This window comes from Protopterus annectens, chromosome 17.part0 (genome assembly GCF_019279795.1).
Source record: "Protopterus annectens isolate FY-2018-M chromosome 17.part0, PAN1.0, whole genome shotgun sequence".
NCBI classification, from domain to species: Eukaryota; Metazoa; Chordata; order Ceratodontiformes; family Protopteridae; genus Protopterus; species Protopterus annectens.
In genome coordinates this window covers 43,588,522-43,660,610 of record NC_056751.1, presented here as the reverse complement: position 1 = coordinate 43,660,610, position 72,089 = coordinate 43,588,522, and positions in this window count along the sequence as shown.

Here is a 72,089-nt window from a genome sequence, read left to right as displayed (position 1 = left end):
TACTTTGGCCAGAGCAGGGACTCTGTCAGACTGGTTAATTATTTTAAATACTTCCGTAAGTTGAGTGAATTTGAGAAGATTGGGCAGTTCAAGCCAGCCAAGTTTCTTTAGGTTAAGGCAATGATGGGTACGGTATGGGGTTCCTGTTACAAATCTTGCTATGTGATTATAGGCGACAGTGAGCATGTTGAGTTCACGCTTATTGAGGAAAGATAGGATAGATGAGGGTAGAGAGAAGATGAGTTCGAGCAATGGTAAGTTTGGTGTGAGGAGTTAAGAAATACCTAATACATTGACCCAAGTTTTTTATTGACTGTCCTGATGGTGTTGCTAATGTGAGTGTCAAATTTCAACTTGTGGTCAATTGTTACTCCTAATAGTTTAGTGTTGGGAACAGGGTCTATGATGGTCCCGTTGGTGGATTTTACATGGAATGAGAGACTATTAGGAAAAAGAGGATCATTACCTAGGGAGTAGCTACTGATGGAAAAAATAGTAGCATCTTGGTTTTGCAGGATTTAGTAGTAGTTTCAATTCAGTGAACCAATTTTCAATTTGAAACAGTTTTGGGTCTTTATTTGTAGTTGTGAGAGAGAGATGTCAGAGCAGATCAGGGTGGAGTCATCTGCATATTGAATGCAGGTATAGCTAGGTGAAGATTGTTGATGAAGACTGAGAATAGGAGGGGACCTAATATAGAGCCCTGGGGGACACCAATGGTATTAGGTAGTAGGTCAGATAGCCTGTCTTGCCATTGTACAGCCTGTTGCCTACCAGTGAGGTAGGCTTTAAACCAATTTAGGGCTGGGTTGTCTAGATGAAAGCCTTCCAGTGTTTGGAGCAGTAGTTGGTGGTTGACCAATAGGTCCAGAAAGAGAGCAGAGGAAATGAGTTTATTGTTGCGGTTATTGTTAATTGAGTCAGTAAAGGAGATGAGAGCAGTGGTGGTACTGTGATGGGGGCGAAACCCATGTTGGGAATTGGACAGGAGACAATTGAGGGTAAGGTAGTTCATAAGTTGTCTGTGGACACACCTCTCCATGATTTTAGCTAGTGGGGACAAGATTGCTATCGGTCTGTAGTTGGAAGTTTCCGTGGAGGGACCACCTTTGTGGAGAGGGATGATATATGAGATTTTCCAAATAGATGGGATTATGGATTCTTTTATGGATCTATTGATCAAGATAGATACGGGATAGGAGATAACATCTGACGCTATCTGAAGGTATTCTGGAAGGTGATCTGCCGCTAAGGTGGTTGGTTTTAGTTTTTTTAATAGAGAGCGGATGTACTGGGTAGGAACAGGTTCGAGTTTAAAGGAGGATGGAGTTGAGTGGAGAGGAGGTGTTAGTAATCTGGGCTAGGGACTGTATGGTATCCGTGAAAAAGGAGTTAAAGGCGTTGGCAATTTCTACAGGATTTTTCCCTATAAGTTTCTCAGGGGTGGGGGTGGTAGATTTGCCAGGATGGAGGAGGTTATTAAATCCGGCCCAGAACTTTTTTGGGTTATTCTGGTGTTTGACCTGGAGTTGGCAGTAATACTGTTTTTTGTCTTGGACGATGGCTGTTTTAGTCGAGTTTCTGAGTTGTTGGAATTTAATGCGGTCCAGAGGAGTTTTGGTAGCTCTCCACTGGTCCCAAGCCTGATCACGGAGTTTAATTTTGGTTTTAGTCTCCTGGTTAGCCAAGGTGCTATTTTAGTTCTAATTTTCGAATGGGTCTAGTATGCTGAGGAAAGTATTGTTGAAGTATGTAACACTCTCCTGAAGGGGTAGGGTTTTGAGGCACGACCAGTGACAGGATTTAAGTTCAGCAAGAAAATGTTGTTCGTTAAATTTCTTCTTATTTCTTACAGATCTATATAGAGGAGGGCTAGTTGTAGGGCTTCTGTGTTTGATAATATAGGTGATTAGGTGGTCGCTAAGGTCATTAGAAAGGGTTCCAGATGTATAGTTTTTTGGATCCTTATTGGTAAGTATCCAGTCAATGGTGCTTTCTTTTTGTTGAGCATTTCCTATTCTAGTTGGAGATGCAATGTTTTGGGTGAAGCCATGTAGGTTGATTGGAAGGGGGTTACTTTTTGCCGTGCAGTGAGACCAGTCAATATTAAAATCCCCAAGTACTATGGTTTCTTGAGGGTAATTTGTTGTTAGCCAGCTAAGAGATATTAGATTCCAAATAATTTATTCAAATTAAGTTAGACTGAATGGCTAAAATACAGTAAAATGTTCATTTGTCTTATAATTTTTTTTGTACTTTTCATTGTTCTTCCTACCATTTCTATCAGCATGTCTCTTCAGTGATGTAATACTCCAATCCATGTCTTCTGATTGGTCTAAAATGTTGTTCTTTTGAATATAATTAACAGCTTTATCAATGGAGTCAAAAGTTTTCTGATCATCTGGGAGAAAAATTCTTAGCTTGGCTGAAAACAATAAATTCACTTTAATTCCTATTTTTTCAGATCCTTTATTAATGGTAAACACACTTTATTTTCACTACCACTGAAGATGAGTAATCATTGTCAAATCTGATTATAGCATTGACCATTTACTAGGGGGGGTTAGTCCATGCAGTCTTCAACAGCAATTCTTTATCTTAACAGGAAATAAATTGGACAATAGCAGACCTCAGTGGAGAATTTTTCTTTGTAAAAGGATTTGTCAAGGATCCATAGGCTCAAATAATCCCAAAAGATAAAGCCTCTGGAAAGTTTAAATTTTTGGGAAGCCAGGAGGTTAAGAACTTAACAATATTATCCCCTTTTTTCTTTTCATGTAATCTGAAAATTCTGATGTTATTCCTCCTCGATCAATATGGAAGATCATCTATTCTGTCTAGAAATTAATTATTTTGCTTCAAAAGAAATGTATTGTGGTTTTGTCCTTTAGTTACTCTGCCATCAATGTCATTTAGTGCTTTTTCTAGTCCAGAAAACACTTTTGTGTCAAAGTTTATCTATTTTTAGTAAAAGATTTTGAATGCTAAGGTGCAAAGTCTGTAAAGTCTGTAACTCTTTTTTAACTGACAGTTCTTGTGAAGCAGTTATCAGATGGCTCAGTTTCAAAAATCACATCTAAGCCTTTTATGTGAAATTTTGACAGGAAAAGTATAAAAAAGTTATTTTTAGATAAATGTCTTCAGCAGTTTCTTATGATAATGTCTTTCAAGCTTGATGAGATTACACAGTTTCTGAGAAATAAAATCCTGTCAGACATATTAAGACAGCAGAGCAAATTCCTGTTACTGCTAGCAGTTCACTTTCTTGGCCACACCCCCTTTCCTCTTCATCTGCAAGTATATCTGTGTTTGTTAGTCTTTTTAATATTTCCCTCCTAGTGAGGATACAAACAAAATCTTCAAGCAAAGGTATAGAACCTTACATCAAATTTAATACTAGTATATTAGCAACATTGAAATCCCTGCAAAAATATCAACATTTCCTGACTCACCTAGGAACTGTGGGCATGGCCCCCTTACTCTATTTCACTTCAAACACTATTCCTATATTTTCTGACTTCTGTAATCTCACTTTCACTTTAGGTCTGAATGCTTATGGCACTGGATAAGCTTTTGTAAAATATGAGGCCAACGTTTGATTCTGCTTCAGTTTCCGTCCTTTAGTTCTTTCATTAGCTCCATTTTTTAGTAAACAGTTGTCTGTCATCTACCAACACGTGTGATAATGTTTTTAGAATTTGCTTTATTGCCTTCATCCTGGGTTGAACTATTTTGTATCTTAAGTAACTGTTGAGTCACTTTTCCAATTGAGTTCCCTACCAAAGGCTTGTGGTGCTGATGTTTATATATACAAGCCGAGTGTCTATGTTTTTCCATTATGCATCATGAATACCTTCATCATGCCCTTAGGGGCCATTTTACTATGTGTAAAGGACTCTAATACCCTTTGATATTTCAATACTACAAAAGAAAACATTTAATTGTACTGAAAGACTGAAATAATAGACAACTTTATTCTTGTAGCTACCTTCATTTAACTTCATTGTTGCCTCTTGTCAATACTTCACATAATTTTTCAGCTTCTTTGACTGTGTCTTATTTTTTGTGTTACCCACTTTTGCATCTTCTACTAACTTCTATTTGTTTTTTCTGCATTTGTTTTACTCATTGCACCCCCTTATACAATCTTTAATTTTTTATGTTCTCTCAGGCCAGCCTTTCTTTTTAGAGTTTCTAGAGTTTTTGTCTTTGTACCCATAGTCGGATTCATCAAAGACTTACTTTGCTAATGAGTGCACATTATACAAGATTCTGAACATAGGCTACGGCAAGGCTTTGTGCTGACTTATGTTTGTTAAACAGTTTTCCAGACCAGTCAGATCTTTATCTTGCAGTGCCATTACACTTGCCGTGCCAGTCTTTTCACTTGCATGTACCAATACAACCTTCTCTCAGCAAAGATCCGTCTATCTGAAACTCTCTCCCTGACAGCTTCCCATACTTTCTGCCTTCATCCAACAGCTGGAATTGCATGTAAAGTAACAAACTTAACGCACTTGTACTAGATTAATTTCATAGCATCCTAAACTTGCCAGCTGCCTGATGTAACTCTGCAGGATTTGTGTATCATGGGGCATATATTGCATTGAGCAGTACTATATATTCTCTTGTATATAGTTGTGCAAGCTTTATTATTTCTCATGGCACATTATCCCACTGCATTGTAATTTATCCGTTTTCATTATTTTCTTTTATTTCCTTTCTTTGTTTGATTAGATTGTGACTGAAAAGGGCCTGCAGTGGTCTTGTTCAGCTTCATTTTATTAATAGCACTTAACATTGCAACTCAGCTGCCTATCTGAACATCACAATGTTTAGTACATTCTATAATGCTACTTTTTTCTTTATAATACTATTTTTTGTATGTACTTGTGTATTAGTTAGACCTTTTTGGAACTTGCAAAGTTCTGATAAACTGCATTGCTCTCTCATACAGCCAAAAATGACTTCAAGTACTCAGTGGTTCTTCCTGTGGAATCTGAATTATTTTGGAGTTACCAAAGATTCTCAGCAGTTCTATTCTATGCATATATGATCGTGATATTTCATGTAGTTTATTGATGATGATAGACTGTATAATACATCACATGTTTTTACATCCATCACTAAGACCCTCCGGCTGCCCCCCTCCCCATTTTTTCATTTTTTTTTTATTTCTCAGTAAAGCTTTACTGTTTCAGTATACATTATGAACTTTTCCAAATGAATATCAAAATGTGCCACACCATCCGCATTTTTTTATCAGTTAGGTGTGTCACATTTATTAGCCATTATAGTGCTAAAACATTCCTCCATACAAAAGCACCCTTTACAAACATTCCCTCATATGCAAACACACAACTGTCTGCTCCAATACATAACCAACTGGTGCAGCAGCAATCAAAGCAGATCAAGTTTTGTACCCCCTTAAGCCACCCACTGTGAGGTCATTGAAACTCAAAGCAGAAGTATATATTTGCTCATTCCCTGAGATACTGCAATTTCAGATAAAGAATACTGTGATAACACCAGAGAAACACAGATCACTATAATATGCAGCAAGCATAGCTCTCAACTGTGCAGATTTTCACAGAATACCCAGATTTTTGTCTCATATTTTTGATCTGTTCCTCATAAAACTTGTGGTTTTCTAGTAAATCAGTGAGGATGGAATCATTAAATAATGACAGCCATTTAAGCTTCAGTCTTCATATTCCTTCAGAAAATGCATGGCAACACAAAGCCTTTTATTCTATCAAAGTTATAAGATTATACAAGGAGTATTTAAAATTTCTCCCTATTTTTGGACCTTTGTCGCCCAATCAAGTTTGGTTTTGTTCAGACTTCTTGAGCTATGAGGTTGAGAGGCATGGTAGCAAGCATACAGAAATGAATAAAAAGCATGCTTGAGAAACCTTACTTCAACAGCTTGTAAACATGTGCAGCCCATGTTCCAGTACATCACAGGAAACCATAGACAGTGCAGATCACTTAACTCTTTAAGCATATGCCACCTTGGCTAAATAGTTTCCATGCCAAAAGTCCCTCTGTTTAACTTTTTATGCAATTTGTTTCAAATGTTCAGTATCAGAAGTCACTCTGCAAGCTTCATTTCTGCCTCCAGTCATCCAGTGCAATCTCTACCCACTTCCTCTTTCCTTTCTTTACTTGCATCATACCCAGTACTTTAGCTTTTTTATATATTTAGGTCACTCGTTGAAGTTATTTCCAAGCCAAAGCATTTCATGTACTGCTAAGATGATAGTCTTTTCTTTTTTCTACTTAAGTGGTTATTAGATCACAAGAATGGGCCATGCACAGACTTATACACATATACAAACACAAACACACACATACACAAACACACACGCGCACACAGACACACACGCACACACACACACACACACACACACATACACACACACACACACACACACACACACACACACACACACACACACACACACACACACACGCACACACAGACACACACACACACACACACACACACACACACACACACACACACATACACACACACACACACACACACACAACACACACACACACAGACACACACGCACACACACACACACACACACACACACACACACACACACACACACACACACACACACATACACACACACACACAGACACACACACACACACACACACACACACACACACACACACACACACACACACACACACACACACACACACACACACACACACAGACACACACACACACACACACACACACACACACACACAGACACACATGCACACACACACACACACACATACACACACACACACACACACACACACACACACACACACACACACACACACACACACATACACAAACACACACGCACACACATACACAAACACACACGCACACACAGACACACACGCACACACAGACACACACACACAGACACACACACACACACACACACACACACACACACACACACACATACACAAACACACATGCACACAGACACACACGCACGCATACACAAACACACACGCACACACAGACACACACACACACACACACACACACACATATATATATATATATATATATATATATATATATATATATATATATATATAAAGGTCTACGTTGCATGACGGAAATCTCAAAATACTGAATTTCATTTCACTGAGATGACAATACTTACATTTCAAAACAGCGAAAACTCATTTGACTGAGTCTCATTATACTATAAGATTACAATGCTGAATTTCAAAATATTGAATTTTAAGCCATAGACATGCACAATTACAACAACTAACTCTTTCCAAAACTTAAAAATGACTTAGTATCTTAACAGAAATTGGACAATATAAAACCAGACTATGTGGGGGGGGGCTACACCCCTCCACACCCCTCAAACTATATATATATATATATATATATATATATATATATATATATATATATATATATATATATAAACTCCAGGATCACACTACAGTGGAGAAATGGGCATATACCTTTTACTTATCTTACAATACTGTACACAATGACACTGCCACTACTGCCAGGAGTGCACAAAACATCCACCATATTACTATAGATACTTCCCATAAAAATGTAAAGAGACATTCTCACATTTAGAAACACTACAACACTACTTTATATGCTACTGTCAATATTCTGACAGTCAGCACTGTAAATTACAGTAATGTGTTTGTATCAGAAGCAAGTCACTGGTGAAGGGAAACACACATCATGTCTATGGCTTAAAATTCAATATTTTAAAATTCAGCATTGTAAGCGTTCAGTATAATGAGACTCAGTCAAATGAGCTTTCAGTATTTTGAAATTTAGGTATTGTGATCTCAATCAGATGAAATTCAATATTTTCAGATTTCAGTCATGTAAAATAGATCCATATGTGTGTGGATGCATATTTATATATGGATCTATGTCAGAACATCAACTTTTCAGAAATACAGAAAGGCAAACTTCATGCTGTCCAGACCATGTGATCAACTTTCCAAAAAGTCGAATAACACAAAACAACAAAACAACAAAAATCTACCTTTTTTCAAGGCGACAAGCCCCACTGCACCCCCATGTGTGGCCCCCCACAACCCCATGCATGCTATATATACCATCTCTAAGATTGCACTACACCAGTGAAAAGGATAAATTCCCAGATCCCAGCTGTACTGGGATCTCCATACAAAAGCTTTTATCCCACTTCTGCCCAACCACCTTAAATGAAATCTTACAAGGTATCATCTGGGAAGTATTACAATCTCTTCCCTTTGACAATGCTATTGAATTCTTCAATTCAACATTCCTTAGTATCTTAAATAGCTTAGACCCACTCCATCAAAACAGAGTAAAAACTAATCATGCCAGGTAACTTACCAAGCCCACCAAGCAAATCATGACTGCTAGAGCCAAAGCAATAATAAGCCCTCTGACCTCATTCAATATAAACAGCTACACAAACAATTAAAAAGCCTAGTCATTAAAAATAAAAAGAACACTACCTTACTCTTCAAGACCAATATAAACAAAACCCAAAAAAAGTTTTCGAGTGCAATCACTTCCTATCTTTAACCAGGCTCAAATAATAACCCTTGTCCTAATTCAGATAAAACACCCACTGAGATAGCCTCAATCTTTAACTCATATTTTATTGATATCATAGCTAACCTCACTACCACCTTTCCACAAACTCAGCTCAACCCAGGAGGTCCATCTTCACCATGTTCCACTCCTTCCTTTCTACCTAGCTTTTTGCTCTAACACATACTGACCTCCACAATAAAAAAACTCCTTAAATTCAAACCTGGTACTAACACACCTGGCAACCTGCCTGCAGCATTCCTACAACTATCAGTGAGTTCTATTACCTATCCCATCAGCATACTACTTCATGGATCTATTCAGGAGTCCCATGTATTGCATATCTGGAAAAAAGCTTATATTCTGCCTCTTCATTAAGGAGGTAAAAACTCTGACACCTCCAGTTTCTGACTTATCGCTATTCTTTCTCCCATCTCTAAAAGTTTAGAAAAATGTGTTCATACTCAGCTTCTTAATTATCTGGTTCAAAACCAAATCCTTTCTCCTACTCATCACAGCTTCAGGCTAGGTCACAGTACTACCACAGCTCTCATTTCCTTTATGGACACAACTAACTGGGCCTATGATACTGGTAATATTTTTGCCTTGCTCTTTCTCGACCTCTCTAAGGGCTTTGATACAGTATCCCATCCCCTTCTTCTCACCAAACTCTCCAACTTATGCATCTCACTCCAACTCTAAACTGGTTCTCAAACTACCTCACCAATAGGCAACAATCTACCAAATGGCAACATTCTTTCTCACCTTTTCTTAACACAACCACAGGTGTTCCCCAAGGACCATACTGCGCCCCTCTTTTGTTTATCATATTCATTAACAACTTTCATACTGCCCTTAGTCAAGGCACCATCATCCAATATGCAGATAATTCTACAATCATCTGCATTGCCAAGTCCATATCTGAACTACAACTACTTACCCAAAATGCCTTCACATCAACTGAAACTTGGATGTCCAATAATCATCTCACTCTAAACTCCAGTAAAGCTAAACTAATGATATTCACCCCAAAAAACTACCCCTCAACAAGAATGAATTCACTGTTCATTCCCATAACAACACCATCATTGCAGTTATTCCAAGTGCTAAACTGCTAGGTGTCATCATAGATGAAAACATAACATTTTAACTCCATATTCACAGCAACATCAAAAACACATCAAACAATTGGGCATTCTCTACAGGCACAACTAATTCCTTCCTTAACCAGGCCATAAAAATGTCCCTAGCATCATCCGTTCTGCTACCATCTCTATTATTTGGTGTACCTATCCTTACCAACATCCAGTCCTCTTTGAAATACAAAATATATACATGCTACAACAAGACTACTAAATTTGTAACAAATGCAAAATTCTCATCCTACCATTGTTCATCACTACATCAACTAAACTGACTTAAACTTCCACACTCTGACATATTTACAATTAATTAACTGCACATAACTTTACATATAAACCATCAAACTGTTCTGCTCTTTTTTGTTCTACTTACCATGTACCACCCAAATAGACCCCTTAGATCTGAAAACAAACTACTGCACAAAGTTGAAAAAACAAATCTCTCAGCTGGTCAGATGCGTTACTCTTTTACTGTCTCAAAACTATGGAATAACTTCCCACCATCAACTGGAACCACTAGCAGTCCAGCTCTCTTTAAGAAGTCCATTAGACAACACTTTTCCTTTCTCTGGCAGTGCAGACGTGCCAAAACCACACTCCCCAAAACCTGACTCCCTCGTCTATGCCACCATTCCTCATTCTATCTGTATTCTTACACAACTTTTCATTCTCTCAATTTCCAAAAAACTAACCTGCTTGCACTGCCTTCTAAATCTACCAACTACTCATGCCTATAACTTCTTAGTGTTAATAATCTTGAAATGTATATTCTATTTGTACAAGCACCCTTATTACTATAAGTGATACTGTACAATGACTGTAAATGGCTCAACTGCAGCCCTCCTATATCGTACTGACCACAATGATCTATGTGCACTGCATAATGTCATGTATTGTGCACTGTAAATATTTTGTATTGTGTTAAGTTCATATTGTGTATTGTTAATTTTAGTGTGGAGCTTTTCTCTATGGCCATCACTGAAAATGGACTCACCTTGGCCCAGTGGACCTTCCCAGTAAACAAATGCAAATAAATAAATCAAAATTTCAGAATTTAGGGACAGAGTGATTTGCCAGGAAAATACAGATTTTATGAGTAACAGAACAAAACAAGAGACAAAAATCTAGACATTCTGTGAAAATCTACCTAGACAAAAGGTATGCTGCACCATTTTATTTTATCTTTGTTTACCTGAGTAGTGCACTGATCAAAGATGATCGATCACAGCACAGCTGGATAGGGGGGAGGGCATCCCCATATAGCATACCTAGCACCAGGTGCTAACAATCTGTTTCGAATTTTTTTTTTTTAATTTAACAGTTCTATTAAAAAAAGTGCTAAGGAAAAAATCTCAGGTGACAAATCTTACCAGTTCTAAACTTATCACGCTGTCTTCTACAATTATGGTCAGTTGCACTCATACATCTCAATTGTACCGATTTTCACAGAAAGTTCATGTTTTTGCTTCATATTTTTGGTGTGTTCCTCATTAAATTTGTGGTTTTCTGGCAAATCATTAAGGATTGAGGATTGAAGTCACTAAATAATGACATATATTTGAGTTTCAGACTTCATAGCCTTCAGAAATGCATGCTAACACAAGTCATGTTATTGTAACAATTTTCTAAATTGATAACAGCAATATTTAAAATCTGTCCCTATTTTTGGGGCTTTGTCCCTTCATTATTTTAAGCTTTGTCCAAACTTCTTGTACTAAGAGGTTAAGAGGTATGCTTGCACCTGTGTTTGCATGTGTGATGTTACACTGATGGTAGCAGCCAGAGATGTAAGAAAGGTAGAAGGTGTTGTGATTCTGCAGGTGTTATGGCCAGCTGAACTTTAGGTAAGGTTGATTGATCAGTGTACTGTAATATACTGATGTTCCTGCATTGTGTTACCATTTTTTGTAAAAGATAATGTAAGTTAGTAGACAAATTAACACAAAGTTTTGTGTTTGGGGTGTGGTGTTTTATACATGTTTTTCATATTTTTTTCTTCTCCTTCTCCTGTATATCTTCATCTATCCTTTAATGTGGCAGACTAACCTGCTTGTAAAGCTGTGTGGTTCATGCCAAAAACTGTAACGTTTCCCTTTTTTGTTTTTAATATAGCACACTGTTAAGTATTCATATTTGCAGACATTTAAACTGTCATTATCTCAGTTTATGTCACAGCTCTATTCCAGCAGTGCTATGTTGCATATCCTTTCATTAACTTAAACTGCACTTATATAAATTATATTATAAAACGTTAAAATTATGCTGATTTAACAAGAATATATTTAAATCATATTGTTAAATAAATCTCATCTAAAGCACTGCACTTTTAGCAACATGTGCAGTTTACTTGCTGGTAACGTCTAACAGAATAATAACTGGAAATATTATAAAGATAAGATATTATATTTCAGCATGGTACTGTGATTTAGCAGTGCCTTTCTGGGAGAAATCATAATGTGTGTAAAAACAGCACATAGGCAGGGCAAGATGCATAACAATGTTGTGTCTGTGTAGACAACTTAATATATACTAGGCAAACCAATCAGCCATGGGTCTATTCCTGTTGGAACACTTCCCTGAAAAATGGGCCACAGGACAGCTGCTATTAATCCTGAGAACAACAAAAGTAAATAAATAAATGCTTAAAGCAATACTTACATTGTCACCATACCTCTCAACCCTGAAACACTAAAAATAGGAACAAGGGCCCTTCAAAAGTGGAAATAAATATCCAGCTAATAATCTGGACATCTAATTAGCTTAAAACCTGTATGCCAAATACCACACAACTCTTTCTGCTTCCATTAGCAATATGGAATACTACCGAGAAATGCATGTTTAAAAAGTGACAAAACATGGAAAATTTAAGAATGAAATCATTAGACTTCAGTGAACTGTATGAAAAAATTGCTTGTGCCACTGATATGTTGGAAATATAATGTGGTTTTCTGTGAACTAGGCAGCTTCAAAAATCATGGGCCTAATTCCAAAAGGCTTGCCCTCTGAGTTAAGTGACCTCTTAAGTTGAAAGCAGGTGTTTTGGAATCTGGCCCCTGGTGTAAGCCTGTTTATTAATTGTCCTTACACAGAAGTAAGTTACCTATACTAAGAAAAGGCCCAATATGTGATGAGGGGATTCAGACAATTGTGTGAAGGGGTATATCAGGCCTGAAAACAGGGACATACCTTCAAAAATAGGAGCATCATTTGCAGGGGTAAATCAGACCTGAGAATAAGAACATTCCCCCAAAATAGGGACAGTTATGAGTTTAAATTGTTGCCTCTATATTCATTCAGTGCAGTAGACCAAACAATAATGCAAATTGTGTCATTTCAATATTTCAGCAAACACATTCTCATGCAGAATTGTGTTAGTAGCAAGTGTCATAAGTGTAGTATATACTGAAATAATTTTTCAGATGAGTCCACTGAAAATATAGGTACAAGCTGCACATTACAAATGAACAGTCTATAGTTTTAAGGATAAGAACCCCCACCAAACAAGGAGAACCAGCTGTTATGTACTAATCATCACACTTTGGGATAGAATTTGCACCTGCTGGTGTTAGATCAAATTAAATACTAAATGCTACTAAACAGTGTCCTAGGGTATGGTTGGCATTTTGGAACGATCCATCTCGCAGTATGTCTGAATCAAGCAGCATCCAATAACACAAAATAATTCCTTTATTGAATGCAAAAACCACTCTTGAAGACAAACGCTTTCTCTCGGTGTAGTACCGAGCTTTATCAAGTTACACAAATAGCCAGATGGTCTAGATTATATAATAGTCCTAAAAACCACGTGGTCAAGTTAATCAATTAACCTGTTAAATTCATTACAACAAATTTATGTTTGGGACTTATCCACAAACAATAAAAATACATGTTGAATGTAGATGTCATAAGCACAACCATGATTGAAATAGAACATTCATTAAGAAATGTATATAATTTAAAATGTGTACATATATAATGAATATAAGTTGTATATAAATAAATAATATAAAAATGAAGAATAAAAACTGTTGTGTTCATCAAATCCAAAAAAAGTGAATAACCAAATAATGTTAAAATATGAGCAGTAATAAACATTAAGTCCCATGCTCAAACAGAACTGAACCTTTATAAAAATAAACTGAGTGTGATAAAAATATATATGAACAAATAAATAGAATGCTCACAATTAATGCAAATAACCCCACCTCTAGTGGGTGTATATAATTTAATCTGAAATAAAACACTACAATCGGGCCATCCTAAGCTTGAGAACACTACTGATATTTCAATTGTTCATCTAAGGGGGTTGTCTACCTAGGGTTATGTACAACATGTTCAAGCTTTTATATAGGAAAGACTGAGAGACCCCTTAGGAAAAGGATTTATGAACATTTCTATGATGTCTCTAAAGCTAGAGAATCCAATGCATTTTTTAAACATTCCCTAGTTTGTCCTAACATGCAAATTAAATTCATGGTGCTAGAACAGGTAAAACCAGACGCCCGGGGTGGTGACTGGGAGACAACACTAGAATATCATGAGTTGTTGTGGCAATTGAGACTAGATGCTGGTAAGGCACCCGGGCTCAACAACAGCATCAATATCAGTAGTGTGCTCAAACTTAGGATGGCCCGACTGTAGTGTTTTATTTCAGATTAAATTATATACACCCACTAGAGGTGGGGTTATTTGCATTAATTGTGAGCATTCTATTTATTTGTTCATATATATTTTTATCACACTTAGTTTATTTTTATAAAGGTTCAGTTTTGTTTGAGCATGGGACTTAATGTTTATTACTGCTCATGTTTTAACATTATTTGGTTATTCACTTTTTTTGGATTTGATGAACACAACAGCTTTTATTCTTCATTTTTATATTATTTATTTATATACAACTTATATTCATTATATATGCACACATTTTAACTTATATACATTTCTTAATGAATGTTCTATTTCAGTCATGGTTGTGCTTATGACATCTACATTCAACATGTATTTTTATTGTTTGTGGATGAGTCCCAAACATAAATTTGTTGTAATGAATTTAACAGGTTAATTGATTAACTTGACCACGTGGTTTTTAGGACTATTATATAATCTAGACCATCTGGCTATTTGTGTAACTTGATAAAGCTCAGTACTACACCGAGAGAAAGCGCTTGTCTTCAAGAGTGGTTTTTGCATTCAATAAAGGAATTATTTCGAGCTACTGGTGTCGCTGGTGTCGCTTCCTGGCTACGTTCTTTGGTTTCAAGTTTTGGCTTGGTTTTGTCTCAGCATCCAATAACAGCAAAGCAGAGCTAATAAACAATGTGCTTTTTATCCTGGTCTGGCAAAAGCATTACAATAAAAATGACTAAGTAATGAAATGATTCTCTCTGTTGTTGTTACTAGTTTCTGTTAAATTTCTTGCCTTACAATTATGTTATCTATAAAATAACTCTGGCTGTACTAACCATTACAGTTTATATTTAGTTTTGCGGTTTCAAATTATTTTTTTCACCAGTTAACATGGTTTGGTATCATCAGTTAGATTGTCGCAGTGGTGTTATCATTTCCCTGTTGCTATCCATTTTTTCTACTAAAGCTGTAACAGTGGCATAATAATCTATTTGCATGTTAGGTTATCTATGCAAAGCAGAAAAGACACCCTTGAATAAAAATTCTTAAAAAAACAGATATTTAAACAAGTGCTGCTTTTGTGTGTGTGTATGTGTGTGTGTGTGTGTGTGTGTGTGTGTGTGTGTGTGTGTGTGTGTGTGTGTGTGTGTGTGTGTGTGTGTGTGTGTGCGTGTATGTGTGTGTATGCGTGTGTGCGTGTGTGTGTGTGTGTGTGTGTGTGTGTGTGTGTGTGTGTGTGTGGATCTACTTCAGTAGATCAAACATTTACAAGTTCGAAGCTCATATGGCCGAGACCACATGATCAAACTTGTAAAAGTTCGAACACTGAACAAAAAAGAAAAAAAAAAACACAAAAAACAAAACTAGACGTCTGTAGTAGGAGGGCTACACCCCTCTGCACCCCTCACATGCCCCCTACTTAAATATAACAACTCTGAGATCACATTACATTGCAGAAAAGGGAAATCTTCCCATTCCGCACTGCACGTGGATCTCCATTCAGTCCAATCGAACATTTACAAGTTCAATCATATGGTCTCTGCCATATGAGCTTTGAACTGGTAAAAGTTCGATCTACTGAAGGGGACCTGTGTGTGTGTGTGTGTGTGTGTGTGTGTGTGTGTGTGTGTGTGTGTGTGTGTGTGTGTGTGTGTGTGTGTGTGTGTGTGTGTGTGTGTGTGTGTGTGTGTGTGTGTGTGTGTGTGTGTGTGCACGTGCATGGATGCGGGCTCATGCAAGGGCAAAGTGGGATTGCTATGGCCAGAATTTATCATTCAGAAAATGGTTATTCTTGGGTGGCGGAGAAGCAGTTAATGTGGTACAACTCCTCTCTACAGACACTAGGTCCAGCTAAATAATCATCAACTTGAACTGTGTGCGTGTGTGCGTGTGTGCATGTGTGCGTGTGTGCGTGCGTGCGTGTGTGTGTGTGTGTGTGTGTGTGTGTGTGTGTGTGTGTGTGTGTGTGTGTGTGTGTGTGTGTGTGTGTGTGTGTGTGTGTGTGTGTGTGTGTGTGTGTGTGTGTGCGTAAAATTGCATGAGTGACTGTGTACCTAAGCATGTGACTGCATGTGCATGAATGTGTAACACAAGTACAAGGACATTAGAATTTCCTTCACCTAAACAAAGTAAACATCAGAACTGTTACCAGTCATAAAGTGTTTTTCTTGGGAGCAGGAGACACTCACGCTATGAAACTGATTGACCACTGCTCTGACTTAATCACAATTAAAGGAATATCATTTTGGATTACCCTAATTAATAAAAATCATTATGAAAGTATGCAAAGGTGGAATGGCCAGTCTTTGCATGAAAAAATCAAAGCTTTTATCTGCATACAATATATATGATATCTTCATATTCAAAGGAAATGTACCTTATCACAATGGGTATTCTAGTAGGATGATTTGTATGTGATACTTCTTTGTGGGATTTTTGTTAAAATGAATACTAAGAATATTTTTAAGATCATTATATACCTTGGTCACCATGTATATTTTTCAATACGTTATTTAAGAATGATTTACAAAATATAAGTACAATATTTCCTCTTATATATAGGTATATGTAGTCATTTTACTACTGTCTCCACCTCTCAGACTGGATTATATTCAGTTTGTGGGATTTGGTATATCACGTATGTCTAGAATAGAGAATGCAATACACAGTATTTCCCTACCCTGATTTGAAATTATATCAAAATTAAAATGTTCTCATCTTTATAGTACACAATTCATTACTGCAAACAATTTTTGTCATACTAATAAATTCAACACTAGTGGGGCAACTTTACTTTTTTCAATTTTTAGTAATTACTTTTCTGGCTATAGCAAGAATACACCAAATAAAAGGCACTTGGGTTACTGGAATTACCTCAGGAATCACTGCATTAAATAAAACTAAAGATTTAGAAATATTACATTTATCTGACCATAGAGATTGAATAAATTTATTAATTTCTTTCCAAAAAGGGGAGATTACTTCACATTCATATACCATATGTATTCAATCAGTTATTATTTCAGAATCACATCTGCAGTATTTAAATCTGTTTGATTTATACATAACTGTAATTTTGTTAGGAGTGACAAAAACTCTGTGTAAAAATTTTCAAGTGAAAATTTTCCAGTATAATGAAGATGTAGTTTTGTATGTAGATTTTAATATTAATTACTTGTATATTTCAAAAAAGCCTTCATTATTAGTTTTTGAGGAGTAGTTCCAATAGGAATTGTCTAAATGTGTGAAATCTAAGTTAAAAAATTATAAATTTGTGACAAATATGATTTATTATTTTCATTGCATTATTGCTGATATTTATTAAGAATGCCAGTGATTGGGAGAATGATTTCTTATTTAGGTTAAATATTTTATTTGCCTTTGTGTTCACAAAGTCTCTAAATATCTGTAAAATGATAAGTGATAAATGATAAATGATGTCAGTAAGAAGACAAACAATATTTTAGAGAGAATTACCATCTTAATAAACATTAATCATTCTTCCATGGTAAAGAAGAATTTGTTCCCATTTCTCAGAATCTTGATTGCATTTGGACCTTAAAATTTCAACAGTATATATATATATATATATATATATATATATATATATATATAATTACTTGCTTTCAAAATTAGCATTTTGTTGAAGTTATAAGTTACTAAGCAGTCATTTGTATATGCAATTGGAAATGCAGAAAATGTTAAATCTTTAATACAATGATTAGACTATGTCATCTTTTGGGAAAAGGAAATGATGTTATTTAAATAGAGAATTTGAGAAGAGGGTGTAATACCATTTATGCAAAAATCTTTTAATGACCAGATAAGACTATTAGGTGCTATTTGTTTATGACTGGGCATGATATATTTATTATTGTCTAATAATATTTCCTGATATATTTGTTTCCATTTTGAATCATAAGATGAATTTATCTACTATGCTATAAGTTTTACAGTTGCTGAAGTAGCATAAAATTGGATATCAGGGAATCCTAGTCCACCATTATCCCAACCTTTTCTGTGCCAATCAAAGGAAACTCTTGGTTTATTAGGATGCAAACAAGTTGAAGTAAAATATTATTTATCTTCTTCATCAATTTTTTGTGGTGGAGATAGTACTAAATATTGTAAGAAGACAAACAATATTTTAGAGAGTATTGCCATCTTAATAAACATTAATCATTCTTCCATGGTAAAGAAGAATTTGTTCCTATGTGTGACTAAACTTAAAATTTTATCAACAACCTGTTGAAAGTTTGTTTGTATTATTTCTTTACTTTTAAACATAATGGTTATACCAAAGTATTTCATTTCATTGCTATTACAATTGAAGTTATAATATTTTTGCATGATTTTTTTTCTTAATTAATAGTGTACTTGTTTTATTATGATTAAACCTTAAGTTTGAGATTTCTTTAAACTGACTCACACAACTAATTTATATATTCTAATGAATTTTTTTATATTTTCTATTGTTAGTAAAATATCGTCAGCAAAAAGCTGAATCTTTAGTTCATTAATCTTCTTTTATTTTTGATACCATTAATGTTCTTATTGGATCTAATACTATTAGAAAAGGGCTCCATAACTAATGCAAAAAATAAAGGTGATAACAGACATCATTGTTTTGTGCCTTTTTGTAATTGAAAGGAATAAAGAAAGAAAATAACTTATTTTAACATAAGCACAAGAGTTATTGTATAACTTAGAAATTAATGCAATTAGCTCAGGTGAGAAATTATGCACTTTAAGTGTTTTAAACAGGTATGACCAATTAACTGAGTCAAAAGCTTTATCTAAATCAAGACTAATGATAGAAAGTTATTTTTTATTTTTATTTGCATAGTCTATTAATGTATGAATTCTTGTTATATTATCCTGTACTTCTCTATTTAAAATAAACCCAGTTTGATTATTGTTAATAAAAGTATAAGTAGATTAATTATGTTAGCTAAAATGGACATGAACAACTTGTTTTCCACATTTAAAAGTGAAATGGGTCTGTATGATGAACACTTTGTAGGATCCTTATCTTGTTTTAAAATAGGTGATATACAGGAATGTTTCCATGATGGGGGGACTTCAGCAGTTGTTTTTATATTTCTATACATCTTATCTGATATTTTAACTGCATCATCTGGTAGTATTTTATATAGTTCTTGTATAAGACCATCTAAGCCCAGCAGCTTATTATTACTTTTTATTTGATCTTTTATGTCTGTTAAAGTGAAAGGTCTGTCGTTTTTTTTATTTGTTCACTTGTTAATTTATTATTTATATTTTCCCTTAGAAAAGTTTCAACTACATCATTATTATCTAGGTTATTTGTATTATTACTTACATTTTCATAAAATATTTTAAAGTCCTCAAGAATACCTTTACTATCTGTTCTACTTTCTTTTAATTATTTATATGTGTTATAATTTCTTTGATATGATTTAGTGTATTCATTTTCTTTGATCTAAGAGCAGGTTAATGCAAGCTTAAAGGGTTTACTGAACATGCCCGAAGTTTACGTTTTTCCAGGTTTATTGGAGCTTTGTGATTTAGAATTTCAACATATTTTGTATTTAAGTTTTTAAGTTCAGACTGACTGATAATATAATTTGGTTTATGATATAACTTTAGTGTGTTTATTGACCTGTAGTCTATTCAAGTCTTTATCCCATTCTCTTGTTTTACTAATATACTCTATAAATCTTCAGTCTTTAGTGAATGCCACAGGACAATGTCAGTTACTTCACCATTCATGTTTAATGCCAGGGAATTTTTGATAATTTAACATACCAATCTTTGAATCCTTTTATTTTAATAATGTATGCTGGTGATCTCCTGTGATGTATTAGATTTGGAGTTTTTAAAATAATATTAAAAGTTATAGTATTATGGTCTGATAATGGATATGAAATTATTGAAACTTCTTTGATATGTGATAAATTGTTTGAGACAAACATTTTGTCAATATTTGTTTATGTTCTATGAATAATGGGTAAATTGAAGTCAGTTTGTTTTCCTTAGCTCATATATATCATTTAAATTCATTATATTTACAAAATTTGTTATGTGTTTGGCTGAAGATATGATCCTCAGCTTTCTATCTGCAGTGGAATCTTTGTCTGATCATATACAATTAAAATCACCAGACATTATGACTTCACCTTTCCTGTAATAGGCTATAGTGTCTAAGTATTTTTTTTTTTTTGCATCTTTACCTCCAATCCCTGGAATCCAATAAGAGTTCACCAATGTATATAGTTTTCTGTTCCACTCAATTATAACAATGCTTAACATACCATTTTTATCAACATTGGTATCTTTTACATTTAGCATTACTGGTGAGTTATTCCATAAATTGAGGGTGCCTGTTCTTTTAGCTCAAAAGTCAGAATCTGCTAAAACCAAATAATTATTTAATTAAAGTTTATTTACATCTTTATTAAGTAAATGTGTTTCCTTTAGAGATAATATTTGAGCTTTATGTAATTGCAAGTATTTGAAAAGACTCCCCCCAGCATTCACAAATCCTCCGTGTAAGACTAAATAAGTCTTACTCGGAAACTGCAGTTGAACGGTATGATGTCAGTGTGCCATGCATATGCATGAGGGCACGCTGACTCCACTCCAAGTCTAACACGGACCATGCAGGAAGACAGGGGGCATGTCTGACTGCCGAGCAGTGCAAAGGTCCACGCCCATGCAAGTGTCTGAATTGTGAAATGTCAACATACATGAGCGAGTCTGCTCAAATGTCTACATACCCAACACTACACTCCCTCACATTGTAAACCCCCAGTACAGTTATAAAATGTAAAACTTTTATTTTTTTCTTATAATTCCCGATATAGCTGCCCGTATTTGCACGTGTTTGCGCGGGTGTGCCCATTGCTTAGCTGCAGTTAGCAATTTTGACATTGAAGAGCATAATAAGAAATGTTTATGCAAATTAAGCCAAGTAGCAATAGTGTAGTGGTAGAGCCTTCGTACAAAGAGGAGGCATTCACAGTTCAAGTCCCACCACTCACCTTTCTATTTTATGTTTTAATTAGTATATGAAATAATTCCTGACATATATGAATAAAGTTTTACTAAAAAGCATTGAAATGGCCTATGTATCTGTGAACAAAAATGTATATATATAAATATAAGAAGGATCTTGACATATAAATGCCCATAGCTAAGCAGCGCTTTACCCAGTGCAATATAGTTGCCCGTAGTTATGCAGCGCTTTACCCAGCACAGTATAGTTGCCCATAGTTAAGCAGCGCTTTACCCAGAGCAATGTAGTTGCCCGTAGTTAAGCAGCACTTTACCCAGCGCAATATAGTTACCCATACCTAGCGCAATAGGTTTGCGTGGAGCTGTGCACCATGCTAACCAGTGCACCGTAGGGCAACATGGAGCAACGTAGAGCAAAGTTGCCTAAACACAGCCACACCCCCTAGCCTGTCTGGACAGTAGCAAAATAAAAAGCAATGACAAGGTTCGAACCCGGGACACTGTGCACCATAATCAAAGTACTGAACCACTAAGCCATGACAGCTTAGGATAAACATCCACTGTTAACATACATATACTTATAAATGGTAGATTAACCATTGTTAAGCAGGTCTGCAGTCAGCCGAGAATTTTCAAAAACTGCCAATCACATAAAAGTGCGGGAAATGCGGCATATTTAAGCTCCATAGGCGGGAATACTCGCCATAACTGATTGTAGCTCCCATCTGCAGTTAGAATGGCTGGTGCTGGAGAGGGTACTCACTTTCGAGCACAACGCTGGGGCATCGAGGAGTCAAAATACATGGTCTGGCTCCTTGTCCACCATCATGAGTCAAGACTCCTGCAGGGCCAGTTCCAAGGGACAGAGTACAAAGCAGAGGCTTGGAACTGGTTAGCTCATGATCTCACCAGTGCCACAGGCGTCCCTCAGACTGGTGAGCAGTCCACCACCATGCAGACCTGAAGAGATGGAAGCAGGACCTACTGAACCAATTGATACAGGAGACCTGTGACATGCAAGATGCCCCACTACTGAGTAGGTAGCCATGGAATGCAGTATGTAAGACATGCTAATTTAGTCTATACAATGGATAGGTATGTCTCAATATACCTTCATTTACTTCACAGCTGCGCCACCAGGCAGGTTAGTAATTATTCTGCATGCATTGTTATATAAAATAGGTGAGAGAGCCTGAAACAAAGTGTTGTAGCCCAATAATACAGCCATAAAATGCCCTGAATAATTCCTCTGCATGTACTGTTATATAAAATAAGTCAGAGAGCCAGAAAAAGAGTGTAGTAACACATTAATAAAGATAAAATAAGTCCGGAATAATATCTCTGAATGTACTGTCATATAAAATAAGTGAGCGAGCCTGAAAAAGAGTGTTGTAACCTATTAATAAAGGTATAATATGTCTTGAATAAGTCTTCCGTATGCACTGTAATATCAAATAAAGGAGAGAGCCTGTAGAGAAGTCTGTAATGTAATTAATAAAGGTATAATACTTGGAGTGTGTCTGTGTCACTTACTTTGAAATGTTGTTGTACCCTTGCATTATATAAATAGTAATGTTGTATTAAGTGCTGTCAACCCACAGTTGGGCAGTCCCATATAAAGTGGATGAAGGAAGTGCTAGTAGCTGTGAAGCATATATACAGTCCTCAACAGTCAGTTAATGGCTGGCATGCATAGGTAAATCTGGCACATGAGTAGCTTGTTAATGTGTTCCCCAGAAATGTGAGAGTGCTACATGAAATGTAGGGTTCTGTAGAAATTTAACTGAAAATGTCACGTGAACACATCCAGATATGTAGATATATAAATATAAATAAAATATATAACTATGTAGCAGTAACATCTGCATCTTGGACAGTATGTCAGATATAGGTCAGGTATATAATGAACTAGCCAAACCCATTACACAACCTAATGCATGTTGCCTAGTGTAATAATACATGTAGGGGATATACACCTGCAGTCAATAGGAATGTAGTGTAGACTAAAAGTACTTATAAGATGTTAATGGAGGTTTCTTTTTACACCCTACTGTATGCGCATAAACAATGCAATTCCACACCTCAATGGGTATGTCTAATCTCAAAACATTTGCTGGGACATATGTCCTATTGTTTTATAAATACCTGCATTTACTTTGATGCATGTGCCCTGTTCAAACACCACAATCTTGGTGGCCTGTTGCCACCAGTCATCCCTGCATGCTGTTGTAATGTCCACTGTCATTCAACATATGCATGTGTTATGCTTGCTGTTCAACTGTTGGAACCCTGGTGTGTTGGGTTAATGGGAATATTACTGCATGCTGTTACAACTAATTTGGAATGCTATTGTCTATGTTGTAATTAAATACACCTAATCACAGAAAGTATGGGAAGGCCGGTCCCAGCGGACCCACCTGTCCCTCCTCAGCTGGCGATTGCACCTAGCACCAGCAGGTCCGGTGCCCAGCCCGGGCTCCTCTCCTCCGTTGGTCCTGTGCCACCTTCGGGTGGAAGCGCTGCAGGGGATGGGGCTCGTCCCCCCCATGCAAGCGTGGGCGGAGAAGGGCCACCTGTCACCCTCCGAAGGGTCCGGGCTGTGGTGCGTAGGGAGATCCAGGATTCAGTCACTGATCCCCTACGCCAGCTCGAGGCAAGAGTGGCGTGACTCATGGGTGAGCCTGCCCCTCCTATGCAGCCCCCAGCACAGCCACCCTCGGGGCTGTGAAGGTGCAGTGGTGACTGCCCATGGGTCGGAATCTCAGTTCCACTGTTACCATCTGTGGGCTCATGGGCTTGCGATTTCCAAACATCCGTCCCCATCAATTGTGTTCACCCACCCCATGTGTCATACTCCGCCCCTGTATGCATCTTGTTTGTCTTGTCTGTTTACCTCCCCAACCTACCTCCCCAAATATACCTACTTCATCTACCTCACATTCCACGCTCACCTGAAAAAAAAAAGAAATAAAGGGCAATCTGTTCCTACAAAAAAATTACGTCCCATACATAGCTGCCCATTTCGCACACATGTCTGCTGGACATGTAAACTGATAATTATAATTGGCAGTACAACATACTTTGTTGTCCTCACCCCTCTCTCAGGGGTGGAAGGTTTCAAATTTCACTCCAAAGATCTAACATATGCACAGCTGATGCTGGTAAAGAAATGGGCAGCTATGCACCTTCCCTACACCCGTCCTGCACATCCCGAGCTGGTTTCCCTACTGTCTTTCCCTCTTTGTGCCCCCTTTTTCACCACTTTCCTATCTCCCCATTTTCTTTTCTTTCAAAGAAATTAGCGCGGGGGTTAGTGGGAGTAAGCACTTTTAAGCAGTAGTTAGCGGGTTTGAGCGAGTGTGCGCATGTGTGCGCTTAGCTAAGCATCGCTAAGAGTCGTGCAAACTTGCACAAATCGCTTACAACTGCTTAAAAGTGCCTTAGTCACTCTGTATGTCAGGGCCCTTGTTCTGCTCAGCAGCAAAATAAAACACCTCTGTCAGTCTCAAACCCCAGACCTTGGCCACACTAGACTGCATGAAGTACCACTAAGCCACAGCAGATATTCAATAACTTGGTGCTGAAATAAATATATCATGCAATACAATGAGTGAATGTAAAGGAAACATAGGAAGGCCATAACACAAAGCTTGTTCTGTGGAGCTTTACCAGCAATTGTTGTGGAATTGCATTACATGACTGTGATAAGAGAAGCAGCCATTCTAGATGCAAATAATGTTATAGAGGCAGGACAAACACTGGCATATCTGATTAGGGCAGAGGCCATACTTCCTAACTGTGACAACTTTTCAGGGATGTCCCTGATTGTGAAACATATTTTAGCTGTGTCCCTCTGAATCCCTCTGAAAAGTATTGACATTAGTCAGAAAGGTGGGGTATTACACAATGAATAATGACAATAATAACAGTAGACACTGCTTGTACTTCATAAAAGGTGTACTAATCCATATACACTGCTTCACCCAAGTCTACACTTACTGTCTCTATTATTTGGAAGGTGTACCTCACTTTTAACTAACTATCCCTGACTCGATGCAAATATGTATCTGAGTGTTTCATAGGCCTGGCAGAGGCACAAACACACAGGCATATCAGCTTCTCTGCTGTTACACACTCTGCAAATAGCTTTGGGAGGACTTCCATAAGCATAACCTTATGTAGGAGTACAACACAGAAATACCAAAAGATGTAGCCATGTACTGGTAGCAACTGACGTCACTGTAACAATGCCATTGTACCAGTGCTGAAAACACCTGTGGGTTGCACAAAGAATAACAGGCTAACATCTAGCTACCATCCGGATAGGTTCACAGTTGGGAACTATGCAGACAGACCACCTGCCTTGATAAACTAACAGGTACACACTAATCCTTTAAGTCCAGTAAGATAACATTCACACAATACACAATGCTCTCTGTATGTCTGCATCCCCCCCAAATTTTAAATATACATGTGTGTTTAGGGTCTACCAAGGATGTAGGTAGGCATACTCTGTACTGGAATTGTCCAGTTTTTCTGAGAATCCTGTGCTAATGTCAACAATAAAAAACACAAACCCTGCAGAAGTGAGTACATTAATATGCACAGTATAACAGTTCACAAACAGTTAATGTGCCAAAAGAATACTTCTCAATAACTACTTTTGTATGGCAGTTAATTATATAAGTAGAAAAGAAACTACATAGTCACATAAATGTTGTGTAAGCATTTGTAGTGGTGAGTAAAACTCTACACTGATAGCTCAGTACTGGAAGTGGCAACAGTCAGGTCTGAGTACAACATGTACATCACTGTCTACACCCCTAGCTTCAGATATAAGAAGTATACCAACCTTCTGACTTACACAACAGTGTCCACAGCAAACAAGCATGGGCCCCACTCTGGAAATCTGAAAGGGCTACGCCTACATAACTTAGCAATTTATAGCATTGGGTTGCTATGACAGTGAGTACTGCAATTACCACACAGCAGGCTGTATGCATTTACCAAATGCTGGGCACCAGTTGGTGCAGAGGCATCACATGCACATGTGCAGATACCTATGAAAGCAGACTGTACTTGCTATCCCCACATGCAATCATTACATTGCACGTGTTATAGCATCTGTAAACCTGGAGAGGAGTAAAAAAAATATTACTTAATAAAACAAAAATTTAATTAAGTAAAACAAATTTACTGAATTACTAACCAAAAATATTAATTAAGTAAAAAAAACTTAATTAATAACCAAAAAAATTAAGTAAAAGCAAACTTTACTTAATTAATACCAAAAAAAAAAAAACTTGTCAAAACGTACACAGACGGACCTGAAAGTGACAAACAGGTATGTAACAGATATGTGGTTACCGGCAAGTAGTAGATGTTTATGAAGAGTACTGTACATACTTTGAAACATGCATATGTGGCAGCAGTAGGTATGTATGCACTGATGCCATGCATAACTACTGCCATGGACAAATTAGTGTGTAGCTGTGTGCAGTGGGACATAACTGTGACATATGTAGCTCAGCATTAAATGTCAAACATCTGATCAGGTTAGATATGTTCAGTACAGTAGTGTGTATAATGGCTGTTTGGGGGAGTAGTGCAAACAGCTATATAAATCTGGATGTGACAGAGTAACGCATGCATGATAGTCATATAATGTGTAGCTTAGCACTGGCAACTGCTGTACCAGGCTAGTATAGTAATGTAGCATTAGCAGCTATAAATACTCCCTGTAATATTACTGTTATGCACACATGTGACAACTGTTCATGTTGTAGCAAGGCCCAACAGGTCATCCGTGAGGTCTGTGGACTTACAACAGTGTGGACCTTGTGTGTGTATGGCACACACATATGGAGAGATATTTATGTGTCAGATATATTACCATCTTAACACGTGCATAGAGCAAGGGACATACTGCAACTGTTTGTGAAGGGTGGACATATATATGTTGGTGAAGGTTATTATGTGCATATTTTTATGTAGGTTGTAGTGTGTGGCAAACAAGACAGCACACAGTGCTGGTATATGACATGTGGTGTTTAAACGCTGTGGGTATGATTTGTTAGGTTTTTAGTCTTCCAGACAGGGAGTCCTGCTAAAGATACATGGGCTGAGAATACCTTCAATGCATTCTGCACAAGACTGTGCAATATTATTACATAACCGTATCCCTCTCAACCTTTGCATAATTGATATTCCCACCATGAAAGGTGGACTGTATATGTGCCTATATGTAAATCTATATGTACACCAATGGATGGTTATATGTACGCTCAAGCTCAATGTTGTAAATGTATTGCCATCCCTTTTGTTAAAAACCCTGTAACCATGAACTACCACATAGGTGGTGGTCTACTCAACACCAAAAGTGTGATAAGAGACCACGGGACACAGGTGGACAGTAGTGTCCCTTTTGATAATCACAGTGCCACACTAGTCATGTAAACTGTGTATGGTCCACATGTCATCAGAAAAGGTGTGTCATCCATGGAAAAAGAGGTCAGTGTTCCACTCTACTCATCAGTCATAAAACCCATCATACAGTACAATGGCCCTTTTGGTATGTACCTCAGAAGACATCTACAGCAACTGCAGATGCCAGGCACATACCTCACAAAGAGTATTACCAGACTCAAACAGATGCCCTATGCAGACTGTCTTACAAAACCACAGCTACACTGTGTCACATACCGCCGACCCAGAGGCAATCTCTACCTAACATACAAAGTTATGCCAAACCCACAGGTGTTGGACATGCTCCATGTAAACAGATCAAAATCCCTACAAGCTACACACTGTACTGATCTAAACCTTGTAACATCAAAAAGCAGAACATGCTGGAGTGGTACATTCTCATCTCAGACACATACCATACTCTGGAACTAACTACCTATCAATAGCAAAGAAAGGTCCTCATTAGCAGTTGTCATGAATAATCACGATGAATGGATGTGAGATAGGAAATACAACCTGGGAATCACCTCTGTGGCTCTGCATGACAGGGGCACATGAACTTAAATTACACGGGTGTTGAAGGGCAGGGTACCATATGGCTAGGCTTCTATAGGCCCTACGGCTAATAGCCTGTTAGCTACCTAGGACCCGATACACACACGCATGTACTTGTTGCATTAATTGCTATGTGAGGTTGACTGAGTGTGATGGTGAATGTGTAGGTGAATGTGTCAACGTTGTGTATATGTGTGATAGCCTAGTGGGAAACTGTTTATATCATGGTATGTAGTGTTCTAGCTCTGATCCCCGCAAAAGATATGTATGCTATTGCTAGGCAGGAAAAGCAGTATGGCATACGGTGTGACGTAGTCCCATGGTGTTGACTGGAGTGTGCCATTGTAGGCTAAAGCAGTACATGTATGCTTTCTGATTGTTAACACTAGTGAATACAAATCCCATATGAATTGTAATACTACCTGAAGCTGTAGGCCTAAACAGCACAGTATGGTGTATATCCACATTGCTTGGAAACACTGTTTTGTTTGTTACCTGTAGTCCTCACACATTACATACCTCAGGCATAAGGTTTTGTAAGTGCTGACACACAGTACTGTATGGTACACAGGTAAAGCTCATCTGGGTTGCCATACTTTTGTGTGTTGTAGGTATGTCTGATGTGTGTGTGGGTATGCCTGTAACATGGCCTCGGTCGTATGTGTGTTACAGGATATAAGTGCATATCTAGCAACATGTATAGTGTAGTACAGCAGTATGCCACCTATATTGATGAATGTGCACATATGTTACTTAGGGGTTTGCTATCAAAAAGTAGTGTGTTGTACTGATAGTACTGTAACTGTACTTTACAATCATTTCAATGGATGACATATTTCTGTATGCATTAGCTTCATATATACCTCCTGTGGCTAGGTGGTGCATTGTGTCACATACAGTGTGCCATGTACTGTTGTATAGTCTTACATACTGGATTCACTTTGTTGCTGTGCAGAACATGGTTTAATATATAGAACGTGCCAGGCACTGTCAGGCAGTTGTGGGCTGAGCACTGATATGTGGTATTAAAAGTGTGTATCTACTGACAGCCAATAGGTTGCTATATATGGCATTTCATTGATATCCATACTTTAGAATGTTAAGTGTGCCACATGACTTGCTCACAATTATTGATTTATTGTCTTCCAGGAACATGTCTCACCATCGCAACCCTGCGTATTCCCCTGAAGAGGAGGAAATCATAATATCCACCCTAGTACAACATCACACCCTGCTGTTCTCCAGAACCAGCCAGGACCAGCATGAGCGCACTGCACTGTGGCAAGATGTCCGTTGGGTTAATGACGTAGGCATGCATAACCAGACTTATGAGCAGGTACACCATCACTGCAGTGATTTAATTAAACATGTCCGGCAGCATGCCACCGATGTCCACAGACAACAGCTTGCCACAGGTGGTGGTGCAGCATTACATCCGCCCCTCACCAGAGTGGAAGAGCTGCTCCTCAGCGTGGTGGCTCCTGGCCAACCACTACAACAGACATGTGTCATCATGGAGGCCGGAGTCACCCAGCAAGTTGACTCGGAGCATGCAGGTAACATGGCATATGTGTGGACTACTGTTAGCTCAATTGTTAGAACATGTATATGTCAGATGTGTACTGTGTATTTAGAGGATGTGGAGCCTGGTGTTGTGCAATACTGATAATTTGGAACATAATCTGTATGCCTGTGACTGTCAACTGTTGTACTACTGCAAAATTGCAAACTCACAGCAGCAATGCCATAGTTGTTGACACTGACAAACTGTCTCATATCCTTGTAAGTCCCTCTGGTGTGACAGCAAGACAGCAGACCCATGCTGGTGAGTGTTCTACATTTAATATAGCAAATAACATGTGCATGTCATAGGTGAGTTGTAGGCCATATACACATGTAAAACACCTACACATAATGCATGCTCTGCATGTTTTTGTGGGACTATGCACATCCCAGTAACATGAGTAGCTGCCTCAAACACATGCAATACACAGAGCATCCCAAACAATTGTTGTACACTGTAGTGGACATTGTATAGGCAGAGTCAATACACATGGACACAACATACACCACTTTGTCATATGCAGTACGTGTTAATATGATATACATGGCATATTTAGACACCTGCTGTAAGGTCAGACTCCAGTATCCCAAATGTCATCCACACAGCACACATACTATACTTGAGGGGTACAGGCCTATCATGGGGCAGTGCGACACTCTTCAACACACAACACACTCATGTTAGGCAATGCTCCCTATTGAACACCTTACATACCCATGTAACAACTGCCTGTGAAATGGTTAATGTAGCCACAGTGCTGAAGTTCAGGTACAGCAAGATAGTTTCCAGTGTGGCACACATTAGTGGCCTTGAGTGACCACATGATGCTGCCTGATGATGGTTCATGGTACTACACTACATCCAGTTACAGTAACTACAGTAATACACATAGCATTCATTGCTATACACCTGACAGTTGTGTGCATCCAGCCATGGTATGCATACCTGTGAGTGATGGTGCAGAGAACATTGAAAAGCATTTAATACTTGCACAGCAATGTTCATGTACACATTGTGTTCCAGGGTGAGGCCAATCATTGAACCACACACATGCATCAAAGACATGTATACTGTTATTAACAAGGACACTCTACACTCGCACTGCATGCTGTTGAGCAACACACATCCTGCATGCTGACACATGTGATAGGACTCTTTGGCTTGTGATACTGTACTCCACCATCAACCACTAATGAGTATGTTCTGGATTGTTGTTGGTGTGTGTGTGTGTGTGTGTGTGTGTGTGTGTGTGTGTGTGTGTGTGTGTGTGTGTGTGTGTGTCTACTTTAGTGAGTAGTGTATTTGTGTTCATGTGTTCATGTGTTCATGTGTGCATGTGTTCATGTGTGCATGTGTTCATGTGTTCATGTGTACATACGTGCATGTGTTCATGTGTGCATGTGTGCATGTGTCCATGTGTGCATGTGTTCATGTGTGCATGTGTTCATGTGTGCATGTGTGCTAACATCATGTACAGATTGTAAAGTGTGTTTCCTGTCTTCCTCTCACAGGTGCTGAGGTTGTGTTGGTTGAGTGCAGCAGGGAACCTGAAGTCACTGCCAAAAATAGTGGAAATGATGATACATTTGTTGTGGCACAGGCAGGTTTGACAGGGTCTGTCGTTGGGCTGCCAATCGACAGTACACAGCTTTCCACCCCATCTATGCGCACATTCATACTGCCAATACATCCCTCATCAACAATGGCCTTAGCTGAGGGACAGCATACAGTAGGCATTGACCAGGATAGTGTGGTATCTATGGCACATGCATCCCCTCACAGCAGCCATACCCAGATTCCTGGAACGGTACCACATAGGCAGATGTCCAGGGGTTCTCATGGGAGCACTGCTGGTCATAATGCCCCTGGCAGACGTGCCCCCACAGGTCTTACAACCTCAGGTATGTTCTGGGCTGTAATGCAGGCACAGGCACATATGGAACAGTACACCAGACAGGGACTAAGGGCGCAGAGGGCCCATAACACCGCTATCAATGACAGTATCCATGACCTTGCTGGTGCCGTCCGTAATTACACCGAGGTTATTGATAGACGTTGGGGGGAGACATTAGATGTCCTCTGCAATGTCATGTCCATGTGCCAGGACAGGGCAGGATGGCTGAGACGTCGACGTGGACATATGCCAGCAACATCATCAGCTGGCAGTCATCGCGGACAACACACAAGTCACAGCCGCTCCCGTAGCGGCAGTACCAACCCCAGCAATGTTGGGGCTGGGCTGTCAATAGACCATCATAGAAGACCATGTGCACGTGGCTCTGGCCAGTCCCAGCAGGGACATGGGTCCAGTTGACATCCCTCTGCCTCTGATGATAGTACCCAGCCTGGCTTAGTACCCAATTTATCTGGCTATATGCCAACAATGTCCAGCGTTTTACGTTGGCAAAACCGAAAGGTTATTTTCTAGGCATATATATGAGCACATCTATGATATTTCCAAGTGCAAAAACACCAGTGCCTTGTATAAACATACCACCACATGCAATAATGCTAAGTTTTTGTTCTTTGTTCTGGAGGTGGTTCCAAAGGACATCAGGGGGGGTCCATGGGAGGCACGCCTTGCCCATAAAGAAACGTACTGGCAGATTTTGTTGGAGGCTAACAGATCCCCTGGTCTTAATGAATCTATTTCGATTGTTCCGTATTTAAAAATTAAGGCACAATATATTTAGGTAAATTGTGCCTAAGTTGTTTTTATTATTTGTATTATTCATTTTGTTGATTGTACTAGCAAATCAACATTGTTACGTGTTTTATGAATTTTACAAGTTATTTCAAAAAATTTTTTAGTCTAGTTTTTTATTTTAATAATTTGTATCTGTGGTTTAAGTGGACCAGGATGTACTTGTTATATTTTAATGTATTTTGGTACATTCATTTGTTGGAAAATGTTTTTTTATTAAGTCTTTTTGACTTTAAATATTCTAATATTGATTTATTAATTAATCAATTAGTGTTTTGGCTAAAGTATTTAAACTGGTTGAATGCAGGATATTGTTGTATCTGATGAAGTCTTTCCAATAGACGAAAACGTGTGTGGAGTGTATTGCTGGAGTCTTTTTGACACGTTAATAAAATCTGTTTGGATATTTTGCCTGATTGTGAGCTCAACTGCCTTAACTACTGGACTGGTGTGGCTGCTTTCTTTGTTGAGGTTAGTACCCAATACTGTCCGTGGCACCCCTGCCAGGCATAGGTACTGTGTCCACGGCCAGAGATGGTGATCTGTACAGCCTGGCAGGTACAGTCTGTGGCTGTCTCACAACCTCCCGTATATGGCAGCCACATGGTGGAACTGTGTGCATGCAGACACACACACATAAACCAAACACCTAGGGCTAACACATACACACACACATTACATCAACATTGACCCATGCTGTACTGTTGTCCCTCACACACACACTCACATACAAGTCGATTGGATGGGTCAATGTCGGGCTCTGGCAAACCAACAACACACCCTGTGCATATGATGAAACTGTGCCACCTCCTGTCATCTGTAACATTGATGCAGGAACAGGCTAACATGGTGCTGATGCACAGGGTGACTTTATAGCAGTGTAGCAATGTTAGCATGTTGTCAACAGTAAAGTGTAATGATATCCTTGTAGGTATATCTGAGCAGGCATGATGCATTAAAGCTATGATTATCAATGTAGTATTGTTTACACCAGTGTTAATTCCAAAAATGTATTGTCCACCCATGTGCCACTTGGCTGATGTGTGTAGTTTTGGCAGCATATGTTGGTGAGTGGACAGTACGTGTGTGATATGTGCAGTACAGATTTGCAGGTGTACATTTCTGAACATGGTGGAGGTGCACTGTCTGCATGTACGTGCATAGTGGACACATGGGAAGGGTGACATGCCCTGTATTACACAGTGTTAACACTTCATAGTTTCTTTTGGTGGCCAGTATGCATTTTAATACACATATGTTTTAACCTGGGTACACATGTGTGTATGACATGGTTTGACACTATGCTGTGGGTGATACTGTTACTATCTGTCATTGGTTTGCATTCTGGTAGTATACACAACCTCAACAGCCTGACTATAACCAATCGTTAGATGATGTCTTGACAACTGACACACAGATGTAGGGAACTCAGTAGCATTTGGATCCTTCCAGTACTATACTATACCAGTAACCAGTGGTATTGACCGCCACCCATTCCTGGGACCACTCCTGTTTGGCATATAGCCCTCTTAGGTACAAGCAAACACACTAGGGATATGTCCGTCCACATCTGGAAATAAATACAGTGGCCTACAATGCATTCTCCGGATGAGACACTTATCCTGCACAAGGGTATCATACAGACAGATACCTGTTGTCCAACCCATGCTGTAAAACTATAAGCCAACTATAGCATAGTCATCCACATTTACTAAACATAGTATCCCAACAGTACCACATAGGTAGTAGCACCCAACATGTAGAACGGGTACTGATGTATACATACAGTCAAGTGTTATGTCATCTGTCCTTTGGTATTCACATTTCCAAAGGTGTTCTGAAGTCCCTCGGTGTATCACATAAGCAATAAGGGGTCTGTATGCATATCCACAAAGTTGTTGTACACCTATAATGAATGTCCATTATTGAAAGACTTTGTTGTGTTTGAACATGTCTGAAATATACCCCAGGCATGAACCCTCGCTCACACTATTCTATAGAAACTGTCATGGGTGTGTGTGACACAGATGACCTAGGCCACAGATCACTACAGTGGCTGGCCTTGTCACAACCATACTTATGTGACCTAAGGTCTGAGAAGCAGCAGCACAATCTGTGGTAACAGATGTATTCATGTAGAAAGCAGGCTTCACACCTCTGAACTAATTGAGGTCACATGTACACATATGTATTTGCCACACAGATACCTGAAGTGTGCAATGCACATACTGTTGTTATACTGATATGTCATACAGTAGTAAAAGCAAAACCCACAACACATTGACCAACAGTGTCACACACACACACACGCACACACACTCAGCAATTGCAGGATTCAAACACCTACCTAACTATGTTATGATACTAGGGAAGTAGGCATTAACATGACGTGCTATATGCTTTACTGGGAGTTTGCATTTCCACTGCTATATTTGTAGGATGCTGACATCATCAGACTTGCCAAAGAGGAATATACCACTTTTAAGGTGTTTTCCTAGTCTCCAAATAGGGCACTCCTCTCAAAGGAAATCACACAGAAACATACACCCCCCACACACACACACACAGCAATTGCAGGATTCAAACCCCTACCTAACTATGTTATGATACTAGAGAAATATGCATTAACATGATGCGCTATATGCTTTATTGAGTGGTTTCATTTCTCCTGCTATATTTGTAGGATGCTGACATCATCAGACTAGACATGGTAATGTGTGTGCACTTTGTTTTATGCAATCCCAGGACTGAGCCATGGGGGACAGCAGGTGTTACCAGCTTGAACAGGACTCCACAATTCTTACCTTGTGTGATCTATCTGTGGCCCAGTTGCCAATCCATCAGATGACAATACATATTTATGCACAGGTTGTTGATTTTGTGGATACGACATGTGTCTGGGATGTTGGAAAAGGGCTATTCAAAGTCTATGTGGGATGTGTGTAGCTCATTTCATTGATATATGTCTTGGGTGGCTGCCTTGTAAACAGTCTAGCAGGTTTGGGAACCATGATCTGCCCATGGCCAAACCAAAGTTGGTTGGGTTGTGTGTTTGTAGGCTTCCAATAGCTCTGTTTATGACTTCAATCATGATGGACTCCATGGCCTTGCAGATCAGACTTCATAGGCTTATAATATTATAGTTCCCATGGTCTGTTGTGCACCAACACTTGTGGAGTGTGCCATATGTTGCTGTAACCCATTCAGCAGTTTCATATCCTGTAGAGAGGGTGAGGCTCAACAGACTGTTCAGGTGCAGGGTCTGTTTGTTCTGCAGTTCACTTATGACACATATAGGGAAACAATGTAATCCAATTGATGCCATGTTTTCAGCTTTGGAAGGAGCTGTTTACCCATTCTACATGTGATACCTCCTGGTATGATGATAGGGCCTTTTGTCAGTGGGAGGTGGGTATGTATGTATGGGCCTGTCTGACAGGATGTTGGCATTGTCAGTCATTTACAGTTGGCCCTGACACAGGACATATATGAGTGTACATTGCTATTTATGACATAGCTGAAGGAAGTGTCATGGTTCTGTATGGACAACTTCGCAGATAATCTTTCCATAACCTGGATTGGATAATGTTTGGAGTGCACATTGTTTATTGATGATACTGATTGCAGGTTTTTTATCTTCTTTGCTTTTCCACTTTCTATGAACAACCTAAGTATCTGTAGTACATATTTGATTATGACAGGGTTCCAATATATTATACATGTGTCTGTTGTCATATAACTGTGTACACAAGGCAGGACTGGTGAATAGTGAGAGGTTCCTGGGTTAACACATGCAACTGCCAGATATGTGTGGCCCACTGCTGTACTCAGACATGGCCTAAGTGTGTGAGCATGCCCAGTGTGACCTTTCAGTATGTTGCTGTCTGAAGTCTACTACATTTGTTGACGTGTGTGAACACACCCAATATTAACATTTATACTATATGTGTGTTGAAAATCAAGTTGTATTTTTACTGCAGGGCTCACCTTTGTGTCATAACTCTACAGGGATTATGCTGTGCCTGCAGGGTTTCCATGAGACACTTTGCATAGACTTATCAACATTTCTTCATACAGGCTGACCAGTGAAATACTGTCATGGTTTAGTGCTTTATATTTTCATACTGGGCAGACCAGACTGCTTAAGGACCAGTAAAGCAAATATGAGCATGTTTATCTGCTTTTGCTCAACTATGCCCAACTTTGACCAAACTTGCCCAACATTGCTCAACGTTAACCAACATTGCTGAACGTTGCCCAATATTGTTCAACATTGCCCAAAGTTGTGCTAGTTAGTGTGTGCAATTTTGTTTCCATATACTAAATAGTGGTAAAAGCTGTTCAGCACTGCTTTATATTGCTTAAAACATGGCAATCATGCCTCAGGTGGTGCTGCAGGGCTGCCTATGTCGGATGCACATAGTACACTCTCTATACATGTTTGAAAACAGGTAGTTTCAAGTTAGGCATCCCTTTTACTATATGTGCGAGTCAGAGAGAGGTATCATTTCCAGGGTTCCTACTGAGCCAGTGTATGTGCTATGCATTGCCTCTTTGCCAAGGCCAAAGCATACTGGGCATGCCTCCTTCTGCCTACTGGGGCAGGCTCAGGTTGTTCCTCCTCCGAGTCATGCTCTGCCTGTGATTGCCTTGGCAATGGTGAGGGCTGTTTGGCCCAGCCCTATGCTGCTTCTGCTGCAGCTGTTTTCACAGGATCATGTTATGTAGCATAGCACATACCATGACAATTTGGGTACATGTAGTTGGTGAGCACTGCAAGGCTCCACCAGATGTGTCCAGGCACCGGAACCATGACTTGAGCAGCCCAAACACATGCTCGATTACATTTCATGTTTGTGTGTGTGCCTCATTATGGTGTTCCTGTTCAGGTGTGTGTGCATTTCTGATGGGTGTCATCAGCCACGGCTCCAGTGCATATCCAACATCCCCCACTAGGTGACCATGAGGGATGTCCCCAATGGCAAATGTCTGGTACAGCTGTGTCAGATGCCAGATATGGGAATCATGGTACCTTCCAGGGCAGCCAGCACACACATTCAGTATTATGCCCTGGGCATCACACACGACCTGGCAGTTGATGGAGGGGAAGCCCTTGTGGTTAAAGTAGACCCTACCCCACTCACCAGCTAGTGCTTTGATGCATATGTGCATGCAGTCTATTGCACCCACTACCTCTGGGTATTCTGCTATTTGCTGGAAAAGACGCATATTCCTGGCCAATACCTCACAGGAATTGGGGAAATATACATGATCACAGACATGTGCTGACATGGCATTCAGGAACTGGTGCAGTACCCTGGATGCCGATGCCTGTGAAATCCCCATCATATCACCAGTTGGTCTCTGGAAGGTACCTGTTGCTAGTATTCTTAGGCCAACACATACCTGGCCTGCACAGCTCAACAATTTGCTGCATGAGGTCTCTGTCCACTCTATAGCGCTCCACCATCTCCAGCTCATGTAGCCCCTGGTAGGTTACCTTGGGCCTGTGCACTCTTCTCCGTCTCCTCACTATGGGTTGCTCAGCAGCATTCGCATTGTCACCACCCCCAGCATATTGCATATGTCGCCTTATAACAGCAATGGCAGCCCCTAACATTTCTTTGTCTCAGTAAAGCTTCTTAAGTTTTCACTTCTCTTAGTTTACTGCAGTGTTGCAGTGTCTCTGAGGAAAACATGGTGGAAAGTTGTTAGCAGAGTTTTAAGTGCTGGGCTGGGCTAGTGTACTGCCTGTGTAATTGCCTGATTCTGATTGTTTTCACCTGCTAGCTCTGCTAGTTCTCCTTGGTTAACTTCCTACTATTTGTTGTGCTTCCTTTTCCCTTTCTGTTTCCACAGGGGGCAGCTCCGCGCAAACAAGCGCACACCAGCTCACATGCGTGCACACATGCTTACACTGCCTAACACTTGCTGACTCCTGCTTGAATGCGCGCACACAGGCGTAAACACGCTTACACAGATTACAACAACCTTACACATGCTTACTCTGGCTTAAATGTGCACACACAGGCACACACGTGCACACACAGTCTTACTCGGATTTACAGGCATGCACCCACATGCAAACACGTTGCAAGCACTTCTACAAGAAACTTTAGTGTCATTCACAGCATACACCTTCAATTTCTTGGCTTTAGCTAGGATACCTGTTGACACGCCTCTTCCAATGATGAGTAACTGACAGCAAACACATGCCACTCTGCTCCAATGAGCTTACATTCTTTCATACATACCCCTCTCATGATGTCACCTATCTTCTACTCTGATACTCCCCTTATCCTATTCTTACACTCCACAGACTTTGCTCATATGTCATGTAAAACTGGGATTCACTTTCCTTACCCTAATTTGCATAGGATTGCCTACTAATGCTTGGTTACTTCTCTTAGACTGAGCTTCCCCCCTTAGCAACCTCTACTCAGTAGCCATGTTGTCTTCAGCCTGCCATTCACTTGCATGGCAGTGGAATATTTTGAATAAAATCCTTATTTGTGGCTTTTATTTTTTTTTCATGGTTTTTAGAGTACAGCACTTAAACTTCGGAGATCGAGGTAAAAAAAATATTTTTTTTTTATTTTGCAATGGGAAGAATTGCCAATGGCTGTATATTTGGCCATTGGCATGCTTCCTCAACTGGATGCATCCTTTATTTTGAGCTGTCATGGCTCCGTTTTGCTATTTGTAGAATGGTACTCAGTTGACAACGGAGTACATTTCTGCAAATAACACTATTCTTACTCGAACAGGTTAAGGTTTTCTGGATCGCAAATTTACCTCATTTGCATAGCTTTTGGCAGCAAATGAGGTAATTTGCATAACCTAACCTTGTCCGTGTAAGAGTCATTTAGGAGCTCTCTTGCACGCCCCTGCCGGCTGTTCCTGGATAGCTTGGCAGACATGTTGGCTGCATGGAGTCTTACTCTACCCTTAGACTCCATGCAAGCCTTCATGAATCCAGCCCTTCCTCTCATTGCTGGATTATTCAGTCCATTAAAATTAACAGATATGCATTTAAAATCAAACATTTATATAAGAGTGAAAAAACACAAGTATAATAAAATTGCATTTATGTACAGAACTTAGGGTCTATGTTAAATCACTGAACGCTTAAAAAAGCGAACAATTATTTATCAAACCCATGTAAGTGAAAGCTTACAATCTCGAGCACTTAGAACAGCAATTTTTTCCAAGGGGGAAAAAAATCATTGTTCCACAAAACAAACAAAAAAAATTTTAAACATTTCATAAGGGGTGGCTTCCCACACCCACCGATGTGGGGGCTGTGCCCCCCACAACCCCCTACTTAAATATACAGTCATGAAAACAACAAAGTAATGGAAGCGGCCAAGCAATTTCTTTCCTAGGGAAATAATTTGCTTATATGCCGTTTCGCTATTTCGCCTTTTTGTGCTTTTCAAGTTTGATTAAGACAAAAGAATGCATCTTTGATAATTTAATAGGAACCCCAGAACTTATTATATACTTTATATATAACAATATGAAATCTTCAGCTATGGACAAAACTTTTGAAACAAATAAAAAATTACCTAATGATATAATCCTAAAAATTCTACCATGAAATAACGTAATCCTAGTTTGTTGAAAAAGACAACTGACTACCTCTCAAACTCTCCATTAGACTAACCAAGCTTAGCTCATGCTTCTGATTCATATTAATGTGTCTCATATTTTTAGTAGTTAAACTGAGTTATTATGAATAAGAAAAGTTAAACAGGTGTTCAGAATCTTTATTATAAATTGATCAAACTAAATATCTCTACAGTCATCTTTCTCTGTACCTCACATTAACTCCCTTGTCTACCATAGAGAGGAAGTCCATTGTTATTTTTATATTTATTAATTTGTAGGTCAGATGATTTTATATTTTTCTATTTTATTTCCTATGTGTAAAGTTATTCATAGGATCATAAGTTCATAAATTAGTACCAGGCTAAATGTCTTTGAGGGTCTTTCAAAGCCCAGCTAATTATCCCATGTGTGAATCACACCCTGCACCTTCTGCCTATAAGGTGAACACCTTAACCACTATGCTAACCTTCTGCCCTTGCAGGCATATTTATACATATTTACTTATTCTGATCTCTTTCTATTTCATTTAGTATACTATGTGTTGTACTATTTCTATATTCTTAGGTTTTATATTTTAGTTATAATCCTAGTGTAGAGGGTCATATAATAGAACATTTATATTTACTCATATATTTTATACTTTTTAATTTAGTACTACTGTTAGAATCAGTCTTATGTTTTCCTAAATGTTATGACTAATTGTATCTGAACAAACATCTGAAAAATAACATAGTATAACATTCCTGGGTACTATTGTATGTCAAGTATTCTATCAGTAGCAAGATTTCAGAACTATGAAATAACTGACAGTGGTTTAAAATGCAGTTCACTGTTATTTGCTTATCTAACTTGTATTCTTAGACAGATTAGCATATGATTTAAAATATTATGATTATTTACTTTTATACAGGAAGAAGTAACCTGGACAAAAGTGTTCATGACTCTAAGTTGTTTCAAGCTGGTTTTCATGATAAGATCTTGAAAATGAACAGTCCATCAGTTGCAGTTCACACAGAAATGCTCACAAGTGAATCCAAGCCACCTCCACACCACATGTCAGTTCCTCAAATCCCTCCAAACCACTAAAAAAAAATAATCTTAAAATATCCCAACCACTAAAAATCCATTGCACTCAAAGAATAATGATTCAACGAGCACTATTTTTATGAGATGTTTAATATAAAGCAGACTGTCATTTTTTTAAAGGAGAAATAGCATATAAACTCACATTAAAAGAATGGCAATTATATGTGATCCAGGTTTAACATGTAAAAATCGGAATGTTACTCTCATTATTTGATATCATTCCAATAATAACCTTTATATGTAAACAACTATATTTTCTATACTTTGCTTATAACATAGAATGTCTTTCCTGGGTGCTAGCACACTACTGAACCATTTTAAGAACTCTGAATGTAGCTTAACATGCCTCTGTAGTGTCATCTGTTGCATCTTATATCATATTTAATAGCACATTACTCAGCTATGCCAAGATAACAGAAAGTGTGCCACCTAACATACGTTTTATCATAGTAATGATTAACTTTTAATAAGATGAATAGTTTAACCTTTTAAACTCGAAGAAAAAAATAAGTGTCTTCAATTTCATATATAAAAGAATCAAACACTAACATTTTAAAAGGGGAACTAGTAACCATTTGAAATAGGGAAAGAAAGAAATTATTTACTTCGTAAAAAAGTAATGTGCAGCACCTGTTTATAAGTATTCAAGGACGTATTTAGATTAATAAGAATTCATAATCATGAAATACATTGATTCTCATTTGCTCATCAGTTATTTTTGTCTTTTATTAACCAACCATCTCTTGTTGTATTTTCTCTTCAAAGAAGTTGGTAGATTCCAGTCCATTTCTTCTGTTTTTTCTAGGATTTTATTTTTTTGTATAAAGTCCATTGCATCTTCCAATGTGTTAAAATCTTTTTTCCTTCTGGAAGGTGAATCCTTGTTTGTGCTTGAAACAAGATTTGTGCTTTAATGTTGTTTGTCTTTAAGCATTTAACAAGTGCACACACGCTTTTTTCTTGGACATCACTAGTGTAGAATAGGCATTGTCAAAGCTTGCAGTATTTCCTTTAATTTTAACTAGCTAATTAGCCCATGCAGCTTTTGAGACTAAATCCTTATCCTGACTTGAGAAAAAGCTTATGATCACTGACCTTGGTGAAGGTGTTTTTTTTTTAAAGATGAGTTAAAAAGTGATCTATGTGCCCTTACAATGCCAAAGGAAAATGCTTCAGGCAGGTTCTAAGTTTAGGCAGCCAGATATCAAGGAACTGAATCATACTGTCTCCCTCTTCTTTTTCAGGAATCCCATAAATCCTGATTTTATTCCTTCTAGATCTATTCTCTAAGTCTTCTATATTATCCTGGAATAAGTTTTGTTTCAGAAGAAATTAAATGCTATTCTCATTTTCAAGTAATCTTCCATGAAAATCAGACATCGTCTTTCTATACTCAAAATTTGTGATGACTGCTGTTTAAGAGATTCACTCAGCATTTAACTTGTTTTTTACATTTCTCTTTAAAATTGTCCATTTTCTTTTTAATTTACAGATAACTCACTGATGTTACTTAGTATAGCCTGTATTTCTTTTTCCATAGTACTGTCTTGTACACTGGGCTTAGAGTGTCTCATTCTGAGACAATTAGTTCTTTCTAGTTTCTTGACAGGAAAAAGCAATTAAAAGAGTTTCAAACTTGTTATTTTTTTGTAGCAAATCTTTCAGCAGATGTTATAAATCCATTAAGTTTTGAAATGTTCTGTTTGAGTTTTTTAGTAAAAATCCTGTCAGAGATATTAAAGTGAAGCAGAGCTAAAACAGTGCTGTTAATCACGCACCATCTTAGCCATGCTCCAGGTTTTATTTCTTAAAGGTCAGTCTTAACCAAGCTTGTACAATTCTATGACAAAAGTATTTTTGGCATTAGATTTCGGTTTGAACGTTTGGTTATTTAGATCTTGCTAAAGCTTTTGACTTTTTGCCGCATCTGACTGTCATTAGTACCATGACTAATTATCAGTTTAATCCCTCCTTATTTAACTTTCCTGCCATACACAGTGTGTTACTATTCAGGGTGCTCAGTCTAGTTTTCTGGTAGTTTCCAGAAGAGTTCCACAGCTATTGGTTTTGTGTTTTGTGGCCATATTTGTTTAACATGTTTTTTTTCCTCTTTTCCTGTTACTGATTCTACCTGGGTTAAGAAATATGTTGACAACTGCAAGATTTTTTTAAATTTCTTCTAAAGAGGCTTGTGTAATAATTAATAAATACTTACCTAATATATTATGTTGATCATCAGATGTCAGTCTGCAATTTAGCAAGCGTAAATATCCAGTAATGTTTTTCTGGAAATCATATCTTAACAGAACCATAAATTCTTGATAATTAATAAATACTTACATAATATATTATGTTGGTCATCAGATGTCAGTCTGCAATTCAGCAAGCATAAATATCCAGTAATGTTTTTCTGGAAATCATATCTTAACAGAACCATAAATTCTTGATGGCTCTATTATAGCCAAATTTGTAGAATATAAAGATTAATGTTTGTCTATTTCTAGTTCCTTATCAATGTTGGTCATGTAAAACACATTGGATGCAAACCCATGAGAAAGATGGGCCTGATATTAAAACTGGTATCATTAAGAGATGAAAGTAATATGGTAATGTTATTTAAATCATATATCTGACCTTTACTTTATATAACAGTCCCTTTTGTAACTATTATTGTACTCATTTGTTAAATCTTAAATGAGATCAGCATAAATATACAAAATAATTCCTTCTGTTTGCTATTTACATTGTATGGCAAGATGCTTTGAACTTAATTTACACTCAGTTCATTACAGGCACTTTCATACTAAAACAATGCTAGCTTGTCAAACATTTAAGGATGAATTGATATGCCTGTCCTTAAAGACTTGTATAATAATTTGCTCGGACTAAGACATAACAATTGGAACTTTTGTTTATCCTTGAATAGAACTGCTAGGCATAGTAACTTCAGTGTTCAACTGGTAACCCAGAATTTAGAATAAACTACCTTTATGTATAAAAAAAGCCCTTCATTTCCAATGTTCAAGAAAAATCTAGGTACTTGGATGGGTAATGACATTTTAATCCCAGTTTTAAGGAGCAAACATTTCTCAATAGCCTCACAGCATAAATGCTGGTTATACAAACTTACAAATCTTGTAGTCATAGATTTTATTATCTTTGTCTTTATTTGCTAACTGTATAACTCTGGCCAAGTCACTTATTTCAGCAATAATCTCAAGTTTCTACTTGAAAATGTGCATCAGTCTAGTTAATGAAACATATCTTGTTTTATTGAGCTGTCAATGGTGTTCATTGTAGCACTGATCATTATATATCCTACAGATGGTATACTGCATATCTGTTAAAGAAATCTAAATTTTGCATTAATGTTTGTCTTATGGAACTTTGAAAAGAATTGCCTTACAGCCATTTGCTGTAGATGTATTTAGGCTTAAGTACAACTGAGCACACTTTGTTTGTTTGTGTCTTTCAACTTTTCCCAGTTAGGGGTCGCCACAGCGGAACTCCGCTCCGCTAATGATTGGCAGTTGATTTTTACATACCGGCTTGCCAGGCCTGACGCACAACCTTCAACGAAGGTACGCCCATTCACGCATGTCTCCACGCAGAGGTCACTCTAGCTGAGAATCGAACCAGACAGCATCTTACTGTGAGGCGACAACGCTACCGCAGCACCACCACCGCGGGTTTACTTGTGCTAAATATTGTATGACAAATTAATGTGATGTTCATTTCTAGTCTGTAGAAAAAATAGGGTCACCGGTTAGAAGGCATTGTGCTGCTCAAGTACCACTTTGATATTTACTGCTCTTTGTAGCAATATAAAGAAACCCATGTTAGTAAATCAGATGTGATTACACCAGTTACTTTGATTTTGCTTCGCAAATCTAGAGGATACATTTTTCATAATTTAGTAAGAATCGTAGATCAATGCTTTCAGATGATTTTTTTTCTTTTCACCAAGGGCTAACCAGTCATGCTTGAAGAGACTAATAAAATGCTTTCTGCTGAAAAGTTATAAGGAGCTTAACGTCAGAGCAATGAAAACATAGGACTGTCTCTTTTCACCCATGAAGCAATGCATTTGATATCTGATTTCTTTAAATTTCAATGTATATAAACATAAACAATTGTTGCCAGGTGCTCAAAACTCCACAATACCATTTTTAGCACAAGTATATTAATGTACAGAACATGATTTGTTTTCCTTTTTGGTGTATTTGGTTGTATGTATACATTGCCTGTGGATTCATACATGAGACTCTCGTGACTATGCTTTAACCCCTAATCATATTTTTTTACTATTGATAATAAAAATAGCAGCTGCAATATTACCATTTGATAACAGTTGCTGCCACTTAAAGCAAAATAGATGTTTGATATGAATTATGCAGTTTCAATGTGTTTATTATCAAAAACAGAGATCATGAGATGAGCCGGTAAGAAAGTTAACACACCTACTATAGACATGAAAAGGTTAAATACATCTGTCTTTTGCCAGCTGCATTCAAAAGAGCAAAAATATCTTAGCAGAAAAAACACATAAGAACTAACATTCCATCTCCAAGAAGGATGCACATTCACTGCAGACAAGCAGCTGTGCTCTTAAGTTCAGGCATTCAGTTCATTCCTTATAAAACTTAATTAACCTCAACAGCAGTTCTTACACATTACTGCAGTTGAAAAATAGACTTATTTTTGCTGCTATACTAGCCAAGATATGTTCCTTAGGTCATCAAGAATTTAACTTGGAGTGTAATACCTGCACAGTAGGTCAAACCTGAGGTTAAGTGCTGATGCTAACAAAAGAAAAGATTTTCTTTCCAAGCAGGCAAGCAAGGTAATGTTAAAGGATATAAAACTTTTTTCTTCATCTGGTGCTGTATGCCCTCAGACCTAAGGTCAGACTTAAAGTTGCACTTTATGAGACTGTAAGATCATTAAAACCCATGAAGCTGAAAGCTTTTGATCTCAGATCTATTCCAGTTATAACCTAATAAAAAGGTCAGTGCGTTACATTTTACAGCTTATTACAGGTATTTGCAGAAAGGAAATCTGCCAAGTGCTACAATACATTTAACACAACTCAAGACATGTGCCTGCTGTACTGAACCATTTGTATTTGTTTCACTGAATCCCGCTGACTCCTACATTTTTCAGGTAGATCCAGCTTTGAGTTTTTCTAATGTTATCAACTAACTGGTTAATGATAGTTATAAAACTATAAGTTGTATAAAAAAGGTTTATAAAGTCTAGGAAATCAGAAATGAAGACATTATTTGTTAGTTACATTAGACTCAAATTTCAGTGTGGAATAACAGTATGGAAATCTTATAAGAAAACAAGCATGAGTAAACTGGAAAGAGTACAGCAGAAATATTTCAAGGGCATCAATTGATATGAAATTTAAGTTATTATGAAAGACTAAAATATGTGAACTTGTACAATATATATATAAGAGGAGATATTGCCCGTGCTTGAAATATTTGCATGTATGTATGTATGTACTGTTAACCTCTAGGAGTCAAACTGCAGTCTGTGTAATCTGAGTAGTTATGTATGTCTATAAAGCAGCACAGTTCCAGTAACTCAACAAATATCCTGTACCTCCATTCCTTTGTTGTTCCTCACTGTTCTGCAGTGTAATCTTGTGTCTGTATTCCTTGAAAAGAGACAGAAGGTATTCAGATCTGAAGCCACTATGGTGTTAAATAGCAGCATATCAAAAACAGTAAAGTTCTAATGGGGAGAGTATTGGTATTTTCTAATGATCATTCATTACATTTTAGTCATCCTTCTAAAGGTAAGTCAAATAGGCATAACATGTTTTAATTGAATCCCTTGTAGCTACATTTTAGACTATATTTAAGTAGAGATAATTATCATGTAGTTATCAGACAGTAAAATACCAACACATAGCTGTCAACAATTCAGACGAGAAGATCAATTCAGAATGCTACACACCACAACTAATCCCAGCAACAATAAGTAAATATACTCTATGAGGTAATGCCTTCTAATATGTACTTCTGCAGAAAAACTTCAGTTTAAACTACAGATTTTTACAAGGAGTAAACCCTTTCCACCCCTGTAATCTGTGGGACTTGCCCCAGTCGCAACCCTGTTTGTGTATGTTTACTCTAAGAATGTGCTACCTCAAGGATGGGGACCACATTATTCATAAACTGAAAAAAGTACAATTTAGAGATGAAATTATTAATTAGGAGCTTTGGAGGTGCAAAACTGTATAATATGGTTTGCTTGTTTAGTTGGTAATTAACTTCTATTGTATCATATGTACCATGTTTCCAAAGGTGTTCAAGGCTTATCAATATTGCAGCATTCAAAATTTGAGAGGCTCATCCTTAAAATTCCTTTTTTTCGGATTAAGATGTACAAATTCAAGTTCATGCTGTATACCCAGTCATCTCCCTTTTCTATTTCCTCCAGAGCCAAGAAGTAAATCATAAATCAGCTTGTACTTACTTATCAGCATCACAGAAACTCATGCTTACTTTTGTTACAATGTTTCAGTAGTATGTTAGCTTTCATTTACACATAATATTAAAAGGAGTCTCACATGCATTTATAATAAGTCCTCTGGATCTCTAATGATGCATGATGGTCCGATGCTTAAAATCAAACATGCACTCAGAAGTTAGTGTCACTTTATTAAATCATACTTTGAAACAACAAGCCGATAAAATCTAATCATTCTAGACATCTTTTATGATAATACTTCAAGAATGATTTTTATCTAACTATATATTACTTAAAGTGTTAAACAAAGTGTTAATCTTCAAGATTATTTCAATGCAGGACTTTCAAGATGGCTTTACATTGGTCAACAACTGAATTCAGCTCTCCCAGTGGGTGAAAACAGAAATTGAGAAAAATGGACAACTGAAATTTGGTTTGAGTAAAAATCAGATATTGGCTAGTAAGTACACTGCCTGGATGCCAGAAAATTAGAAATTTGGAGAATCTGAAAGTAAGTTGACCAGAAAAAGATCACAGACTAAGAAAAATTCTGCAGCTGTTCAGCAAAAAACAGTTCAATCTTTAGCTGTAGTATAAGAAATGGTTTCCAGTAATTTAGAGGAATAATAAATTATATGCTCACAGTGTTGATTAAAATAAATGAAACTTTGAAGGACTGCATCAACTCAAATAACAGAAAGCTGGAAAAATAGAAGTTTAAACTAGCTACTCAAATGAAAAATCAGAGAATGAAATGAAGAAAAGGCTGAGTTTCAGGCTACTGAAGAAGAGCAGCTTCAAAAAATAGTAGAGTTAGAAAACAGATCATGCAGGGAAAACCTGATATTTTCTGCTGTACCAGAGAAACTAGAAGAAATAAACTCTATACATTTTATGAAATCACAAGCAAGCAGAAAGAGACTTTGCTTTTCATTCTTCTGACAGAACAGTGCATAGAAAGACTTTGCAGGGAATTTTTTTCCATTGTTCCAAAGGAAAATGCTTGAGAGATAGAAAAGAGCATAGACGTTGGCTTGAAGAACCAGGAGGAACCAGTGTCTGGTGTTAGGAGATCATGAAGAAGACTAGTAACACTGAAATTAGTGAATAAATGGGAGACTATAAAGCATCAATCACATTTCTGAAATATGGCTTTGCAAGTAAAAGTGGCTGAGAAAGACTGGAATTGTGTTGACTTTGTTAAACTTCTGGGTGGATTGTAAAGCATATACCCCACTTTATGTAATTAATGTTTAGAAGGACACTAAAGGGAAAAAAGAAGTAATCAAGTAAAACATTTTTTGTCTTTAGTTTCTGTATAAAACATTTTTGAATATGAAATTCATGTTATATTGCAAAGCAGTTTTCTACAGTGTGCAGTCGGGGTATTTTAAATGGGAATGAGTCATTTCAGTGACTATTGTATATGTTAAATATATTAAACTCCAGAAGTATTTTTCTTAGTTGTATGAAATATAAGGGGTCTATATTAGAAGATAGAATGTTTAGGTGATTGAACACCTAAACATCGATTTTCTAATATAGAAAGCAAAAAATGGCGAACGGCCAATTTAACGCAGGGAAAAATTTCCCTTGGCCATTTGCCAGATTTTCCATTTCCGTATTGTTGAGCAATCTCAGAGTTGGTATATTCTGTTAGGGGGTTTGAGGGTGAAGCCCCCCACTTAGTTTGGATGTAAAGTTTTTTTTTTTTTACTGGCTGACGTGCATGTTTCCCTGGGGGTTCGATATTCTTAGGTTCAATATTAGAAGATCGATGTTTAGGTGTTCGATCACCTAAACATTCAGTCTTCTAATATAGACCCGATATAAGCTATACAGTATAACAAAATAAGAAAGACCAGACAGAATCAAGTTTAGGTTAAAACAATGCTCTGATCTTAAGTTACTGGGATGGAAGGTGGGGTGTAAATGTGTACTGATTATATTATATGTATAATAAAGATAATGCTTGTCCTTGTTTTACAAGAGTTAATGTCTGGATTAATGGCATTGTCTTAAGCTATAAACAGTTTTTGTAGTATATACAGGCTTGAAAAATAAGACAAAATAATGAAAGGAATGAAAAGAGATTCCTTCATATATCTACAGAGTTGTTAGTTGTTTTTTTTTTCCCCTCATTGATGACTACTTCTACTTTGACCAAGATGTCTGTATGTGGAAGTTGTTGATCTTGAGAGTTCCGAACACCCTTTGGTGAGGGAAATGCAAAATTTAAATGTGCAATGGCAAGTAGTTCAATAAAAATAAAGTTTGAAATTATGGACATTGAATAAGAGATGGCTGCCTCCCCAGCTGCCTTAATACTTTGATATATTTACTAGAACAGTGCAAAATTTAGTTTTATGTAAAGGTAGCCTGTGCACTTTTTCTTAGTGCTAAAAGTTAATGTTTTCTGAAAGCATGCAAACTATTTTTTCACATCTGTGAGTGAAATAGAGAAAAGAAAGGAATAAACAGAGCATCCAGTTTAAATGGGAACACAATCTGTAACATAAATTTTAGCATGGATAACCATAATTTCATATTAGGATATGGTGGGACATGCAGCTGTTGATTTGGTACTATTGTTCCTGTCTGGAGGGTTAAATTTCATTTGTTAAAAATGCACATAGTTTTATGTGTCTATTCTAAGTTAATAGGGGATGGGGATGTTCTTAAAATGTAAATTTTTTATGTTTTATGGGTTTCATTAAAGCAAAAAGACTTGAAAATGTGACATAGAATCTAACGGAGATGTGTAGAAACAATTGTATAAAAGAATAGCCTGAAAAGCATTAACATATGCATGCAAGACAAAAGTTGGAAATTCAAAATCCTGTCATGTATTATAGGTGGAAATATCTTTTTTAACATAATGCTTTCTCAATCCCTATTATCTTGGAATGTAAATGGTCTTACAGGTCAAAAAGGAAGGAGCATTGAATTAGATTAAGAAACATACAATGCAAATAGTGATGCTGCAGGAGACACATTTGGAAAGAAATGAGCATATGAATTTGGCAAAGAAAGGATTTCATGATGGATATTCAGCATAATATCAGGAACAAAGAAAAAGGGGAGTAATAATACAGGTTGTTAGTTGGGGTTGCAATAGTGTTAAAACAAAGAAAAATACAATAATGGTATATTTGTGGTAGTAAGGTGTTATTGGCAAGGGAGGAGGATTATGGTGGCATGTACTTACATTGCACCAAAAACTACTATGAAGGAGCTTATGAAAATGTGAAAGGACTAATCTTCATTCATCAGGGATATTACTTATAGGTGGGTACTGGAACTTGATTTGCAATAATGAGTATGTATCAAGGGGACCTAGAAAGGAAAATATAACAAAAGAGGGCAGATGTCTAAAGAAATTTATAAAAATATTTGGTATTGAAGATGAGAATTTGGTAGTAGGAGCTCAAACAGCATTTACATGTTATTCCCCAATGTACAATAACTGGGCTAGACTGGATAGAAATCATATTTCAAAGGAGCATGCACATTTAATTGAAAGCTTTAACACACATCCTATAAGTATTTCAGATCATGCACCAATAAAAAATAAGGTAAGACTACAGAGCAATAATATAAAAATGAGACACTGGTAATGTCCCTCCTATCTGTTAAAAAAGATGAATTCAATGAATGGGTAGTGGAAATTATTCAAGAGTTATTAGGGCAGACAGAAATTGCTTTAGAAGGGATAGCTAATGAGTGGGATAAAATTAAAATAGAGATTAAAAATAGGGTAAAAATAAAAGAGGAAGAGATACTAAGAAATGATAGGATTATTAATATTAATGAGAGGAATCTCACAAACAAGAAATGGGGCAACTTTAGAATGCTGAACAGAAAATAAGGGTGTATTTGGATACTCTGCATGAAAAAAACTTTAGCACATCAACTTAGGCAACAGAAAGTAGAAAAGGTTGTCACCAAATTTAGAGAGCCTATGTCAAGAACAATAACCATAGATCCTATAGAGGTATTAGAGATATTTTAGAAATTTTATGAACATTTGTATAAAGCAGAATAATGTGGAAACCAAGAAAGACCACAAATGTAAATATTTATGGAAGACTTAATTACACCAAAGTTAGAAGAAAATAAGGCTCAACAACTAATTGTTAAGATAGGAGGTGAGATAAAATTATGCACAATCAATCTGCTGGAAAGTATCCAAGAACAAATGGCATTCTTCTGGACATTTGGAAATCAGGAGAGAAGGAAAGGATAAAGATCTGGAAGATTTTAAATAGTATTTTAAAATACCAGAAACACAAGCATTGTGGAAGAAAGCTGTGGTGGATGTATTACCCAAAGAGGGCAAAGACCCTTCAGACCAAGCTTCATATAAACCCATTTCAATTTTACTTCATGATTACAAAGTGTTAATGTCTATACTAGCTATTACTATTACGAAGTTGTTGCCAAAATTGACAGATATGGATTAATGTGCTTTTGTAGAGTGGAGGCAAACATCTGACAGCATTAATAAAACAACAATGGTCCAGAGTGAAGTAGAATATAAGAAAATATTGCTGTTGCTAGCAAGTCTTGATGCAGTTAAAGTATTTGATAGAGTAGGCTAGAATTTTTTGATTAAGGCAAAGGAAGCATTTATATTCCCTGATATAATAATATGGTTAATAAGCATGATATGCGAAGAATCATAGCCAAGAAATAAAGTGGGAGGGTTCCTCTCCGAGAAGTTATGTTTAAATAAAGGAACCAGGTCACGGTGTTCTCTTTCTCTTTTGTTATTTGATTTATATTTACAGTCATGCTCAATGAAAATAAGTGACTCAGAAATTCAAGTATATAATTGGAAGGACAATCAAGAATAGTTGGCTTTATTTGCAGATGATATTTGTTGTCCAAGAAAGGGCATTTTGAGATAGTTCCATGTCTTTTTCAGGATAAAAAATTAATAAAGACATTGCAAAGGTTATGGCCATAAATTATTTACCAATTAGGACACAATAAGATGAAATATTTAGGATTATGGATTAAAAAGGCTTCTGTTATGGCAGCAAAAGTTATGTGGGAATAGACTAAATAGAAGATAATACAAAAACTGAAAAACTAGAAAATCTTGTTTATGGATATGGATAATAAAATTTAAGCAGTGAAAATTAGTTTAATCCCTTTAGTTTTATTTACAGGTCAGGTATATTTTTATCAACTGGAAGAGAAGATATGGGCAATAATTAATAAAGAGTTGAAAGAAATTATCTGGGAGAGGAAGAGGGCAAGAGTTAAGTGTGATAGGTGGATCCTCCCAATAGAACAAAGTGGTTTAAGGTTACCTGACTTGAAGGGACATTTTAGAGCTATACAATTAAGGTTCATATACATAACACAAAATAAGTTTATAATTCAAAGTAGAAAGGGATGATGAAGATGATAATGAAGCAGGGAGTGGTATTCAAGAAAAAAAGATAGAGTGGGATTTTGGAAGTAGATCTTTGAGAATAATTGGAACCTACACCATATTATATTCATAAAGTTGCATAAAGTATTCTAAGAACTAATCTAACAAGGAAATGAACAAATGAGATTTTTGCCAATAGGGATAGCTGCAAGTAGAGCTACAGGAAATAGGAAAGAGGATGAAATTTACTAGTGAAAACTGGCAAAGGAACCAATGTACAGGGAACAAATAACTAGAGACAGAAACATAATAAAGTGTGATAAGGCCAAGACGAAGTGTGGACTGCAAGTTAGAGACTGCCCTCCTTACTAGGGACTGATATCAGAGTATAGGCAAAGAGAAAAGGACAGGGGAGTTCTAAGTGACAGACCTAATTAGTACATTTTTTAGTCAAATCTAGAACAGAAAGCAGCTCTTAAAAAGGATAATTAGTAGAGTATGTAAAATATTGCATGATAATTATAAGAATAAATCAGAAGAGGTTAGAAAAAATTGGGGAGAAAGACTGGAAAAGCAACTTACAATGGAAGGACATATGTATGGCTCCCAAGTATGTAGTACAATCCCGAAGATTTAAGCTTTTTTCTTGAAAGTGTTTGCATAGGTAATTTTATACTCCAAACAGACTTCAAAGAATTTTTCCTCAGTCCGATAGAAAATATTGGAGGTGTGACAGGGTCACAAAGAGGTAACCGAGGACAGGTTTGTGGGAATGCAATGAGTTGAAAGTTTTAAAGAAAATCCATACAGAATACTCTGTCAGAATTATTGGGGGAGAAATGGTTCTAACTAAGGAAATTATTATTTTGAGCTGGGAATCACCTAGACAGAGTGAGGCTTTATAATTTTTAATTCTGCTGGCTGCCATAAAAAGAAATTACTGGAAAATGGAAATCAAAATCTAACCTAACTGTATTTGAAGTACTGAATACTATAAAACAGACAAAAAACTGAAAACAGGATCTTTAGAAAAGAGAAGTACAAATTACTTAGAAATAAGTGGAATTTGTGGAAACAATGTACTCAGAATAATGTTCAGGATGAGGAGTGAGGTTTTAAGGGAAGGTAGAAATTAAGAAGTTTATGTAATGTTGGACTAAATGAGATTTTTTATAAAAAAGAAAATATATGCATAATGTATGTAAATGAAAAAACATGTTAATATGGTTTATTTTATTTCTATTAATGCATATGTGCCTACATCTTAAGTAATAATTTAATAAAGATGTTTAAAACAAATACTTGAATGTTTTCTGATTTTCTAAGTGAGTCATGGAAACAGAAAAAACAAACTTTCCTTTCCACAGCTGCAAAGTCTAGCCCATCCTATGGGATCACCAAGTTTTCCTAGGCTAGCTAAATCCTAGGGTTTCCAGAGGTCTCCTTCATGTGGGCCTGACCAGGAACAATTAGAAAGTGAGCCACCTGGTGAAGAGCCTTATAAGATGATAGAATATGGCTTTTCTGACTTCTCTCAGTATGAAGGAGCAGCAGAGCTATTTTGAGATTTGTCATGTTCCCTGAGCTCCTCATTCTTCATGGAAAGTAGGTCCAGAAGGAGTCTCATTCTCTTTATTGCTATCCAAAAAAGCAACCTGTAGGTCTCCAGATTGAATACCCTCCCAGTCTTGACTGTGCCTAAGTACCTGTCCTTGAATGTAAGCAAATCTAGAATGACACTGAGAAATAAAGCTGACACTCAAATAATCTTACCCAATGAAAACCCAACAGATGCCATACTCAGCAATCCCAACAATGACTTTTAGTCTAAGAGAGTCAGACAACAGACTTGCATTAGTTTAATTCAGAATGGGATAATAAAGTCACATGTCAACTAATCTGCTTAGATGTAATAGTTGCTACCAAATAAAATCAAACTGGTGGCACACAGTTGAATTACTACAATATAAATGTAACAAGAACAATGCAAACATTTACAAATATTGAAACAAAAAGAAGCCACTTAAATATATTGCCAAGACATAGCAAAAACATAATCAACTCATGAAACTCATGAAGCAAAACAGATGGACATAAAATCTCCATTCAAATTGAGATGATGGGACATTCTATATGATGGTAGTCTAAGTTAATGAAGTGCTGGAGGGAGTGTACTTTGTTATTTTTGCTCACAGATGGCTAGTGGTATGATAGAAACTCACCTTTCCATCTGTTTTTGCACTTAATAGCCCATTGCTGTCAGCTTTGCTTTCAAACTATCTCCATGTATCCTGTAAAAAAGCAGTCCAGGTTAAGTGAGCCTGAGATTCAGAAAGGGCTACTACAAGTGGAAAGACCTAACATGGGTAAGAAACTACTGGTGGACACTTCTGATTTATAGACTGGCCCACCACAGTGATTCTACATGGTCAGTAGAATAAGTGTGGTGGGCCATTCTCCACTGATGTGATAAATGCTAGTCAGTGATTCTGTGGGAGAGACCTACATTAATTAGCCATGTGCTTTCCCCCTGGAGCTGCTTGCAAAAAGGGATTTATACACGCAGGTGATTCAGAAAATCACTTGGCTGTATCAGCTATTACATTCAGCAGTGCTAACTAATACTGCCAAAATGCTCCGTTACCCACTTGATTCAAAAGGGAGAGATCATGTTACAGATAAGTATCTAGGGGTTTAGTAAAAATATTGTGGTGATGGGAGCTGTGACTGTCTGTTTTGTTTGTATGTCTATGTGTCTATGTCTTTTTGGGTGGTAGCAGTATGGGGTTAGATAGGAAATCAGAAAAGTAAGAGTGTGTGTGCATGTGTGTGTGTGTGTGTGTGTGTGTGTGTGTGTGTGTGTGTGTGTGTGTGTGTGTGTGTGTGTGTGCATGTGTGGGAGAGAGTATCCATCAGTGTGATCAGATAAGGGAGGGTATGCCTCATGCAGAGAGACAGAGTGTTTGTGTGTGTGTGTGTGTGTGTGTGTGTGTGTGTGTGTGTGTGTGTGTGTGTGTGTGTGTGTGTGTGTGTGTGTGTGTTGTGTCTGTATCTTTATAAATGTCTGCAGTTGTGTGGGAGAGTAAATGGGGGGGGGGCTATTCCAATGAGATACATGTGTCACCAGTGGTAATTATCACTGTAAATACTGTTATCACTGCTACTAATTTCAGCTGATTCAGATACTTGCAAATTAGCCAGTACTGAGGTGTTAACAGTGTCTCTAATCACATGTCCTCTGTTTCCTAAACTGCCCCTGATCTGCGTAGCAGTTTATACCCATGGTGGGATTCTCTCTCAATCACAGCCTAAGTGTTAAGGAGCAGGTACTTTGTTGTTTTTATTGGTGGTTAGTGGTATAATAGAACCCTTCCCTTCCATTTTTTGCACTTAACTCATTAACACCTATGTGATGTGGAATGTCACACCTTTAGCAACCTACAAACAGCTTGCATTCCTGAACCTTTTCTGAAAAATAAACTTAAAATGCATAAGACAGATAAATGTAAATATTTTGTGAACATAAAAGCCATTAAAACTGCGCAAATAGCAGTGTTAGCAGTAAAAAGTATTCCATACAGTGGTAATAGTCAGTGCATTCATAGTTTTGTCTTTCCATAAACACTATAATATAATGTACACAACCCCCAAACTATATTTTGCTAAACTTTCACAAATAAACTCTCATATCTTGGAAACTCTACAGCCTACACATATATTGTTAGAACACTTTGTTACTAGACACAAGCTTTCACATGATAGTAAGACATTCCTTTTAGATTGCATGTTTATTGTGATATTTACATAAATATAAAAACATATGCTTAATTGTATAATTAACAATGTAAGTAACACCGAACAGCTCTCAAGATGTGGAATTAGATAGTTTTCTTCATCAACACTTCACCTGATATGCAAGTTTGTAAGTCACTTTTTTTTAAATATTAAGTATGAATGGAAATAGTGTTCATTTTCATAATTACTAATGAACAACTAGCAATATCTCAGGTATAGTGTGAAATAAAGACATTGAAAATGAATTTCTGACAATGAATTTCCCTGTCTCCCACCATGGCATATCACACCATACCCCTCAATAACATCCACGGCTCTCAATTATGAAAATATGAACACAAATATGAAAATATAGTGACAAACAGTGATTGATTTCTCTACTGTTGCACATCCTAGATTAACAATCTTAGTGCCGTTTTGTTCATGACACCTTACACTTTCTAACACTGTCATAAAGAGCTATTGATGTGAAGTCAAAATATACATAAAAATAAAAGTAAAAAAAAAGTTTTTTTTTAATAAAGAATGCTTTTTATTGGGTCTATATTAGATCAGTGAACGCTTAAAAAAGCGAACGCTGATTGATCGACCTTATGTAAATGAAAGCTTACAATCTCGAGCTGTCAAATCAGAGATTTTTTTCCTAGGGAAAAAAATCGCTGATCCAAAACACATACACACAACACAAGCACACCAAACAAACAGAAATCCACACACATACACCTAAAATCTGACACCTAACCCTACACTAAACTATGGACGCACCACTAACTATCCACTTACCTTAACCCAAACCCTAACCCTAAGGTCCGTCACTATCACACACTCACCTCACCCGCACCCTAACCCTAACTTACCTAAACCTGCCCTAACCCTCACGTCCACACAATCGCACACATACCTAACCCGAGCCCTAACCCTAACTTACCTAACCCACTCTAAAACTCACATCCACACAATCGCACACTTACCTAAATCCGACCCGTAACTGTCCACCACAGCGATCGAACTAACTTTAACCTAAAACAGCAAATAAAAAATAAACGTTTTCAATGTTTAGCTTTAATATTGATAATCTAATATAGCGAATTACTTGTCCTTTTTATCGAAAGTAAAAAAAAAGAAAAAGAAGAAGAAGAAGAAGAAGAAAAGAAAAAGAGTGAAAGAAGAAGAAGAAGAAGAGAAGGAAGCAGATGAGCATTTGAGGTTGGCTTCAGTGCTTAGAACAGTTGTATTGGGGATGGCACAAATCCTGGTACTCTCCTGGTATATCATTACCAGAATCGTCTTTTTTTTTGCAAAGTTTTTTCACAAAATGTATTTTTTTTTTTTTTTTTCAACTCAATAAAAAGCATTCTTTATTAAAAAAATGTTTTTACTTACATTTTTATTTTTTACTAAATGTTTACTGAATTTTTTATTTCAGACAAAAATTTTTTACTAAAACCTATGCATATGTGCATGAACAACTAGATGACCTGATGTAGAGTTTAAAACATTTGAAAAATTATGAAAAGAGTTAGAACTTATGATTTGAAATAAATACTGGTTATAATGTATCGGGTTACAGGGGTATTGTATGATATTATTAGGGAGTAGGAAGTCTAAAAGGAGGTAACAGTTATTGGTTGAATCAAAGTGGCTGTCAATTAGATAACATTGTTAAACCTTTTGGCATTAAGGAAAATCTTAACATTGTTAAACCTGTATATTAATTCCACTTCATTATTCTATATCATTTCTTAAGTATTAATATTTTAAGTGTCCTTGATTAGTTCTGGCTTTTCCTTTATCTTTTCCCTGCTTCTTGATTATTTTTTTGAGGCTATGATGAAATTTGGAAATTTGTAATGATGGATGACTGTCAAAATGGATGACTTCCTCTCACAATTATGGATCCGGAGATTAGTTCAAAGCAGTGAGCTAGTTTTGTGAGAGTCGAAGGATGATTTGATGAAAGGAAATAGGAGATAATTAGAGCAGCAGCACAAATCTGTATGTACAACATATCATAACATATCTGTCTTTCATGGTACTGTACATGCATGTATTTTTTGTCACAGCTGTATGCACTTGGTGGAGCACAACATCAGTTAAGAATCATTTTTAGTTTTCAGTGTTAGAATGTGTGTGTGTGTGTGTGTGTGTGTGTGTGTGTGTGTGTGTGTGTGTGTGTGTGTGTGTGTGTGTGTGTGTGTGTGTGTGTGTGTGTGTGTGTGTGTGTGTGTGTGTGTGTGTTCTTTGGAGATCAGGAGTACACAAGTAGCAAGCAGTAGAAGTGAAGTAGTATGCGCTGATGGGGGTGGAGGTGGAGATGATGTGATGCAACTCAGTGGCATTGCTTCTGCACCTTGACAAACTGACTGAAGGTGTGACTGAGGTGTGAACGGACACAGAGACAGAGCACAACCCACAAAAAGCAAAAAAGCATTGTAATAATAAAAAAGGCATTATGGCTTGAGTGAGTGAAAGCTCCTGACTGTGTAGTGCCACATGCCAAGGAGTTGTGTTGTGTGTCAACCCTCTCTCCTCTCATAGAGCACTAATATATTCATACGGTATGAGATATTTTTTCTATTCATATTCAGCATCAAAAACTTTGCTTAAATGTATACATGACACAGAGATAAAGATCTCTGGCCAAGTACAGTTAAGAAAATGTAATAAAGATATTTAATTAACAATGTTTGATTAAGTAGCTTCATACTGTAAATATAAATTTTACTTCAGGCAATCTAGATGAAATGAAATTGAGATCATGTGTCCTCATCTATTAGTGCTTTGACTGTTTTAAAAATACTTTTACTACAATAATTGGGATTGTTTGTGCTTACGCTGATCTTCTATTTGTGGAATAAGTGGTAATTAAGAACACTCGGCTTAAACCTTAAACCTACTGTTTTTAATATCACCATCACTGGTTCTTAACTCGTTCTATAAAAAGGGGACTAATGGAGCGACTAGTGTTTGTAATTACTTGAGATAAATAAGTGTGTGTGCTTTTAATATGTGATTTTAGCTTGTTTACAATAGTAATGGTATTTTATACAACTGTTATTTCACTATAGCCCTCACAATTAATTGTGCTTATGCTGGTTTGCTGGTTGAAAAATAACAACTGCCAAGAATACTTAGTTTAACTTGGTATTCCAGGGCTATTTGTTTAGTGTTCCCATCACTGGTCTTTTAGTAATTCCAGTACTTATTGTTATTGTTTTTCTGTTTAAAAAATTATTAGTTTAACATAGGCGGTAGTCTACTTAACACCAAAAGTGTGATAAGAGACATTGGGACACAGGTGGACAGTAGTCTCTGCTTTGATAATCACATCGCCACAGTAGTCAGGAAATCCTTCTATGTGGCACACCTCATCACAAAAGGGTTCTCATCCAGGAAAAAAGAGGTCATTGTTCCCATCTACTCGTCACTATTAGACCTATTATAGAGTACAATGCCCCTTTTGGTATGTACCTCACAAGACATCTACAACAACTAGAAAGGCCGCAAAAATACCTCACAAAGAGGATTACCGGCCTCAAAGAGATGCCCTATGCAGACCATCTCAAAAAACTCCAGCTTTACTCTGTCACATATTGCCTACTCTGAGGTGATCTCTGCCTAACATATAAAGCTATGTCAAACCTAGAGCTGTTGGACATGCTCCACTTAAAGAAATCCCAATCCCTCCGAGCTACATGCTCTAAAGACCTAAACCTTGTCACCACAATAAACAGAACATGCTGGAGGGATAGATTCCTGTCCCAGAGACTTCCCATACTCTGGAATAGACTGCCCATACATGTCAAGCTGAGCGCCTCCTTGGCCCTATTCAAAAGGAACCTTGACGACTGGCACATGGGCTAATCTTGGAGAGATGTCTACTGTTAAGTTAGTGGTAGAAATAGTATGTGATTTGAACATATTGATAATATTATCTTTTAGTTTTACAACAAACTGAACATACCGAACTGCAAGTTGAATCAATGCTACTAAGTTATGTGTGTGTGTGTATTTTAAAGCAGTTACAGTCTCTATCTTTTCAAAATATACAGTATAACAAACAACATTCATAAAATGTGGAAAACTGACTAGCTAACCATGTTGTGTTGACAGAAATTATTGAATCAATGCTCAGATATCACCTATTTACTTGGGACAGATAATATTTTGTCACATCAGAAGAAGATGCTAAGACCTAGAAAGAGAGTATTATTATCCTGTACAACATTGTCATTTTATTTATTGTTTTTATTTTATTGATTTACTTATATGTTTTCTTAATTAGCCGGGTAAATAGACTGGTCCTAAACACAGGATCATTTTCAGTCACAATCCAGGATTAATGGCAACAAACATACAGTATTATACACATGAACAAAAACAAATAATATAAATGCAACTTGGTATACTTGTTGCAAAAATGTTTAGGACGAATGAAATGCTGAGGCAATGATTAACTATAAATTGCCAAACAAATTTGAACAGTAAGAAAATCATCCATTGAGAAATGGAGTGAAAAGAAGGTGAAAGTGACGATGGTTCTCTGATACATGCCTTCATAAAATAAATGTTTGTAGATTTTCAACATTTTATCAGCAGTTGTGTAATGAGTTCCTGAGTCTATTGTTGAAGCTAGCTTATCTAACACATGGTACAGTTCCCATATCTGACACCATCCAATATTAAGCTGAGGAGTAAAAAAGGTCCTCTCTCCAAGTTGAGGACCAGAAATATTCTTCACTGGAAACTATTGCAAACTACTTGCTACAAGTGGCTTGCTATGAATTAAACAAGTAGCTTCCCATGGTTATAGTACCATAGACAGAGTGCTTCAGCTAGCTCTGACTGCAAACAGTATCAGCATTCATTCCTGAAGACTGGTACTGCAATACCTCACCAAAGACAATTGCCAATCATGCCCTACAACACCTTTTGCCTGGCAGCCACCCCCTTCCCCCACCCTAGCTATGCTTCTGTCTGAGTTGCAAGAAAATGGCAAAGTCACTTTTATTCCTATAAGGATAGGTAGCTTTAACTGGTTACTCTATTATAGCTGCACGTGAATCTATTTACAAAGGTAGCTTTAACTGGTTAACCTATTATAGCTGCACGTGAATCTATTTACAAAGGTAGCTTTAACTGGTTACCCTATTATAGCTGCCCTTGAATCTATTTACAAAGGTAGCTTTAACTGGTTACCCTATTATAGCTGCACGTGAATCTATTTACAAAGGTAGCTTTAACTGGTTACCCTATTATAGCTGCACTTGAATCTATTTACAAAGGTAGCTTTAACTGGTTACCCTATTATAGCTGCACGTGAATCTATTTACAAGGTAAAAGTTTATCAGTTTGCAAAATACTGGAAGACTGTCACTATTTTGTGCATTTTGTGATGAAGCATTCCAGATGATATGAACAACGTTACTAGATGCTTTCCATGTGACAGCTAAGGTAACTGAAGGTCTTTGCATTTGGAAGCTCTCCTGACTTGTCAGCTTGTACGTGGAATTCCTAATAAAGAACTTATTTCTTATTTCTAAGCAGAGGGCGATATGTGTCATTCATTAGTTTAAATGTCAGGTACTGCATAAGATAATCCCTACCTACTCTCGATTAGTATCCACTTAATTTTCTGCAATGTAGCACAGTGATTTTGTTAACTATGGTCTGGATGAACAAACATTAGTGTCTTATTCTCTGCAGTTTGTAGCATAGCTGCATTGTGTGGAAAATGGAGTGCTACAACTGGCAAAGCATATTCAACTCAATTACAGTCAGAATACTCAGTGCCTTTAGTACAAAAACACAGTGACCAATTCTGGAGGTAATGAACATGTTCAATACAACAGACATTTTGATATAATAACATTGAAGTGAGGAGCAATTTTTAAACTTCATTTATAATTATAATATTATCAAAAAGGAAATGTGACACTTTCATAAGTGTGGAGCAATTTTTAACCTTCATTAATAGTTCTAATATTATCAAAAAGGAAATGTGGCATTTAATAAGAGGAGCATGCCAGCTGCATATTGGCAAAGTGTTCACTTAACAGCACACATGGAATGTGATATTTTGTCAAAGAGGTCACTGATGGTGTTTTTACCCTTGGTTTGAGGTGCACCAAAGTCTGTAATGATTGCATTAACTTGGGAGGTTGAGGGCACCCTTCTCCATGACAGTGTGTGGGGAGACATGGTCACTCACAGAAAAACAGGCTGCCTCAGAAAGTCAATCATTTTGTGTTTGATTAACAAAGATGTGATGGAACTAGCTTTTCATAAAAAATTACCCAGAGCTCTTTAAGAGGACATGCATTATACTGGAACATGCAATGGACATATATTTGACCACACATGTTAAAGTATATGCTTTATTACTTTGAGCAAATCACTAGTTAATGCAGAAGGCAACTTAAAGTGCAGGACCTGTAATAACTCGATGAAAATGTTGACTTCTTACATATGTACCGTATAGCATTTAAAAATAGGAACACACAGAATGTATTTAATAGATGAGGGAAGGTTCCTCAATGATTAAAAGCTTCTGCACATGTTCCACTGTTCTGTGTGCAGGCACAACTATTGCAGTTTACTGTGACATGGCACTTTGTTGTGTGTATATTATGCAACAATGACACTACACAGGTATCTTCTTGTGGTAGCCTGCAAACACACAACTGCATCCAGTATAAGTATTGTTAAGATTGTAGTTATTAGACAACATTAATTGCCTGGGCAGACCACTCCAGTTAGGGCCATGGGAGAGACACTTCCAGGTGTCTTTATCCAGAGTTCATTTGTTCTGAAAAGTAGAGCCAGGAGACAAGCAGGAGGCAGTGTTTGATGATATCCTATAAGGTACAAGCAGGAGGCAGTGTTTGATGATATCCTATAAGGTACAAGCAGGAGGCAGTGTTTGATGATATCCTATAAGGTACAAGCAGGAGGCAGTGTTTGATGATATCCTATAAGGTACAAGCAGGAGGCAGTGTTTGATGATATCCTATAAGGTACAAGCAGGAGGCAGTGTTTGATGATATCCTATAAGGTACAAGCAGGAGGCAGTGTTTGATGATATCCTATAAGGTACAAGCAGGAGGCAGTGTTTGATGATATCCTATAAGGTACAAGCAGGAGGCAGTGTTTGATGATATCCTATAAGGTACAAGCAGGAGGCAGTGTTTGATGATATCCTATAAGGTACAAGCAGGAGGCAGTGTTTGATGAATAAGGTACAAGCAGGAGGCAGTGTTTGATGATATCCTATAAGGTACAAGCAGGAGGCAGTGTTTGATGATATCCTATAAGGTACAAGCAGGAGGCAGTGTTTGATGATATCCTATAAGGTACAAGCAGGAGGCAGTGTTTGATGATATCCTATAAGGTACAAGCAGGAGGCAGTGTTTGATGATATCCTATAAGGTACAAGCAGGAGGCAGTGTTTGATGATATCCTATAAGGTACAAGCAGGAGGCAGTGTTTGATGATATCCTATAAGGTATTCTGAAAGGAAATTACTTTGATGATACAGTACCTTCTGTACATGCAATTCCTCACAACCAAGCATACAAACAAACACATGGGGAAGGCATAATGGAAAACAGTGAGCAAGTGGCCACACTCTTGCAGTAGAGTCTGATGATGCATTTAGGTCAGGAGACAAGATGGGTAACAACAGAAACCCTGAGTTGGGACCACGGGAATCAAAAGGACCTGAAAATCTTCTGATGTGAAATACTTCAGCAAAAGGGATAGTTGGCAGCAGTACAAATAAATCTGTGCCACAGTTGTCAAAAGATATTAGACTTCCTGTGGGGACTATCATGAACAGAGAGAGTTGCAACAAGTCCAAATCTCTTTTCCTGCATTACAAAACTTGAGACAGATAGATATGGAGGCTTTGGGTTCTTGATGGCAGTGAGAATCAGTATAATGGGGCAGTGCAGTGATTAGCTTTGTCACCTCACAGCAAGAGATTCTCCAGTTCGATTCTTGGCTGGGATACCTTCAGTGTGGAGTCTGCATGTCCTCCCTGCATTCATGTGGGTTTCCTCTAGGTGTTCTAGTCTTCTCTCACATTCTAAAGATATGCTTCTGGAGAATTTCTTCACTGAAAATGGGCTCTGTCCCAGTCAGACTTGCCCGGTAAGGAAATGTTAAATAAATAAATAAATAAATAAATAAAATGCTATTGTACAAAAAAACCTTTCTGGGTGGGGGCACAGAATAAAAAGTAATGTGCTGAGTATAATAATAGGGTCTATGTTAAATCATCGAGCGCTTAAAAAGCTTAAAAAAATGAATGATGATTTATCGAACCTACGTAAGTGAAAGCTTACAATCTCGAATGCTTAGAACAGTGATTTATTTTTCCAAGAGAAAAAAAATCATTGTTCTACAAAAAAAAAAAAATGTAAAACATTACATAAAGTGGGGGGCTTCACCCCCCCACACACTTCCCAATGCGGGGGGCTGTGCCCCCCACCCCCCCTACTTAAATATATCAACTCCAGGATCACACTGCAGTCACAAAAATGGCAAAGTAACATAAGCGGCCAAGTGATTTCTTTCCCAGGGAAAGAATTTGCTTATATGCCATTTCGCTATTTTGCCTTTTCGTGCTTTCAAGTTTGATTAAGACGCATTTGAAAGAATGTATCTTCGATAATTTAATAGGAACCCTAATAATAGTGAGGACAAGTCAGGCAAATAGGACATCATAAATCTATGCAGACTAATGAAAACATAAAACTATATACAAAATCCACCTTCCATCTTCATTTTAACAGATCTACCATACCACTGGTTACTATGACCATGCATTGTAGCTATTGCTATAAGATGTACTCCCTGGCTAGGCCCCCCTACATAGAAACAGCTTTTACAGTGCAGTACAGGTGCTTCTCTGTGCTCTACAGCTGTTTTGGAATGTCAGCCTTGTAGGATCTATACGGAGGAGTAAGGGAAGAGCAAAGCTGTCCATCCACCGGTGTCACATATGCCAAGAAGACATGTTAGCCAAGTAAAGAGGGTATATCATGAGCACTGTAAATAAATAGAACTGCCATAAGTAAACAACTAATATATACATTCAAATTCAGGCTCCCACACAGGCAATTGCACTGATCAGATACTTTGCTATTTAAACAAGTGTAAAATGTCCCACCATGAAATGAATAAAACATGAAGGAACACAGGATTTAGCAGTATATCATCGCATATGCAAGCAATGATCCATTATCTCAGTGTATCTGCAGTAAGTACACATGCAACTATAGCCATATTACCAGACAATGAGTACAGCATATTCTTGTACATGTGTAAGCTGTAAATGGTGATACAAAACAAAGGTTATTTATGTACAGTTGATGAACAATGTAACCAAAGCAGTATTGAGGAAAGCACCAAATATTCTACAAAAACTCTGCATGCTTGAAATCAAAAATACTGCAAAAGGAAAAAATGCCTGTCATGATTAAATTGAACAAATAATTAAAACATAGAGATGTCCACTGTGCCAAAGATCTTGATTTTAGTACATTTAACACTGATGTTATCATTCATTCCTGACAGATCAGAAACTTCAAACACCTCCAACCATTTGGAAAGTAATCCACTAATAAAAAGAAAAAAAACTATTATAAATAAATAGAAAATACTCAAACCTATATCAGGAAAAAAGCAGACCAGAACACAAAATTGGAAGAAGCATCCTGTAAAAAAATAAACTCAGATGAGCTTATTTATTTTACAGAGATATTTGAATATATATTATCCTGAAATAATCAGCATTACAAACATGACAACTTAGAAGAATGAAATTATCTAGAAGTTTGTAGAAACTAAAACAGAAACTACAGACAAATGTTAAATATGTAAATTAATAAAGTTTATTATGATTTAACAAACAGCCAATCACCTTAAATACATAGTAAAACAAATCAAATTCCTCCCTAACCCTTCCATACATAAATATCCTGAGAGCCACAAAACAAAAATATCAAAATGCCAGAAAAGAAAACATCATTTTAAAACAAGCTTATTACAAAGGCTATCTTAATAGCATGTCCTCAGTAAACTGCTACTTTCTCCTTTGAGCCATAAGTCTTCTGATAATCCCACAAACCCCAAGTGAAAACATCCCCAGCCATCACTAACCCTAAAACATACTTCAGCTTTAAAAAACTCAAAAAATATACATTAACAGAAAAAAATAAGAAAAAAAAATAAGTCAAAAGAATAAACACAGAAAGAAAAAAATGATTGTCATAAATAACGTCTAGCCAGTGATAAAGTTAATTTAGTTAAACAAAATGACAATGTTCTTCTTCACTGTTAAAAAGCAGTCCATATTCCATCTACCAGAAAAATAACAATTTGTACAAAAAATGAAAAAAAGTATTATTAAAATTTACAGATAAATATCTGGGAGAATATATAAATAGGAACATTGTGACCTGTGATTTTTTGCTCATAACTCAAGGATCTCAACCTGAAATGATCACTGGTGGTGTATGAGAACTAGCAAACTTGGGCAAGGATCACAATCTCCAAGACAAAACGAAATGCAGGAAGTGTAGCTTGAGATGTAGTGTAGTCACTTCCCTCATCTATTATTATGCTGGTTTTAGGGCTACTTGAAGTCCAAGTGACATGAGTTTGAGACCACTGACTTAACTGTTACCATACTCAAACAGCTCTATTATTATGTGTCTCCTCCTAACAATCACCCATATTTATATCTATTGTTATGCAGGCTTTAGGGCTACTTGAAGTCCAAGTATGCTGTAATTAGCACGCCATGGTGTTTACTTGTTTGCATGGAGGTGTGCACCTCTACGCTGAATCTAAATTCCGTTGCTACCATGTACGGTTTATTGAATCCCCTGTATATCTATATATAAATATATATCTATCTATATATATCTATATATCTCTCTCTCTATATATATGTATAGATATACATACATATATATATATATATATATATATATATATATATATATATATATGTGTGTGTGTGTGTGTGTGTGTGTGTGTGTGTGTGTATGTGTGATATGTGTATATGTATATATGGATGTATGACCATATATTGAAAAATAAAAATGTCAAACGGCAAGTGATGGAACAGAACTGGTCAATCATCAGCTGATTAAACTTTTTTTTTTTACAGGGGGTGGGGTGTTTCCCTATAACCCTCCTCCCCTGTACTAATTTTACATATGCAGACACACACACACACACACACACACACACACACACACACACACACACACACATATATCAATAGATATAGATATATAAATAGACAGAGCCAATTGAGGGGAACCCATCCCAGTGTAGACAAAGGTATGTGTAGCCCTTACAATCTTAGGTACACGTACCTTTAAGATACCAACAGGGGACATGCTGGGGGTGTCACAGGCATCACCATCCAGGATCCTCCACCAATTCCTGAATGCTGTGCTCCAACATGCCAGTGACCACATATATTTTCCCCGTAGTTCTGAGGAGTAGGCCAGAAGTATGCAGGAGTTCTACTGTGTAGCACACTACCCTGAAATACTGGGTGTTATAGATTGAACACATATAAAAATTAAGGCACCACCTAGGAAACAGGGAAGGCTCTATATAAACAGAGAGGGCTACAACTGTATAAACTGCTAAGTCATGTGTAATACCAAGAGAATCATCCTGAATGTTTATGCTGGCAACCCCGGCAGTTACCACACCTCACATAGCTGGCACACCTCCCAAATGTACCAGATGTTTGCTAGAGGGATATCCCACAGGGTCATTTACTGGGTGATGCAGGCTATGCATTGGAACTATGCTTGAAGGCACCCATCAGAAATGCACACACACCCATGGAAGCACACCATAATGTGGCACACATTCAAACCAAAAATATCACAGAGTATGTGTTTGGGCTGCTAAAGTCATGGTGCCGGTGCCTAAATACGTTTGGGAGAGCCCTGCAGTACAATCCACGGATATGTACAGAAATATTCACAGTATGTGCCATGTCACACAACATAATCCTGAGGAAACCCATGAATTACCACATAGGTGGCAGTACACTAAACACCAAAAGTGTGATAAGAGACTTAGGAACACAGGTGGACAGTGGTCTCACCTTCGATAACCACATCACCACAACAGTCAGGAAATACTTCCATGTGGCACACCTCATCACTAAGGGCTTTTCCTCCAGAAAAAGGTGGTAATTATCTCACTGTACTCATCCCTCATTAGATCCATCATAGAGTACAACACCCCATTTGGTATGCACCTCACAACACATCTGAAACAACTGGAAAGGCCACAGAAACACCTCACTAAAAGAATCACAGGCCTAAAGCAGATGCCCTATGCTGACTGACTAAAACAACTCCAGCTATACTCTGTCACATATTGTCTACTCAGAGGTGATCTCTGCTTAACATACAAGGCCATGTTAAACCCAGAGCTGTTGGACATGCTACACTTAAAGAAATCCCAGTTCATCAGAGTCACACACTACAGGGACCTAAACCTTGCCATCACAATGAACAAAACATGCTTTAGGGATAGGTTCCTGACTCAGAGACTTTCCATACTCTGGAATAGACTGCCCATACATGTCAAGCAGAGTGCCTCCTTGACCCTCTTCAAAAGGAACCTTGACGACTGGATGAGGGATAAGAAATTTACCCCGGGGATCACGTCAGTCAACCTGCTAGACAAGGGTCCAGGAAAGTAAATATTGTGGGAAGAAATAGCCAGGGAATTGTTATGACTAGGCTTGTATAGGCCCTAGGGCCGATAGCCTAGTACCAACCTATGAACCTATGAACAGCTTCAGCAGGATCAGCAAGGGGAAGGGGTACACATCCCACCACCAATGCCAAGGTCATCACAGCCACAGGCAGATGAGGAGTTACAGGGGAGACCAACAGCTGCAGTGGTTGTAGGCAGACGTAGGCATGCTCAGTATGCCCTTGCACTAGCTAAGAAACAATGCGTAGCAGACATACTTACCATCTAGGGGCCTAAAACCTTCCTCCTACTCACAGACATATAGTAACATTGATGCCAGGCAAGTCACACAACCTTTACCTCCCCCTTGTATTTGGCTTTGTATTGCTTGCATCAGACAGAGTCAGCCCTGAACTAAAACTGTGGCAACTGCTGGAGTGTATTGTTTAATAATATGAAAGTGTGGCATATCTTTGTATTTCATTACTTGTTCTGGTAAGCAAGTAGAAGGTGGGAAATTTATACAGAAATTACCTTAACATGTGATAGCAGAGACTTATTTGACTTATATGTGTCCATTGCTAAGTAGTAGGCCTCAGGCATCAAACATTCACACATAGTCATACCTCTCAAAAGTACTGATAATCACTGCATGCCCTCAGTTTAGCAGCATATGCGTGTACTGGAAAATCATTAAAGAGAGAAGTTAGAAAGTAATGATACACATTGCAGTTTCTGACTTCACAGCCCTCACAAGATCATTCACTATAAAGTTGGGAACTTTTGATGCATCAACTGTCTAACATTCCAAGGCCAATATAAGTCAAAGCTACAATTACCAGTTCAACACCACAAATGCAGATATCCTAAGCACTAAGCTAGCTATGCACCCTGAGCATTGGACACAAAGCTTATGTATCCCTGAATCCCAAAGACAGAAAACAGGGATATGGCACAGTTATCATCACTTGTACAGGGTGTTGTATGGGGCGGGTGGCAGGAACTCCAGGCTGACACAAAAAGTTGGTGAGTGCTTGTGAGTAAGAAAGAGAAGCAGCAAACATTTGGATAAGCAAACAAATGGCCAATGAGACAAAATGAGTAACTTTTGCGTGAAATTGGTGTGTGAGTGTCTACATGAACACAGCCAAGCTCTGAGCTGGCCTTACATTTTGGTATGTCAGATAGGTGTGAGCCATGCATAGTAGAGGTGGCAGTTTATTGCTGTTATTCTTGACCATGAGAATGGGCTCTACCAGGAGTTACACTGGCACGTCCATGCCCATGGTCAGATCCACTGCTGCTACTTGAATGTGACTGATGTCTGCTGGACGAGTTCCCTTCATGGGAACACTCAGTCAAGACCATGACCACATGATCTGACACATCTGGGTGTGGAAAGCATACTCACTGATGGAGGACTGGAAGTATTGCCATTATGGGACTGTGATTAGTCACAGTCAAATTAGGTGACAGACGATGATGTAGCTGACCTATTTCTACAAGGATGCCATTTCCTTCCCCAGCAGACATTCCATCACAGACAATGCTCGTTCCATGATAGACACCCCTCTGTCCATCACAACCAACCCTCATTCCAACATGTCATTCATCCATCCATTAAATCGGCAACATGGTGGAAGCAGTCACTCATGTCAGGATTTGTCTGGAGCACATATTAGCATGCCTGTGACTGATCACAGTCCCATAATGGCAATACTTCCAGTCCTCCATCAGTGAGTATGCTTTCCACACCCAGATGTGTCAGATCATGATGACCCTAAACAAACATTGAGTGGCAAGGGAAGAGACACCTGTACCAGGTGGAGGTGGGACAGCAGGCACCCTCCAAGCACCCCTATCAACCCTCCTGTGTGGCACCTCACCCACACATTGGCTATGGCCAGACTCAACAGGCATTTAAGCCACAGTAGCCACACTTCCCTGTTCAATGGCTTTGCCCTCCACCTGTCCAATATCTGAGGGCTCACTGGAATGAGTAGTCATAGGCCTACAAGATGTGTCCAATGGAATTGCATGGGATGGGTGTATGTCAAACTCAGTGTCAGATTCAACCTCTGCACCCCCTGACTGTGCCTCAGTTTGGCCACCATCATCATCAGAGTCTGCTGATACACTGACATCAGTTGGCAGAGAGCCCACACTCCCACTGTCATGATCACCTGTCATAAAAAAAGCAATAAACACAGGAAAAAATGGATACCTATACTACTAATATATGCTAGCAAAGTAATAGTGCTGCTACTGATATAGACAGTACAGTAATGCAAACAACAGCCTGACATCAACAGCACACACTAAAATATTTC